Source organism: Tripterygium wilfordii, chromosome 13, assembly GCF_013401445.1.
Source record: "Tripterygium wilfordii isolate XIE 37 chromosome 13, ASM1340144v1, whole genome shotgun sequence".
NCBI classification, from domain to species: Eukaryota; Viridiplantae; Streptophyta; class Magnoliopsida; order Celastrales; family Celastraceae; genus Tripterygium; species Tripterygium wilfordii.
This window is the reverse complement of record NC_052244.1, coordinates 13,447,316-13,504,695: the sequence shown is the minus strand read 5'-3', so window position 1 is coordinate 13,504,695 and position 57,380 is coordinate 13,447,316. Positions and strand designations below refer to the sequence as shown.

Below are 57,380 nucleotides of genomic sequence, written 5' to 3'. Positions count from 1 at the left end.
CTTTAAGTAGTTCTCCTTAATACAATGTACATTGTCTTGCAGCAATCCATGACCAAGATGGGCAATATCTGCAATATATCCAGTGATTCAAAGAATTATAGTGGGCTTGGCTTCTTTTTTAATAATTCAGTGGGGAAGAGGGGATCGAAACCTGAGTTGCAGGTGTGGTGAGACGGCACTTGTGCCATCAGGCTAAGTAGGCTTCTCTAGTGGGCTTGGCTTAGTGTAGAGAGTGTAAGGTTCAAAAAATTCAGCCCCGAAACTGAGACAAGATTCATAAGAAGCCACATAGATATCAGTACAGGGAACCCAATCTCAAACTCTGTTCACTGATTGGTAAGGGACCATGCATGTACAATTCTGAATTGAGTAATTACACAAAAAAGGGGAAACCAGGAAACTATGAAACATATATTTCAGGAGAGTAGGTGTTACAAGCACCATAAGTTACACAAAAGCAGTGGTGGTGGTGGTGATGATGTAGAAGCGCTTAGGAGCAACAAGATGCATTTGCTGTTCTCTCCGTGGGTCTATCCATGAGTACCATTCCAGATGGATTCTGCGCTGGCTGGACACGAGGTAGTCTTTTTGCTGTACGAGGAACAAGAAGGAATTGAAATATCAAATTTAAGAACTTCACACAGGACAGCATATTCAACATAATTTGTTCAAAAACATCGAGAGCTCATAGTTCAGGCTCTCGTGAGAAACAGCAGGTGTTCAGGATAATCTTCACACATAGAAGTTCAGGAATCGACAAATTATCTGTTTATAATAGTGCACCCAGCATTAAATGGACAAAGTATGAGCAGACGAAGTTTAAGTTTATTAATGATTCAAGTATGTCAATCAAATATTTCAAATATGCTCAGTAACAAGCTACCCTCGCCAATCAATTAACCAGTAATAATTACAGGTTTAATTAAAATGCATTGACCAATAAGACACGCTTAAACAGCTAAACTCATTGCAATTCTGGATACCTATTTCATAGAAAATTTCATTGACATTGGTTGCTGTTTTTGCCGAGGTTTCCAAAAAGAAGAGACCATTCTCCTGGGCGTATACTTGTGCTTCCTGCAATCAATGAACAGAGAGAGATAAGAGAAGACAAATATATGAGTTACATGGAAATTGATAAACCTTCCATGGCCCAACCCGAAGGGCGAATGGTAATGGAAAAGGAGAGGAAAATTTTGAAGAGACTGTAAATTGACAAACACTAAACCATCCTCCTCTTTCTTAGTTTTTCAATAATGCCTCAGGTAACCAAAGAAAACAGCCCATTTTAATTAAGAAATATAAGTGAGTAAACCAACGGAGTTTATAAAAAAGAATTACTGCCTTGTAAATTACACAGGGTGCTGCAACCTATATTTATTTTCAGCTCCAGACTTCTAGAAAGTTTTACTCGCATTTGAATTATCTAATGTCTAATGAAAAACACAATTTTGTTTACAAACTGCAAACTCGTAAATGTAAAATAGACTAAAATAAAATTCAACTAGCAAGGGGTAGTAACTTGCCTCTGCTGCAACCTTCTTCACATCCAGTAGATCAGATTTATTACCAGCTAGTGCCATAACCATATTGGGGTTACCTTGACATAAAAATGATTAAGTAGGTAATTAAGTATCTACATAATAAGTCCATACCAAGAAATAAAAACAATAAAGAATCCATCAACTACGAACAACTAATCAAAATATATTCCAAGCACGAACAGGCAACTGAACTGCAGTCAAATCAGAACAATTCAAAAGTGTTACCGAAACAAGGTTAACCCAGTGGTAAGGGAAGGGGACTATGGAACCAGCAGTAAACTTGGAGGAGCAAGGCCTTGGGATCAAATCCCCAGGCGCAACTCGGATTTACAAACATTAGTGGCTTGCAGGTGGTTGCTAGGGTCTGTGGTTTACCATGCGAGGCCAGTCGAAAGAGGCGCAACCTTGGAGAGGTTACACAGTCTCAAAAAAATTAAAGATGTCTTCCTTTTTAAAACTAAACAAATATAATTCCAGTTAAAAGGCAGACAGGTAGGGTTTGAGCATTTAAACAGAGTAACACGTGGCAAACTTAGAATGTAAAATAATACCTTGTGACTGAAGTTCCTGGACCCACTTTTTTGCCCGCTCAAATGAGGCCTAGAAAAAAGAAAATAAATAGTTGGAATTTACCTTAAGCATCACGTAAATCAAGCTTCACTACCTTACATAATTTCAATTCCAGTGACCATTAAAAAACTCAAAATATTTATCTCACTGGTTAATACATCATACATGCAATACATACATTTATGCAGCATTAAAAATAACAACCGAAAAAACAACGAATTTAAAATGCAGATTAAACACACCAAAAAGACACCAATGACAATGAGAATGTCTAACAGTATGCCAAGAAACTACTTGTCGAAAGAAATTTACGTATAAGGCACAGTGCTTTAAATCTTTAAAGGAAAAAAGAATGACGTCTTATCATGCCCAAACTCACTTACTTGATTAGTTATGTCATACACGACAATTGCAGCAGCAGCCCCTCTGTAGTACATTGGAGCCAGACTATGGTATCTCTCCTGTCCTGCCGTATCCCAAATCTCAAATTTCACAGTCGCATCATCAACAGCTAATGTTTGTGAGAAAAAGGCAGCACCAATGGTTGATTCCTGATAAACAATACAAGTAAAGCACTCAGGGGAATCTAGCGTCATGTCATCACACCCAAAACAGACCTAAAACAATGTTTACCCACCTGAAATTCAACAAATTGCCCTTTCACGAAACGCAATACAAGACTGGACTTTCCAGCTCCAACATCCCCAAGCAGCACCTGAAGTACATAATAAGCCTCAACCACTTGCAATATAACCACCATGATGGTTTGAAACCAATGCCAGAACAACACAAGCAGCATATTATACGCAACAGGGCAAACAAACATCAAACGGTAAGTTGCAGGAAAAATAACATATTTTAAAATAATAATCCAAGAGGTAAAGGTTCTAACTTACCTTGGTACAGTTTGCGTGGAACGCCAAGTCACAGTGGAAACATGACAAAGTGCAAGTGACCAAAATTTACTGTCAAAACTTTTAGGTGGAGCATTTTAGTTTGATTAATGAGTATTAATTCTCTACTTGCACATGCTTTTGCTGCCTTTGGATTTTATTCATTACCACAATTTTTAAGGATTTTACCGGGCTCTATCCTACATAGTCAATATACTAAAACTCTTCTGATTTGGTTTATTTCAAAACAAACCATATCCGAACTCGCAGTTAAGAAAACAAATATCAGATCACATATGAACTCATAAGTTAAACTAAAGTTTGACTAAGCCACTCATAAGTTGACCTCAATCCCCATAGTAAACGGAAAACACAGAATTCGCTAATAAAATACCCAATTCGGGATCAGAGAGAAAAACGGCAAACCCAATTCAGAATTTACAAGGAGAAAGAAAAAGCATACAGAACGGTAAGATAATTCTATATGTGAGAGGAGAAAGAAGGCAATTGATAACGACCGACACAGGCATAGAACAATCAACGGAATGAAATAAAACCCACATCGGAATTTATATTCAAAACAAACCCGCCATCAGAATTAAATGAAAAGAATACATATTTCATCATCCAAAAAAGATGGTTAAAATAATTTAGGAAAACGATCGCAATTCAGCATATGCCAAAAATACATAAGACAAACCAAGTAACTAAGCACCGGAGAGACCTAAGGCGGAGTCTAAACTTTAACTCACCAACTTGGCATTGATGTTCTTGTTTCCAGCGGTAGCCATCGGAATTACAGAATTACTGTTTGGAAATCAGAAGATACAGAGAATTAAGCTCGAGAAATTGAAGGCAATTAAGGGAGTAATTTAATTTTATCTGAATCGAAAAGCGCAAGCGCGTATTGACAAAGCAAGAGGGGTCAGAGGCAGACGAAAAACCAAAAAGGCAAAGGAAGGAAGGATCCTCCTCAACAAACCCCCCTCTCTCTATAGAAAGACTCTAGCTGTACGAAAGCGATCGTTTTTCTGCAATGTAGAACTACATAGAGTCAAATGATACACGTGGCAAAATCATAGCCATTAATTTGTTGTATATATATACAATTCTGATTTGGAGTTTTGGACTATGATAACCCTTTCATATTGCATCCTCGGGCTTGGAATAGTAAAGCCCAAACTTTATTGGAATACATGACCATGGTCCATGTTAACACATTATGAGGGTTGGGCTACAATTATCACCTCTTGTCAAAGCCCACGAGCAGAAACCCATGAAAAGAAAGATGCATGCAGAACCAAAAGCATATTGTTACCTAGGAAACATGAATCAATGTTTTAAATACCGATCAAACCGATCGGGCAACTGGTATATGACACTGATTCAACCCGATTTTTGACTAGTATTGATCCATTCGACATATACTTGATTTTTGAGCTTTAACTGAATTGGTAGATCGTTCGGTACTCAGTTGAACTCACCGGTTCAATTCGGTTTTTAAAAAGCTATATGGGATAGCAGATAGCCTGTCCTGGACCATAAGATCTTGAGTTCGAATCTCATCGAGACGGAGGTAAACCTATGTATATTTTCACTAGAGGCACAGGCCCCAAGAAAAAATATATCAGGCCTCCAATGAAAAAATATATGAGCCCCGTAAAAAAAAAAGTACTAGTGCAAACAAAGAAACATCTCCATTTTCTTTTGGAATATCGACTTTGAAGTTAGCATTTGTTTTTACACATAACAACGACGACAAGTATTGAAAGATAATTTTCAGTAGTGAACATTGCAAGACATATTTGCACAATAGGATGAGTGATCAATTTTTAATTATCATATTGTGTATTTCATAAAAAAATAATTGTTTGGAATTACTACTAATGATGTTGTCATCAAGCGTTTTTAGGATATAGAAACTTGTAAATAACAATTGTGATAAATAAATATGTGATATTTTATTATTTAAAATATTACTAATGATTATTTAAAAATATTACATAGATGATCAAGTATTCAAGTTTTAATAACATCTATGCATGGTCCCTCCCTATTAAATGTTGGTTCATCAATGGAACTGTTTTGGATATCTGGTTCTGATAATTTGGTATGGACATTTCACACATCATTACCCCATCTCTACACAGATGGGCCCATTAGTACCTTCATATAGCTACACACAGTCTGTATTATATCCTCATGTATATAACTATCTATTAATTTAGGTTTGCAAAATTAGGAGTATTTTTGTAGCCAAAGAAACTGAGGCTGGCTAGAGTCCAAAAACTTGGCACGAAAAGGACTAGTCAATGTGTTCCAGGACCCACCTCTCATGGTCAAGCCCCTGGTCAAACTGACTCCTGACTCCCCGCAGGTCCTAGCTGGCAGATTGAAAATGCGAGAAAAAGAGAGCCTGCTGACGTGGCCGAATGCTTTTCGAGTGTCCCTGTCTGAAAAGACGAAATTGACATCAGTATAATCCCAAATGGACAAAACTGTCCTCATCGCTCCTTCCGATCCAAAAGCTCGTGGCATTTTGTGTTGGCTACTTGGTTAATTAAAAAAAAAGAAGAAAGTGGGTTCTTGCATGGTTAGTTATGGTACTAAACCAAATGATTAGGGTTCCTAGCTAAGTCATGTTAATTGAATCTTTTCATGCAGATTTTCTTTCACATTGATCTTCTTCCATGATGTATATCATGATCCTCCTTATATATATATATATATATATATATAGGGTGGGGGCATATCACATTTGAATATATATGTTGTTTTCAAGAACCAACAATGTAATCATTAATTCACAGGCTTCTCAATATATGCTTAGATTCTAAAGTTGAATATTTTTATTGTAGCTTGTAAATCTTTTTCATAGTTTCATTTTCATAAATTCTGGAAGTACTTTTTCTTTCTTTTATACATTCCAAAAACGTTTCATAAAGCACCCAATGTTATGAGTTTTCAAGATCTTAGATGACTCATGACTGCAAAGAAAGTCGCTTTCTGTGGAACTCAAGTCAAATGCATTCTCTTCTAAAAGCACATTATATATTTATATAAATAGAAGAAGCATATTTTGTCAACTACTATGTAAACCACTTGGGTGAGAGTCTAATAGGTAAATCTCTCTGAGATCAAATCGTATACACTCAGGAGGATTTTGAGTTCGATTTTCACTGAAAACAATACCCTTGTTCTCGAAATGTCTATACAAGATGATATGGTTTCGTTCCCGATTAAAAAAGAGATACTATTACAGTTTCACTAAAGATTGCTTATTACAAACCATAAAAACTTTGATTTAATAACATTATGATTAACTATATGTTATGCTTCAAAAAGGTTGGGGGTGTGATGATTGGTGCACTAAACCACGTGTGTGAGCAGTGATAGTCATCTCTCACACACTCTCTGTTGCAGACAACCCCTTTTCTTTTTCTCCAATCTTTATCTCCCTTGAAAAACAGGAAGAAAAAAAAACACTTATAAGTTATAACCCCTCCCCTCCCCTCTCTCTATCACTCACTCTTTCTCTCTGTGAAATTTTTGGGGCTTGTTGATATGTCTTATGCCTGATTTCTCTCTCTCTCTCACACACACACAAACATAGTTTTCCCTCACTTTGGTATGGGGAGAAGCAGTAGTACTAGTGGTTCCAATAAGTAGTTTTAGATTCCGACTTTCTACTTTCAAGGTTTTTGAAGATTTTAAGGTTAGTAAGTGCAAAAATCAATTTGAAGCTCACTAATGGATGTTTATATATTTGATTCCTTGTATTGTTATTATTTTTGGATGGAAACACAATCCAATCCAATCCAAACCATGAAAACCCCACTAAAACATATAGTTGTTGTTGTTGTCTTTGAATGATACGTTTGTTGAGAGAGAGAGAGAGACTGAGATTTTGTTTAGGTAGACCCAAATTGGTTGTCTTTTGTCCCAAACCTTATTGAGATTTGAGTAGCTTTGAACACCCACCACTCCATCAAATCCAAGTCTCCTAAAAGAGAGCAGGAGAGACAGAGATAAAGACCATTACTCTTGGACCCCATGAACTTCCATTCTTTCATGACCCTCTTCAATCTTCTTTAGACACACAGACTTCACTTTCTACTCTCTCCCTCTCTCTTTTAGCTAGAGATAGAGAGTTGTATATGCACCTGATAATGGCTGATCAAGGTGGCAGTAGTAGTAGCAGTGTAATGAGGGACTACAGGAAAGGGAACTGGACAGTGAGTGAAACAATGGTGTTAATAGAAGCAAAGAAGATGGATGATGAGAGAAGAATGAAGAGAAGTACTGGAGAGAGTAGTGCTGAAGCAGGAAGATCAAGCAAGCCAACAGAGTTGAGATGGAAGTGGGTTGAGGATTACTGTTGGAGGAAAGGGTGTTTGAGGAGCCAAAACCAATGCAATGACAAGTGGGACAATCTCATGAGGGATTACAAGAAAGTGAGAGATTATGAGAGAAGAAGAATAGCTGAAAGATCAGGAGGAGGAGGAGGAGATGGAAATACTACTGTTAGATCAGTTGAAGGGTCTTATTGGGAACTTGAGAAGAATGAGAGGAAAGAAAAGAACTTGCCTAGCAATATGCTGCCTCAGATATTTCAGGCTTTGGAGGAGGTGGTGGAGAAGAAAGGAACTCATCACAAGATTGCTAATGTTGGGGGTGGTGGTGGTGGGTCATTAGCTTCTATTCCTAACATTGGTTATGCTGTTCAACCCTTATTTCCTCCTCTATTGCAACATCATCAAGTCTCAGGTTCTATTCCATTGTTACCCCTACCACCTCCACCTCCTCCACCACCATCCCAACAACCACCAATGGCACAACCAGCTGCTCCTCTCTCTTATCAGCCTCATCTAACATTGCCCACAGTAGGCTCAGATACTGATACAAGTGACTATTCGGACTCACCGGCAAAGAGAAGGAGAAGAGGAAGAGGAGGTAGTGGTGCTGGTGGAGAGGGAACAAGTGGGACTGCAAATACAAGCTCATCAAATCATGAAGTGGGAAGTGCAATCTACAAAAGTGGTTCCATAATAGCAGAAGCACTTCAGGGTTGTGATGAGAGACAAGAAAGAAGGCATAGAGACCTCCTTAGTCTCCATGAAAGAAGACTCAAGATTGAAGAAACCAAGACTGAGATCAACAGGCAAGGCATTAACGGCTTAGTTGATGCCATCAACAAGCTTGCTAATTCAATCCTTACTTTGGTTTCCCATAGCAAGAACCAATCATCTTCAAAATGATCATAATATTCATCATAGACCAATTAGAAACTCTCCATTAATTAATCCCCAAATCCCATTTGGGTAATTGTAAATAATTCTCCATTTTGAGCTTCAATTCTTATGATTAGGAGTTGTGCCATTTAGGCTATTCGATGTAACATAAAGTTCAAATGAATTTTAATTCCACCTGGGTCTCCTCCCTCCTCCTCTGAAGCAAATCTGCACCCCTTTTTCACAGGATATTGAGAGTGAAACAGAATCCACGCGCCTTTCAACGCAACCGACGAGAATAAGGAAGATTTTGTGTTACACGCTCTGCTAGTCAAGTGGGATAAAGTGGCTCTCCTATCATTTAGACTGACCAGAACTTGTCAAAACGGTCAAAGGGGACCGGTCAAATGAAATATGAAAGATGCCTTGGTTCAGATTCTATAACTACGAAACTACCATTTATGTTTGTTTTTTTTTTTTAATCTGCTACCCGTTATGCATTGGGTGCTATTTATTTATTTTGATAATTGAATAATCACCCATTTCAACATGATTTTTAAACAGCTAAATCGAGATTGTATCTCAAATCATCATAACAGTACACACCACGTTGATTATAAATAAGATTAGATTGAAACCTACAGGTAGGGCCTGAAACTAGAACATGATCACGGAACCAAAATTTCACAAAAAAAAATCTTAACCAATTGATCCCAACTATTAAATCATTGGTGGCAATAGTTTCTTGGATTCTCCTGTGTAAGGCTGTAACAAAAGAAAGATGGGTCCTGTTTAATTTTCTTTCCTCTCCTCTTTATTTTCCACCAAGAATTCATCAGAAGAGAGAATGAAAGAGTGAGAGAGGGTCATTATTTGCTAATCTGTGTAGCCTTGCTGCATTTTTCTGACAAATAGGGTGTACCACCAAAGTTGCCTCTCTCTTTTTTTCTCCTTTGTGCCCATTCCAGCTTTTCTTTCTATTCTCTCTTTTTTTTCCCTGTTGTCCTATCTCCTTATGTGTGTTTTAGAGTCAAATTGCCCTATGTGATTCACTACCTCTCATCATCTCCATAAACCCACATGGATTCTTTCCTTCATTTTTTTTTCTTCCTCTGACATGTATCAATAGTGTCACATGGCGCAGAAATATTTTGAGGGGTTGTCATTTGTCAAGCAAGATAAACCAAGTCCTACTACTCTGTCGCTACCAGTGAAAACAAAGCATTTTGATAAAGAGGCATATGCAGTCTCCTTTATTAGCTTAAATTCTTCCGTTGACTGATTGCCATGTAACAGCTCTGTAATTTGCTCATGTTCATGCTCTGTGCAGCCCATAAACAGGTCGCACTAAATGCCATACCTGTTTAAGAAGTTTGGAGTCTATTATACCCAATGTCTAGTTAGAAAATTTAGGTTTTATCGTAATCAATTGTGTATTATATAAAGGGCTGTTTAGCCCAATCTCGTACTTGGACGTGGGGACCATGCACGTAGATATTTAAGTGATGTGGGATGACTTTATCTCAGGCCCAGAAAAATCAGTTGATACTAGTTAGTAAGTTTAAGCTCTATTATATTCTTAGTGTTATAAATATAAGTTTTAAGAGTTTTTTTTTTTTTTTTTTACATAGTGAGAGCCACGCGAGAGAGAAAAATTGAGGGTTGAGAGTGGACGTAGACTTGTGGCAAACCACGTAAATCTCGTGTTGTTTACTGTTTTGTTTGATTCTTTATATCTAATTTGCTTGAATTTTGTTATTGGTTTGGCCAATCACTTGTGCACTTTATCTGTGGTTTGATTTTAGCACATCAGTTCCCACATCTAAATGATGTGGGATCATATCGAGTTCCTCAAAATTAGTTCATTTAATGTGTCAGTCCATCTATATCCAGTGCACATACATATATGGGTGGCAGAAGAGACTCAAGCTGTTATTGTAATTTTCAAGCAAAATGAAGAAGGAGAATAGCAAGGAATGGGCACCGAGGGCTTTAAGTCACTTGCCCACTCTCCTCTGAACCAGCATATCCAATAATGAACCGAGACAACACTCCTCTCTCTAACTGTGCTGGTTGTCCGTAATTGCGATCAAAAAAAAAAAATACTTTGCCGCTGAGGCAAGACCGATCTCCATCTATCTCGCGATGTGTTGAAAATTACAGCGCATTCACATCAATAATATTGTTTGTCCACTTTGAGTTTATCAGTTTCCGTAGATAGATTGAGTCCGCATAACTTTGTTTTTTCTGAACCATCACTTACAAATTTTGATTCTTCTCCGTACTTGTCGGTTGAGTTATATCAAACTAACAAGTGAATAAGTAGATGTCCGTCTAATATGAGATTTTGCTCCGATACAATGTTGAAAATCTCAGCTCACTCACCATGCAGATATTGTCCGGGTTTATCGGTTTATGTTCGTATGACTTTGTTCTTTATGGGTCATCAAACTTTCGGCTTCCAACATCAAACTTGGGCCTATAATACTATTTTTCAATAGGTTTTGGCCCAATGAACAAAACTCATACTATAAAGTATGAACGACGATATGAGGTTGTTTAGACCCTCAAAATTGACATTTTATCCAAAAATTTGGCTATGATATATGTATTATTTCTCTGAGACTCTTGGAGTTCAAGATTATGTATTTTTTACCTTAATTTAAATTGCAAAAGTTTATAAATTTTGAACCTAAATCCGTTAATAATTAAAGTTTTGACATTAACCGGACCATCATCCGACGCCATAGCATTGTAGTATTGGATTCTCTTTCAGATAGGTCCCGAAAGGAGGAGGGCTAGAATGCCAACATGCGTCTATTATTGAATTCACCTGACGCGATAGTACCTATTTTTGAAACATCCCAGTGCACTCAAGAGTGATAATTCTTTAAGGGGCACGATTCTTGGAGTATAGAAGAACTGGCCAGAGAGAAGTACTACTTGTCTAAGTACTGATCACTCCGATTAGACTTCAGGAGATAGAGAGACCTAGCCAAAGTCATCAAATATATTGTGGACTGAGCTTGCGAAATGGAAATTGATTTCAATATGTTGGGCCGGGCCCGATGATTTTGGCCTATATGGTTCAGCCCAAATATAATTGCATGAACTGGCGCTTTTACAGGGTGGGCTGGTCAAGAGCTTGTATGTCAATGTGAATGTCAATGTCAATGTCTATATCTATATCTTTGTGATAGAAACATAGAGAGCTGACTTTTAGTAACCACACGACACTCTACGTCTCTATCTGGTTATCTCTCCAGATTTAAGGCGTAAACAATTTCATCCGAGGTCGGGAGTTCGATTCTATAATGACGCAACTATTTCTAAGTGATTTTTGCTATCCCTCGGTCCAACTAACCTTATCGGATGAGTTTGCGTGCCTAGTCTGACCCGAGTTTGGGCTTAATGAACTGTCCAAAAGACATCTGACATGCCTGTCGAGTTGAAAAAAAAGAAGAAAAAAAAAAAGGCCTGCAGATCTGAATCTATTATGATAATGGAGGTTGAATGGGATTCCTGAAGAGACAAAAGATAAAAGGGTGATGCAAGCCATTAACTACTCATAAGTGGTATTGTATCACTTGCTCTTTGTTGAGCACCATGAGCATGATTCTGTTGTTGGCCATGCTTGTTTGCTTGTGGCCAACCAACGCATGACAATAAAGAGTCCATGGGGTCCCTCCGGCCTGTTCTTCATAAAGATTTCAAAGATAGTGTCACCTCTTCTGCCACTTTTCTCAACTCATAATGAGTGTGCTCTTTTTGTTGCATGGACAACAATTTTAGAAGAGATTCATAAGCAGAGGATATGAAAGAATATTGATCAATCCACTATACGAAATATTGGAAATCCAAGCCTAGACATATCAAAAGATATTGTCTACTTTGAATCACTTATTTGTACGAATTTATTCTTCATAAGCTATCGTCGTTAGTTCTTATGTCTAGGTGTAAATCTGTTACTTATATCATTCAGTTAGATTACGTCGATCGATGTGGGACATTAATGTTGACAAAAAATACAGAAGTTTTTCTACAAAAGTCAAACTATCATGCCATCATCAGTATAATCCACTACTAATTAGTCCATGCTTTAAAACCCTCCAAATCAAAAGTAAAAGTATTAACATCAAGAAATTAAAGGTATAACATATTAACCAAAGCAATATAATTAAAGATACTCCACCTTGTCCATATATTCTCCCCACACACCCCTCCATAGTTTTTATTACCCCAAATGTTTTGTTATGACATGTAGTTTAGTGGTACTGCAAGCACAACACCATAAAGTACACAACTAGTCATAGATTAACAAGCTTGACTTGTATGATATGAAATTCTTTGAACTATTGCAATAGCTTGACTGTAAAAACGACTTTGTAATCTCATATCGAATTAACATAACCCAATTAAGTGAAATATAAGGAAAGGCCAAGCATCTCTCACACAACAGACACATTTTCTGTTCTATGTACTATGAAGACGACTCGAGAGAACAAATATGTGCGGGCTCATGACCCAGAGAGGACAATACTTGATGACGTGTTTGTGTTTGGATTTCTACCATTTGATGCATGACAACATGTTCTTGTTGGATAGCACAGACTATACATTGAGTCATTGACAACGAGGTTGAAGAGTATAATGTGCACAAGCCATACAAGAAAATCTTATCGTATCTATAACTTACTAAGATTAGTACACGTACAATGTCGGTTAAAGCTAACTATTATGAATAATATATAAACACATTTTATTAGTAGATAATGGGTTTTAATTTATTGAATCTAAAAGATAATTTGCTTAAGCAACAAGTCACTCACTCATGATATTAAATATTAATAACCCATCTAATTAAAATTTAATTATCCCCTCCATGACATCACCCATCCATGAGATCTGTCTATAAAAAGTTTGAAAAAACAAATATAATTAATTATAATTATATGGGCCTAATGACTTCGTGTTAATTAGATCTTTGAAGGTCAATGTCATCACATCAATTTATATGATTTTGTTGTTCATGTCATGCTCCAGGCAGGATCTTGCATTTTTAATCAAGCGAAGATCTTGGTGACAATACTTCACTCATTCTGTCATTTTTTTTCCTTCTTTTTCTTGCAATGAAAAGAAATAAAGTTATGTAGGGTTCATGAATCATTGTATTGTCTACTGTGTACAAGACTACAAGTATTAAGATATATATATAAGAATTTTCACATAAGAGTCTAATGTAAGAGTGTAAAATAAGGGTCACTTTTTAATGGTGTGAATGAGTGAGATGACAAATGGGGTCCACTACTTTTGATCCCACATATTTCAAATCATTGGTGTAAACATAAACCTTTATTTTACACTCTTACATTAAACCCTTATATGAGAGTTCTTCTATATATATATTTTCTTTTGTCAACTACAAAATTATTTTATGCTTTCAGTTACTTCATGATCTGAACAAAATATTTTCTTTGGTTTAAAAAATGTATATGTATATATAGACACACACACCAGTCTAAACATATCAACATAAAATGGCGGGAACATATGAACATATATTTTCTTTGGTGTATATTTATCGTTTGACAGAAAATGGCGGGAACATATCAACATAATAACTTTTGCTTTGTAAAATTCTCCATTGTAAAATGATTTTACCAATTACTAATTTTTTTTAATCAGTTTATCCTTTAAACATCCGATATGAGTCTAAATTCGAGTCGTTAGTAACCATTTTAACCCATTAAAATAAAGGATAGCATAAAGAAATGTTTATTTAACGTAAGCATTTCTTTATGTTGATTAGTTTACGAAACCAATGATGAAATTAACCATTGGAAATTGAAACTTTTATGTTGATTTTAATTTACCATCAAAATCACAGTTGTTAAATCATTATAGTTCTCTTCTAAGTTCACATAAAGCTCAATTAACTTTCGTAATATTTTTTTAAGAAAATTCCTATATTTGATTGAAGAAAACTATAACTAACAAACCGTTCCTTCAGTTGGTGGTTTAACTGCCCTACCCAAAAGAAGAAATACTAATAAGTTCTTTTAAAAAAAGTAAGAAAAGAATATATATATATATATATATATATATATTGCAAAAGTTGGAATTCTGTTGTTACCAAAAAGTGGCCCAAGGTGATGATGATTTGCAGGTGTGCCAAGGCTTCCTACACTAATTTGAATAAAATGCACCAAATGTAAATAAGACTTCTATCTAGACAATTGAACGAACTACCTTGGGATCTCAATAGTTCTAGGTTCCCCAACTCCACTGAAGTGCGCTTTGTTGAGATTGAAATGAGAAACATAAATAGACACCAAGAACAATTTACACAACGATGGTTGGCATTGAAACTTGACAAGAAACAAATACAAGAGAATTTGGAATGAAGGACATAATACTTGCTTGAAATTGACACGAATTTGGAAATGTAATTGAAATGCTAGAAAGCTTGAAAGTGTCTTTAGGCTTGAGTTTTTGTTGTCTGTTTGACTGGTTGTGTGTGTGTGTGTCCCAATCTCTGTCTGTCTACCATCTTTTATATCTCCTGTCTTGCACGAAAATCTCCTCCATAACCATGATCTTGTTGCAGTTATCCTTGATTTACTCCATGTTCTGTAAATTGAAAGTTACTACCACCTTCTCACAACAACTTGCCTAATTTCTTTCATGTGCTGCCACCTGGACCATCTTGTTATAACTGCCACCACTTCTTCCTTTTTTCATGGGCCACTCTCAGCACTATTCTTTCTTGGGCAGTTATACTCATCAATTGAGCTTCTCTTCTACAACAATATGGGCTTATGAGCTGTGATTGATGATGGGCCTTGTACATGATGGACTAGGCTTCGCCCATAATATTTTTAGTGCCAACAAATTCCAATACAGAATAAACTTTATAATTAATTAAAGATAAATATACACGATGATCATGCAATATTTTGTTAATATATATCACCACATGCCGCCATAAGAGCGGTGGTTAAACCTAACAGAAAAAGCAAAATCATGATTATTAATTATTCAATTTTAAAAAAGAAAAAGGCATGGTCAAAAACAAATTTTTTAAATTTTGTTTGTTGGAGGCTGACATCATTATGATTCAAGTTAGGGCTAGCCAACTTGAATCATAATAACAAGTCTATATATAGATAGCTCTTCTTATATTATAGCAAATAACATGCAAATATAGAACAAATATGGGTATGATATACACTAGTTACCAAAAATAGTTTGGTACATGTAATTTTGTTAATAAGGACAACCGAATCCAAGTGTGACTCCAAGATGATAAATATATATGTAAGCAAGAATTGATAATACCTAATTTGATTTTGACACAAATTTTAGGTGAAGAAAATTTGAAAAACTTATGTATGTGAGGACTATCAATAGTGCTAGGTAGCCCATGTAGTGGCAGTTCATGGGAGCCCAAGTCTTTTAAATGAAATTTTAAAACGTTTTAATTCTTAAAATACATGTTATATTTTTTTAAAAATTATATATTCAGAATCAACGCATAAAACTCTTTCTAAAAAGATCTATTATCGATGAGTTTTATCAGGTAAATGTTAATTCCATTGTTTTTTCAATGAAATTTCTTAATTCCATTATTTTTTTCAATGGAATTTTCAAAAACAATGAATTATAGATTGTGTTTTAAAAAATAATATAATGTATATTAAAACAATAAATTTTGGACGATAAATTCTGGGATAAAAGAGTATAAATAAAACTATTCCATTGATTAAATCAATTGAATAAACTTAGTGGGCTCCCAAACTGATGGGTTACATATCATTTTCGGAGGACTATATATACACACACTAATTATCTATAATAATAAAAAATGGAGGTTCGGTTTCATTCAAAGTCACCAAACCATAAAAAAGAATGACTAAAATAGTTAAGTCTTATATATCCACCTAACTCATTTTTTGGTTTTCAAGAATTCTCCACTTCAACATATTTACTGGAGAGTCGAGCCAGCTCTAAACTCGTGGGCGAAATAACTCTCGGAACCACTGGGACCACCTGACTCACTAAACAATAGTACTAGCAAGTATAAAAAGTTACACATGTGGTGATAATGATATGAGCCTCAAACTTTCAAACGAAATTTAAGAAAGTCAATTTCTCAATAATTAAAATTTAAGTTGGAGGGTCGAAGCAGATTGTCATGATTCTCTCTTGTACCTAAAACACAAACACTGCTCACTGATTTGCATCATCTACAAAACCATTGACAAATTATGTCGTTGCATCAACTCTTTTAGCTTTTATTTATGACTTTTGGCACACCTATGTTGCCTTTTCCTCCTTGCAAACATCAATCCTTTTTTTTAAACCCCACACTTTTCTTTTCTCTTCTCTTTTTTAATTTATCTAAACCTATTAATTGACAATGTAACATATATATGCACATTGATATGGTTGAACGGAAGTGTAAAATACCAAACATGCACGCACTTTTTTTGATAACCCAGAATGATACTATACAAATTTGACTTTTCTGCATTCGATATGAACTTAATATTTGGCCATCAATTCGTATGCATAGAAGTTTTATGCGCGTGACAACAACGTAAGTTGGGTTAAACTCCAGTACGTGATCACAAAATTATTACTCGGAATCAAACTCAAAACCTTCATTATACCGCAAAAATCTAGACATGCTTCCTCAGCCTTTATTGAGACTCATTTACCCTCTCTTTTTTGGTTCTTTTTCGGGTGCAACAACATAAAAGCTTCTACTTGCAAATCTAGGGGGACCAAAAAGTGAAAAGAAAAAGAAAAATGTAGAATTGCATGATTTCTTCCGTCCTTTTCATTTCCAACCGAAAGAATTTATGCGATTAACGGTCCAAAGCATACCCTAGGCCTGTGTTAGGGTTGACCACTCACTATACCATCCAATGGCATGCATTATATATGTGAATCAACAATATTTAGTTTCCACTATTTTGACCACTAATTACTACCCAATTGATCAGTTGCTCGGCATGTTTACCCAATTGATCAGTTGCTCGGCATGTTTGTCTTGGCAAAAAAATGATTGCTTCACCTAATTCACCTGCCAATGGAAATTGTGCTGTCTCTATTTGGACCACCAAGGAATGCATTTCTAGGATATATAGTGAGTGCTGGTGGACTTGGGATTTTAAGTGAGGACATTTGAAATCAATTGATGAATGTTATAAATATCTGTAAGTTTGATTGATACATGTTTTTATTGTGTCAAAATCACCAATACCCACAGATAATATCACCAAATCGATTGACTAAACAAAATATCCAACCTAGTTATGTAGAGAATCAACCAATAAACAATATCCAAATAAATCAAAGTAATAAAGAGACAAGTCAAATGATATACGTGGTTCGACACACAAATTAAGGCCTACCTCCATGGGTAGTAGAAAACTAATTTCACTATATGGAGAAGTTTACAAATCAAGAACCTACCCAATACATGTAGAACAAGCCCATTGTAGGAGGCGACCATGCCATTACTCACTAAAAACAAAAACCTAAAGTTCTATTTAAAGGAGTATCCCGAAAATTATGGATTTGCGACATCCATCTAGACAGCTCGAATATATGTGAGGACAGATATGTCAAGATTCCAAACATGAGCAAACTTCAACAGTTTTCCTAAGGGAGATTAAATTTCTTATATATGATTGTTTTCTTTGATATGCGCCGGAGCCTAACTAGTTAGGTTTGCGAACACATTATGAATTTTCACTATTTTTTCGTCTAGACGTGTAAACTAGTACCGAATTTTAGCAACATTTGCTTATTGAAGTTTGATGATCGAAAAATCACATAGCTCACAAATTAGCGGGTCCCTTTTTTTGATAATCAAGATTAATTTTATTGATGTAATTAAGGAGACATTTCAAGTGAAGAATTGCATGCACCAAGGAATCAATTATCATCTTTCAATTTTTTTCAACTACATGCACTTTATATGAATATATATATATATATATATATATATATATAGGTTATTTAGGGGGTTAGTGGAGATAGCTATAATAAGTGTCTCTTTGAAGTATATTATATATTCATTGACCAACTACTAATGGACCACATAAGTTGACTCAAAAAATATAATTATAGTGTGTCCATCGATCAACTATAAAGATCAATTGCCATGGAGAACCTCATTATGAGCTTCTTTAATCATAAGACTCCTTTTAAATTTTCCTCTTTTTACGCAATGTATAATAGCTAGAAGGGCATGAAAAAAAAACTAATAATCGATGTTATATAAGTATTATAAGAAGATCATGGTTAGGTGAATTTGTTAAGATTAAATACCCTTGTGATCACGTGTTGGGTTTTGGTTCAACTTACACTATAATCAGGTGAAAATTAAATTTCTGTGTTTACGGGTTTAACTGTCCGAATTAAGATCATATCAAATGTTTAAAAAATAAATTTATACGGTGTCGTTCTCATTAAAAAAGTGATTTGGAATTACTTGCACATGTGATGAGATTCTATATATGAAGATAAATTAAATGATTTTTTTTTGGTTTTATTTGCTCATGCTGGCTCACATGATCACTAGTTACAAAAGTACAAACACACACGTCGACCCCTAAAAATAGAACGAAAAGACTTGGGCTAATGACTAATATATTATACCTAACATAATTAATTATTTCGCACAAATTTGAAAATCGTGCATTAGTCTATTAATACAATGCTAATCAGATTCAAAATTCATTACAAAAATGGAAGATGACTTCTCCATTTTCTTCTTCGAGGGGGCCAGAGATGGTGACATGCAAAATCCACCTGATATGAAAAAGATTTTCCCGCTGAAAATTCTGGAGATAATTAAATGTGTAATTAATTTGTTTTCCATTCAAAGAAATTTTTGGTAATGTTTTCATTCAATTTTCAAAAGTAATGAAAAAGTCTCCCTCTAATGCATTAAAAATTCTTGAGCTGGGGCTATGATTTTCAACTACAATTTCTCCCCAAAATCATGTTAAATATTCATAATTTTTTTACCCACAAATAACATATTAGGTTTTAATATTTATGGTTTAGGATTTAGGGTTTTATGGGGAATTTCTCCGTGACCAAATGGTATGGACCTGGAATGTCCTAAGTTCGATTCCCACTTTGAACAATACTCTTGTGGTCACACACTAAGTTTTCACTCAACTTATCACGTCGTCAAATGTAAACTTTTTGTGCTATTAGGTATGACGACTTGAGTTTAGACTTATATTGAAATATTCAAAGAGCAAGCTTGTATGTTGTTGTTCTAGATAAAAAAAAATGTTTAGGGTTATGAATTATGATAATATACTCAATAACACATTTTAAACTATGATTTAATATGAGTTTTTTGGGAAATTATAATTAGTTAGAATTTCAGCTCCCATCCCAAGAAAATACTAAATCCTTATAAGCCAATCAGATTTAGCCAAGTGGTTGATAACGGAGCGACTAATCCTAGGCGACGATCTTTGATTCATTGAACCCACTTTAGAGAGAGTTTTTTTTTTTGGTATGGTACTTTAGAGAGAGTTGACGGTTTAATGATCATGTTAGCTATTCCATGTGCACGTGCCGCCCCAACTTGTCGTCTCCAGCGGCATGCTTTGTTTTGGTCTCCTATATGTATTTTATTTTCTTGTCTTTTAGTTGCAGCAATTATAAATAAATTAATCCCCTTAATTAATAATATTAAAAGAATAAAAAATGAAGAATCTTGAAGCTACCTTGGGATGAATTTACATGTCACATGCAATACCTATAAATTACATAAGTTGATCGGTTAAATCTTGGGTCGAAATCTAATATGAAAATAACGTCAAATCACGCTAGAATATAGATGTTGTAGAACATGCGGCCTCTCACACACATCCACATGTAGTATGTCGTAGAAGTAGGTATATACTATATACTTTATATCCAAAATTCCACCATGAACGTCGCCCGGTAACTTCTACACATACATTGGATCCCAAACAACACAAAGACCTTTTCTTTTTGAGGAAAAAAAAAACAAGAAGATAAAATGTGGTCTTGTTTCTGTGGTGTTTAGTAAAAAAACATATTTTTATCATTTATTTATGTTTGATATATTTATATTTTGGGAGAGATTTTAATTAAGTGGTATTGTTCATAGTTGAGTTATTTGACATCCATCTTTTTCACATTACTGTTCAAAATACATTAACCAGGCCCACCGATTGAACCATCATTACCTATCATGCCTTTAAGATTTTCATTTTCAGTATTATTATTATTCCTCATATAGTAGAATGTAAAATGTAAAATGTAAAATTTATTGTCGATGCGTTGCTGCATTCAAGGTATTGTACGCTCTAGGTTCCTCTACGGACATTCTTACCCTATTCTTATGATTTTATTTCAGAAAATTATTTGTCTCCCTCATTTAAACTCATAATCTCTTTAGTTTGGGAATTGAGTCACCAAGTAACCAACTAGTCTAGATTGTAACTTGAATACTTAACCTTTCAAACTAAACATGTTACGAGTTCGAATAGGGAAGCGTAATAATTTTCTGAAATAAAACCATGAGGGAGTGGGTAGAAATATTGATAGAGACAAGGTTGGGTCTGGTGAAATTATAGATCCGACTCTGTGGGTTGATTGATTATCGATCATGAAAGTTGAGCCAGTAATGAGTCGTTATGCAGGTAAAATCGACTCATGCTCAGCCCTATGTAGAAGTATTCCAGAACAAACAATACTTTTGCATGCGATGCAAAGACGTATCCACAGTTATATACATATATAATATATATGTTATCCTATTCAAAGGCAATAGTAAAAAATAAAGAAAGTAAAAGTTAATAATGGTGAAAGGGCCACCCAACAAGATGTCATGTCATGATGTCGACCGAAAATCTAATGAGAACCTCTTTTCCGGTGGGACCCACATGAGATTGTACTACTATAAACTGGCCCTCCCTCCCCCTCCTCTCTCCTCTCTTCTCTTGGACTTGGTCTTCTTGGCTTGGGTGGTATTTGTTGCCCCTCCCTCCCTTCACTTTTGCTGTGATTCTCTTCTTGTTTTTGTCCTATAAAACATAAATATAACCAATCTAGGCCTTTGTCTTTTCTCAGCAAGGGCATATATAGGTACCCTACAAACAAAATTAAAGGGGAGTCAGAGGGTGTTAGGAGGAGTGGTGGTCTGTAGGTGTACCCTAGAGGGGGACAGAATGAAGGAGAGTGGGAGGAAACAAGGTACACCCTCACCTTGTGCAGCATGTAAGCTACTCAGGAGGAGATGTGCACAAGATTGTGTGTTTGCTCCTTACTTTCCAGCTGATGAACCCCAGAAGTTTGCCAATGTTCACAAGGTCTTTGGTGCAAGCAATGTCAACAAGATGCTACAGGTAATTACTTCTCTCTCTCTCTCTCTCTCTCTCTCTCTCTCTTCTTTCAATAATTTTTTACTCCATTTTGCCTGATTGATCTTGAAATCGAACCTTTTGTACTACTCTAGGTGTTTTTTTAGATAATTATATTAATTATTTTGCCGTTGAGTTTGACATATATTTTATTTTTACCTCTCTGACTAATGAGTAGATGGAGTACGAAAATGCTTAGGTATGTCAATATAATTTTTTTTTATTTCAGATATCGTAAATGTTAATATCAACGCATATGTTTCATGTGAAATCTGTGTTCATCTCAATATTTAAGATAATTGAGATAAAAAAAAACATTGAGATCTGTGAAACTGTTTGAATGAAAAAAGTAAAGGACACACATATTTCACCTGGAGATTTTTGAGATGAATATGATAATTTTGAAAAGCCAATACGTAATGCCAAACTCAACTTTTTTGAAATTCCTTCTAGAGATGCCAATACCATACATTCTTTTTCTTTTTTCTTTTTTCTTTTTTGTGAAAAGAGATACCCTACATTTTACTACTGAATTCTCGAAGAATCCTATATAGGAAACAAAGGACTGAAGGAGTGCATATGCATGTACTTTCATATATATATAGAATTCAAAATGGTCTTTGTCAAAATTTTCAATTTCGATTTCGACATCATGATCAATTCTTGACACTAGCTAGCTTGCAAAAGCTAGTGGTTGATTTTTGATGAAGACTTTTCAATCTTGATTTCATTATTGTCTTTAAGATTCCAAGTATTTCATTCGTTCATTCATTCATTGGGTCTATTTTACTTTCTTTTCTTCTTTTTTTTTGTAAATTTAATAGGTTGGGTCTATTCACTTGAGTTCACGTGAAGATGTCAATTTTTTAAGTTTTACTATTTCTTGGTCCCACTCGTATGGATGGAGAAATTCTGCAACACAAGAGTATAGAAATCGCATCTAATAATATAGAAATAATCTGACAGAATAATGTGGTGTAGAAAAAAATTTGGCAGAATATGTAGTAGTACGTCTTTCAAGCCATTGAATGAGAATTCCATACTCTAGAAAATTGCAATGCAGAGTCTTCAATCTCAATTTATCAATTAGTTGTCTGGTGAATAACTTGGTAAATTTCACGTTATTAAAAAAAAAAAGTAAAGGAGAGAATTGTCATTTAAATTGGACCCAAACTAATAGTGACAAATACCCAAAACAATATCAAATACAATAGTCGGTGGTGCCATGTAAATTGACCTTTATAAAATAAAGAAATTAGCTTAACAACTCTTTTTTCTTAAACTTCTTTCAATGTCATCATCAAACTATGTAATCATGACGAACATGGCCTTTAAGCCCATGGGCCTTTACTTCGGCTCTACTAAAGCCCAAACTCGGTTGTGGAATTTTGCAGGAATTGCCGATCCATCAGCGAGGGGACGCGGTTAGTAGCATGGTGTATGAAGCCAACGCCAGGGTCCGTGACCCGGTCTACGGCTGTGTAGGAGCCATATCATCTCTGCAACAACAAATAGATGTGCTCCAGACCCAACTGGCTCTGGCCCAAGCTGAGGTGGTGCATCTCAAGGTGAGGCAGACAGCAACTTTCCCTCATCATGGAGTGGGCCTGGGTAGCCCAAGCAATAGTGGGTCGCCCTCATCCAGGCTCATGGGTTCACAAGGAAAGCCCACTTTTGAGATAAACATGGTAGACCAGGCCAGTTTGGGAGATTCATTGTGGTCATGCTAGCTTTTTAGAAAAGTCATGCCCTACCATATATCTATTTTATTTTTTTTAATATAGGGGAAGGAGAATGGGGGAGGCTCGAACTCGAGATCTCTATGAGATACCACAGATATGAGTGTCATCTGAACTACTCGTGGTTCTCTCCCTATCATATATCTAGATTAGTTGATTTTGTCTTAAGCTTAAAAAAACATTTAACTTGATTTGCTATACTCCCATATGAATGTAGTCCTAGTGGTGGTGGACTGGTGGAGACTATATATATATATAGCTACTTTTGTTATTAACTATGTTGTAAATAACTAAATATGACTTTAACTTTCTAAATAGTGAGTAATATAGTGGATTATATAAGCGTTTAAGGTGATTTTTCTTTCAAAAAAGATAATTTTCAACAGTTTTACATATCCCAGTATTTCTTGTCTTATCTATATCAAATGTTAAGATGCACGCATATGATTTCATACAAATGATGTGGGGCACACAATTTCACGTAGCCATCTTAAGATGAATTGAACTGTGTAGACTCACAGCAGGCCTTCTTTGCCTTACTAGCCAGCAAAAGAGTTTTCATTTTTAGGTTTGCTTGGCAAGAGAGGAACTCAAATCCACCACCAAATGTTGAGGGGGATGGGGTTAGTGCAGAACCTCTAATAACAGAATTTTGATTGCCAGAGCCGGTGCCCAATCTGGGGCATAAAGCTTTAATGAAGACTCGAGCCTTTTGAGCTCCTGCTTCTCACGCTTGGAGAATTGCTTCTACTCCTTGCAGGGTGTGAGGCACGAGATGCCAGCGACAGCGGGTAGTGGGTGGGAGAGGAGGACGGAGGAGAGTTCAAGAGCAGCAGAGAATGTCCGGAGCGGGTTTGATGTGGAAATTTTTTCAGGGTATCGAGTGGCGGAGCAGAGGAGGGTGGGCGGCTGATTTTGGGGTCAATTGAGAGTTTGGGACCCAATTTTGGGCTTCAGAATTGGCTTTGAAAGATTTGTTGGAATTGTGAGAGATCTTGATCTTCTTCTGAAGTGTGAAGCAGAGAACACAGAGGGGCGAGAGAGAGACGTTAATGAGGGAGGAGGGAATGGTTTTAGATTAGGCATCTTGCTTTCTATTCAATCACGAGAAATCTCATGTTCCTCCTGCTACATTATATAAATATAGGAGCTTAAGAAATAGTTCAAATACATTTCTCACTTTAGGTGGCTCTGCCATTGCAAAACTAGAGCATCCCCATTACATGTTGTGCATTGACAACACGCCATACGGGAAAATTCATAATGAAAACTAATAGCAGCAGTTTCCAGGGTCTCAAAAGTGCCAGTAACTCGAGGAAATCACAAAACATCTCAGTGATGCTTCAAAAATGGTTATCATGAGAATGCTTCCTGTTCTCCCTGTCACCATAAGCACCCCGGGCCATTCGGTGTCCATCTTCTATGGTATCATGATTGTTTGGCATGTAATCATGCCGTTTCTTTCCCTCCAACTGCCGATCAGCTGGGCTCCCCGCTTTCCTCTTTCGGATTTTCAGTACGGGGAAAGCATCATCTATCATTTCTCCCTCTTCTGCATTTTCAGTTTCCAGACCCCTTGATGACTGCCCTTTCCTGCCAACATGGTTTCCATCTCCGCTTTCTCCATGGTCCTTAGTTCCTTCAGAATTCCCAGTTCTATTCGAGCTCTGCCTTCCCTCCCTCTTGACCTCAGCTGCCAATTCAACCCCATCTTCTAGCTCCCTTTCAATGAGATCATCCTCATCCATAACATCTTTTTTCCGAGTTGTTTCTCCGCGAGATTTCCTCGTTTTCTCAAGTGCTGCCTTCACCTTATCCTTGTCAATCATTTTAATAGCATCCTTCGGGGACTGGCCAAGTGGGCCTTCCCGGAGATCCAAGTTTCTTCCGACCACACTGTTGAACTTGCGTGATGTCCCATCATCTCTCCAATCTCCTGCTTCGACGAGATTATTTCGGGCACCAGTTCTTTCTTGATCTTCGCCCCCCATTCGCTCTGCCCCAGGTTTGGACCTGTTTGGATATTCTCTCATGTTCTCCTTGTGAGACAAATGCTCAGGGTGCTGATCATCTTTAGTCTCTGAATCCAATTTGTGATCAATAATAACACTGCCCATTTCAGTGCTCCCATTATCATTACTTTGATTTTGTGAGGTTCTTGGTTGCACCCCATGGTTGTCTGAAGTTTCCGGTTGTGATGATAGTTGCTTTGAGGCCTGTTCCTCATTCCCAACAGGAGCTTTTCCTGTGGCCCTACGACCTTGCCCACCACCGCCACTCCCTTCTGCTTCACTACCCTGAGAAGGGGGAACTTTGTTTTGCTCATAAAGCTCCAGCATCTGATTACTAACCTCTGCAACAAATAATAAGGACAAGGATTAATAAAGTACACACCAGTGCAATCATCATTTGTTAAGACACAAAGAACAGCAACCAGTGGCAGCAACACACATGGCACTCTAACTATTAACAGTCACAGTTTCTGATATATGCAGATGATCTTTTGAACATCCACAGTAACTTTTCCTGCAACCCAACATCTATTCAATTGGGTTGGGTAACATGAGATACTAATAACCCCACAAAGGAAAAGATAGCAAGTAGCAACAATCCTTTATCCGGGGGTAAAAGACCTAAGTCTCGTAAGTCAATGCTACAAGCGAACAAGCAATGCAGCATTAGTGCCATGGGGCTGTTTAAATACTGTCCCAACAGATATGAAAGTTCTGTATTACAAAAATAAGGGGCAGGACACCGACCCTCCAATTCGCGTGGGGTGACATCAAATTCTTGCCACCAGACCTTCTCACCATCCGATGGAAGCTTCACTTTGAGGAACTTGGCAGCAAGGAAAATGGCACCCGCCGCTATGTGATGGGGCTTAAATTGCAGGCAGAGCGATGTCCTCAGTCTGCAAGCCGCTTTCCAGTGTGTGAAGAAGAATAAGGAAGAGAGAGAGCACTAACTGAAATTACTTAAGCTTGAAAAGAGTATGATAAGCATACCCATCATTAACAAAGTTCCATGCTACTTGAGCAAGGGCATTCTGTGCAACCTTAAATTTCTTTATTGCTTCAACCAGGGGCTTATAAGGGTGATGGACATTGAGGTCAAAACCAAGAGTTGCAAGTACAACCCTCTCCCCAAGTAAAATAAGTTCTTTTTGCTGCTCATATACTTCCTGCAAGTATAATGTCATTAAATGATTAAATTATAGGCACAAAAATAACACAAACAAGAAAGAAAAAAAAAAGTACATAATCTTACATCGCAGGGAGATAATTAATCAATGACGTAGCTGCTCTAGGAAAGTAGATTCTGAGCTAGAACATTTGATTCAGGTGAAAAATAAAAAGTGAAGAGAAGGGGGAGTTGGTATATTCAGATAAAAGAAAAATATGAAGCATTCCACTGAAAATAGTAGTTTACAAGTTGCACATTTCTGTGAAGTGTTTTGAATGAGCATAAAACATCATTCATCATGTTTATAAAGTACAGGGCTAGAAAATCTTTTTACATGCAAACTGCTGCTCATGGTTAGGTTAAATAAAGAGGAACTGCAGGTTATATTGTTACGAAAAATTAAGCGACAAAGATAGAATCCTCACTACAAGGAAAGAGGATGCATAGGCTGTGGACAAGTGGGGAAAATGTTCAACATGGTGCACGCCATCCTACAAATAAACTGAAATCTAACGCTCCTCCTAGAGTTATTTTCTTTTGCTGGGAGGTTGTTTGGCAGAGGATCTTAACTCAAGACAACCTGCAAAGGAGGGGTTTCTCTCTTGTGAATAGATGCTATTTGTGTAAAGCAGATTCCGAGTCTATTAATCACCTGTTCCTGCGCTGCCCTTGGTCCAGAAAGGTCTGGGAAAATGTATGGAAGATGTTGGGGCTATGGTGGGTCTCTCACAATACTGTAGATAAAGAGCTACTTGCGTGGGCTTCTATTGGAAAAGACAAGCACCAAAAGAATTTATTTCAGCTCATTCCTATGGCAGTTATGTGGCTGATTTGGAAAGAAAGGAACAACAGAATCTTTGAACATAAGGATTCCTCCCTAGACTTTTTTATTGAAACATGGTTTGATTGTCTAAAATTCTGGAGTCTGTCTTTCCCTAGAAATGTTTTTGATCTTATTAACTGTTCGTCCTTGATGTAGTTGTGGGTTGCTCCCCTTTGGGGCTTGAATAAATTTTTTCTATTCAAAAAAAATAAACTGAAAAAGAAATATTATTAAAAGAACACCTTTTGTTTGATCCTCTGGGCCGCCGCTGGATCCTTTTTGTTTATAATCTCATATGAGACAACAATAACATCTTTTAATGGACGAGGAGTCTCTTCTACCTTGCCAGCAAGGAACATACATATAGTCGCAATGGTCTGTGAAGCCAACAAATATTGTTAGCAACATATTTATAAATTATCAAATCTATCTGACTGGTTTTGTTTTTGCAAGACGCATTCAGGCATGAATACATGGTTATACATACATCAGTAAAGAAGGCCCAACATATAAGATACTGAAACCATGAAATAGCATCTTCAGTTCTTCACAATGCAAGGGTATAACACTGGACACATGCGGTCCCAGAAGTAGCAGTGTAAAAAACATTGTAGATTGAATTAACCTCAACTAAATGGGAAAGGACAAAATGCAGGAAATTTAGTAAGAAGATATGAGTCACGCAGTTAAACCATTTCAAATGAATACCAAAAAATTTCCATTTTTCATACATAAATAAATTAATAAGAAAAGTATCTCCCACATAAAGAAAACATAAATCACAGGGCTAATGATGTTCACACCAGAAGAGTTTCTGCATGAAACACTTTTTGTCCATGTCAGAGCATTGGTACTGATTTGCAAATATGTCAAGCATGAGACCCACATGTCACGTTGCCATGGGTACTGATTTGCAAATAAGTCAAACTCTTTTAATTAGTGCAAATATATCAAGCTCATAAAACTGCTCTAGCAACAAGTGAATCACATTCACGGAACGGTGACAGGAACTTACAAACGGAAGAATGTTTTGACACTAAAGGGCCACACCAATATGCGAACAGCCATCATGAAATCTAACTCCTATAAAAAATCTAACCACCAACACAATTTAGGGAATCTTACGTATTGATGCTATTAAGAAAATCTTACCTTCCAGTGCTATTGATGAAAAATACCTATTCTTTTGTTCTTACTCCATATCACTATTTTCCTTTGGAGAAGACTACTGGGCACTGTGTATTATGCATACAAAATGCTGAAACTGAATCCAAATTTAAATTCTAATGTATCCACTACAAGCCAGTCAAAGAGTTTTCCATGAACAAAAAAATGTCGTGACTAAATCAAACATCTCCAAATTTGTTGTTGTTGATGGGTTTTCTAGATATAGTGCATTTATTCCAACACCATGTATAGGCAGATAGGCCACAACTGCAGCTGAACTGTTCTACAAAAACAAGAAGTGCAGGTAGAATTGTGTTTCTGTAAAGTTTTCTAATGGCTTTAAAAGAAAAGAATTAGCAGTAAAAGCTCACTCTTCTATCATTCTTTGCATGCGATTGACGAATGAAGAACCGATGACAAAAGATTATTGCCGTTGCAATTGTTACCTGGGGCCTGCATAAGAAATGGTCATACTGAAATTCCTCAATTCCTCCAGAGAGACAGAATTTCAAAATAACATGAATTCAAAAACATTCAGATTCATAAGCTCTACGATTCTCCCTAATAAGCATTGACGAAAAACCCTCAATTTTTAGTACACAGGTTGTATGCAAGTGCAGCTAAAAGTAGAGAAAGAGCTACGAACATAAACAGTATATAATAGCAAAACAAGGGAGTAAATTTCATCTTTCAAAGGACAATGCCAAAATGCATAGAGGTAAAATCGGTAAGAAGTCCACACGCTTTAGCAACTTATTTAGTATAACAACAGGTACATGTTCCGCCAAAAAATGAACTATTCGGACTTACCCATTATACGTCAATCATGAAAACAAAATACTTATCCTACATATTACTAGGTAGCAGACAACAATAACACAATCCAGTCCATTAGAATCCAACTCCCTTCCAAACCAATGTTCAAAATGAGGCTTCCAAGAACAATAAGCATTGAGAATCCTAAAGTACACCCTTTTTATCTGAATTTTCAAATATTTTTAACAAACGAAAGTACCTTAAGATCCAACTGGCAATAATCAATAGAATACCAGGTTGGAATAACCTCGAGGTACGACATATTAAAGTATTAGCCAGGGCTTGAAAATTGAGGATTCTGGGGATTAAGACCATTGAAGCATTAGTGTACAACACTACAACCGGTAACTCAGTTGTGGTTTAAACTAAAATTGGGCTTTTAATTAATTTTTCTATCATCTGGTTATGAAAGAAAGAGTTGGATTTTCAAGAATAAGTTTGCTGTAATTGTCAAGACACAATAAGATGGGTTCTTCATGGGTTGTTTCAATGGTTAAATTGGTAGAAATGGGCTATGCAATAACATGCAAATCTAGGGCTTGTTTGAAGTGGTACAATGAGAGGGTAAAAAATTTATCATGTTGTAACCATAGAGTTAACTTTCAAGAGTACCTAGTTTGCTGTTAACGGTCTATTGGACATCCGTAGTATGTCAACCTTTTTCATTTAACCGAGAAGATTACAACAACACATATTAAACCTGAAACCTTTCGGAAAAGAACAAACTAGCACATATACTATATATCCGAAATCAACAGCTCATGTAGATTGTTGAGGCATGTACCAACAATCCCCAAAAATAGGACATTTCGAAAAGCTCACCAAGGGTACCAGAATTAGTTCCAAAAAAAAAAAACTAGTCCCCAATAGATATATGCACCTTTTTGTATGCAATACATATATGTCCCTATTTGTATTGACATCTCAGGCACACATTATCAAATAGCTTAAATAAACCAGCAAAAAATCTAAAAAATCTATTACTACTGAAACAATTTAAAAGAAGAACGGAAATTTTCTGGACTTACACTTTTAACCTCATGCCCAAATCCTGCAAGAAGGTGCAGTAGGACTTGCGGAAGTAAGTCTCTTTCTTTAGGTCTATACCCTCTCTTCTAGAAGGGGAGCTCTCTTCAATCTCCTTCCTCGAAAAATACCATCGACCTACTTCCTCTGGCTGCCTGTCAAGACTGTTCCTCGAATACCCACTGCCCTCGGACCCTCCTTGAATCTGATGCGAAGACTCCCCAGGTAACATCCCCGACATGTGTGTATGCTTATCGAATGATATCTATCTATCGAAACAATCCAACAACTGCCAATCAATGAACAGGTACAGATGGTCACAGGTACCCAAAAGCAGCAGCGATACGTCCATAATAAATATCCCAACGCAAAACCCTAATATATCGAGCTACAAAATTTAACCCTATTGAAGAAAAAGAGAAAAGATCAGAAATTACGCACCGATAAATGGAAGCGCGCGACCAGAGAGATAAGAAATCGAGTGGACTTAGAGCGAGACGACGAATCAATCAAGTTATGTGGGTCGAGCCTTCTCTTCTATCTCGTTCGCTTCTACTGCGAAGCTCCCCTCTTTCCTTTCACATTCGTTTTCGCTTTTTTATTTTCTGTTATTTTCAAGCGTATGATTGTGTGTGTCGTACAAAGATATGATCATCAAACCCTAACTAAGAGAGAAAGATAAGGCCCAATAAGACAAAAACGAGCAAAGACATAGACCCATTAAAGCCCATCTTTAAAAGGCCCGCTCAGCCCAAACGTTTGCTCCCGACCACAGAAGCCCCTCTATTGGCTTTTTGTGCAAAACGAATTGATTGAGCCCATTCTTCAAAGTACAGGGGCTTAAACGACTCAAAGAAAAGTAAAAGAGTTCAATCAACCTATTTTGTAAAGTAGAGGAGCTTCTGTGGTACTTTCCCCAAAGAAATATTGAATTGACTACAACCATATAGTAACCACTAACCAGTTAGTTAATACAGTTGCTGTTTCAATCATTCGGTCTGATTTTACCTAAATTCATTTATTCTTCAACAATGAAAATGGAATGCAAAGAACGATTATAAATTAAATTCTCAGAAAATATTACAGACACACACCTGGTTGAGCCAAAAATGTACGACAATTACATTCAAGACATGCTCTTCCCAGTTAAGAGTTAAGAGTAGAAGACAAGACATCTGTGCGGGCAGGATTGCAGGAAGAGGCATGGATGGATACATGCTATAATCTCAACTTCCATGAGTATCTATCCCCTACCTGGTCACAAGCCAACCTGGTTTGAATAAGACATCTCGCCTAAAGTCATGGCCAGTGACGGAAGTAGACTCACCCTGATGATGGAAACACTGGAAAAAGGAACAAAAACCAATTATATTCAATCTCTCTCTATTTTTTTTTTAAATTCTTTTGAATGATTTAAGGAAAATACAAGGGCAACGTTATTGATCCCATTAAGTAGTAAAAAAGCTCAGTCTGCAGCCTAAGTATACGAGTACAATGTGAAAAAACTAAAAAGTATAGAGAGATAAAGAGGATAGTGATGACCTTGTAACAGACGACAGCATCATCTGGGTACATAGCAAACAATTTAGTTCCAAGGTGAGCCTGGCAAGAATCACAGAGGCTCTCATCATTTATCTGCACATGCCGTGATCTTTCCTCAATTCTTGCTAGCCTTGTGTCGTCAACATCAATAGCATGGGATAAATTGTGCACGATCTACAAAATCAATCAATATGTCATTAAATTATAAAAAAGTTTCTTAGTAAATTATAAAAACTTTTCAATTTGACGTCCATTTTGAGTTATTTGTCACAGTTCTATTTAGTATTCCTTAGTTTTTATGATAGATGTTAAGAATTAGAGATGATATGCAAATTTGAGGTTCATAGATGTTCAGTTTAGGAAATTTATTAGGACTCTTCGTAGATTTCAACCTTACTAGTTGTTTGGCATTAAATATTCTTATTTTAGTTTATGTAGATAACCATAACCATAACCATAGCAATACCAGAAGTTGTTCTTTGACACTTTTTGGACAGAGAAAAATGAATTCCACAAGTTATTTTGAGCAAGATGAAGAACACACAGAGAGAGAGAGAGAGAGAGATCTTACTTGTCCTTGACGATGATGATGGATCCTCGCCCTAAACATTCTTAATATCGTATCTGAGGTGAGCTGAAGAGGCATATCTGGGGACAAGGTCTGCAATATCAAATATGCGATTTCTCAGAAAGTATTATAGAGGCAATGAGAGTAATATTTGAAAATTAAGCTAAACACCACACAGTTCCAGCACAAAATAGCAGCCAACCTTGTAACATGATTATGATTTGGGTCTCTTGTTAGCGAATCAATGATGTTTGAGAACTTATACATGAAGTGAATAATACCTTCGTATCAGTCTACAGCCAGATAAATTTCCTTCGCAATTTCCTCGAGGCAAACTATGATACAAATCAGGTATAGCTTTTTATAAAATTGATGTGATATGCTGCCACTAGGTTCTCTACACCTTACTTGGATGTGGTTTAGTAGCTCTCAAATGCAATCATCTGCGGGATAAATTTCCTCTCCTATAGCGGCATAACTATGAGTTTATAATAAAAGAACCAAATGCACCTGTTCAATCACTATAAATGAAATGAAAATAATCAGCTCTTTACTCTTATCCAAGAAAATTACTAATTCATATAACATTCATCTGCAGAACCATTAATTTCACTAAGCCTCAGATCAAATTCCTCAAACAAGACTTTGAACCTGGCAGTGCCATCTCCTTGCTACTCTGAAACAGAGTGTGCACCTCCCAATATTGAGAAGTCTTGTACAAAAATATCCATATGCAAAGGAAAGTATATCAGTTTGCTTTGCGCTTGTTTATATGATATACGGTGGGCCACCCATTGAAGTGCCCGTTGCGTGTAGAAGACTGTAAGAAATAGAGAAGAGAACGGAGGCACATGCACATACCTCCAGAACTTGCAATGGATCTAGTGATTCTCCATGATTGTGGAGAAGGCGAACTGCAGCCTTAAACATAGGCTCCTTACCATTTTGCGGATCCAAATACATGTCAAGCAACCTGAAAAGGTCACAAACAGACTATCGAAAGCCAGAAGAAAGAATCTAGAAGGAGGAGAAATAGAGAGAATAATAAGGAAACTAACTTCATATAGGCATCTGGTCTGCCAATCTCCGCACAATATTGCTCAGCAGCTTCATTGTCCTCTAACTTCCTGAGAGACCATTTTATCATTTTTAATTTAATGTTCATAAAGGAAACAATCATCCATCTATGTGCTCGGTGCAATATGATAATAGGTTGCAGACATACCTTCTCATACTATTAAAACATCACAATGATAGGACAATTTTAAAAGTAAAAGCAATAAATATATCACTCGAGAGGGCTTCACCATCTCAACATATGACAATTAAACATCCTACATAGGAATTGGTTCCCACTTACAGCGCCAAAATTTGAAGAACCAACATCTCTTCACCATCTCAACATATGCCAATCTCCGCACAATATTGCGCTTGTTTAAAAGTACTCATGAATTTAATGTAAAAAAAGCATCAACATTATCCGTTCTCACCGGATAGCACATAAGACATACATGAAACAGAATTCATAAGGCATAATGAGTCAGCAATCATCAACTATGCAGCTACTACAGTAATAAGCAGATTCAAAATCAAAGTAACAAAGGAATTCAACAAACCTTTTTGAACCATAATTCTGATCCTTCAATCAAGTCAAGCACCACTTCTGGATCATACAAATCTGAAGACTGTAAGAATATCTGCAATCTCTCTCGTACAGGACACTGAAAAATCGAGTTTCTTCCAGCGTCTTGAGATATGCTGTCTGCTTCCAAGGATTCAACTGCTGGTTTGGTAAGTGAGAGTGCATATAAGGTATGCAACTGATTGTCATTTGAGTCTTGATCTTCAATCAACCACTGGAGGTACCTGAGCATACAGGAAAGCTTAACACAGCATTCATCATCTTAGGGTCTGCAAATCGGAGACAGTGGAGACCGCAAGAGTTCGAATCGATGTGCGGGTTTGGGTGGACGAGAGATCAAACTGAGCCAGTGGTTCCAGCACGGTGCGAACCGCGCTCTCCGGCTTGACCATGCTCGACTGCTCGATGAGGATTTTGAAACGCGATAGAAAGAGAATTACCAGCTTGGGCCTTGAATACAGTTGGCCCACACTTGATAGCCCATTAAGTGGTCCGAAGGCCCGACTAGTAATCCCAAATCGTAAAAGTTAGTTCCTTGATTGGACTGGCCCACACCTGATAGCCAGCCCATTAAGATGGTTGTCTGCTGTCCAAAAAACAGTGTCAAACCGACCGTTTGTTTGGCTACTTTTGATGGGCCAATCCCACGGTCACTATTCCATCTTTGTGAGCTAATTATGTGGGGCTCATGATTTGTCTTTTCTTGGGGGTTATCTTGGTTCTTTTTTCAAATGCAGTTCATAACTAAAAAGGAGACTCCCGATCGGGAGAGTGAAGGGGCAAAGTCGACAACCGGTGATTTGGAGCCAGAGGTGACTTCGAGGCAGTGACGTTGGAGATTCGAGCGACCAAAGTTGCGACGACAGGGCTTGTGGTTCTTCTGCGGAAAGAGAGGGGTCTGTGGGTGGCAATCCCAAGCTTGATAAAGCTCTAATTAACCATTAATTACCACTCCCTTATTAATCAACAAATGTTCGGAAAACATTCAAATTTAAAAATACGAAAAATCCCAAGACATACAAACTATAGCCAACATTGATTAATTGCGTGGAAAATAATCAAACTATGCAGAATGAAGGAACTGAACTGATCATCAACTCCGGTGCAAGAAAAGAAAACACTTGGGATGGCATGGTCTTTATTCAAACTGCAGCCATTCCATTTTGATTTTGTTGTTTCATGTAGATTGGATTGGGATTATGTGGAGGAGGAGAAGGAAATGCAGAGTGCTGAAGAGGAGGCAGATTAACAACAGCAGGTCCAGGTAGAATAACTGGCAGTGGCTGAACATTGAGGGCAAATTCTTGAGTAGCGTTTACACGTCCTTCTTGACATGTGTCTAAACTCAGGCCGTTTTCCACATAATGACAGGGTAAATTAGGTCAAAATTCAACATGTGACCACACAAATATTACTCCCAGCAGGAATCGAACTCAAAACCTCTCGTGTCCATACAGTTTGACCCGAGAGATTTATCACCCAAATAGTTGGAGAGCACTACCCATCAACGGCTTAATTTGATAACAGCATGTATTGCTTTGACAAATTGTACCATTTCTATGCTTGACTTGTACTGGGTCAACTGTAACCAAATTGCAACATTTTCTAATCACTCTTCATTAAGTGGTTAGTAAGATTGGCTGGCAGAGCATGTTCTGCATTCCCACAACTTCAGCTTCTACTAATTCTTCTCTCCATTGCTGGTATTAAAATAGACAACAACTGTGTTTCACTAGTTGTTGGGGGATGAGTTGACTTTTCTTTCTTGGGATGCAGGTGGCTCGGTCACCACTTCTCATTGACTCCTTGGACAATAGAAAATGTAACTCAAGAATGCAGTCAGGGGTTTGAACTTGATGATTCTGCAAAAGCTGTTTTGGAGGAGAAGCATGATCAAACTTTAGAAGCCGAAAACCTACAAATCATCAGAGGGATTAAAGAAATAACGGTATTGCATTTCATTTCTAAGCATCCTTTGATTCTTTTCACAGGATAGTTTCTGGGTTTTGCGAACAGTGTGATCGTGACCATGCACTTTCATGGTTGAGAAAACCTGGAGTACCACTCTAGGAATAACATACAGAGAGAGTAATCTGCAATTGTGGAAATGAATCAACTTAAATTAGCTCTAGATAAGGTGTGTTTCACAAACCACGCATATTCATAGAAGAAAATCAAAACAAGATTGAAAGATATTCCAGTGATTGGTGAACCAAAATTTAAAGTTCATGGATTCTTATAGAGCCAAAGAATTAATATGGCAGAGGCAACCAACAGAGCAAAGATGGGGGTATGGGAAAGATGTTTCACATAAGAAACAAATTTTTAGATGGAATAAAAGATGCAATAGTGTACAAGTACTTTACAGAGTTCCATGCGAACCAGAATGGTGTATATATCCCCTTCAGTTCTAAATCTATTTCCCTCCTCCACCAAAGCCAGATTCAGTCTTTACCAGCGAGGCATAGCTCCGCTAAAATGACAAAGCCAAAAAAAAAAACAGCAGCAGCATATATGGAATGTTAACACCACGAAAAACCTCGCATACGCACTGAGAAACACAATGACCTATCGTACAGCATCTCTCCAAGCAAAGAAGTATGTAAATCAGCAAACAAGATATTATTACACAGAAATACAGTCACAGGATAACAGCCCTCTCAGCTCTTTGATTTAGAATGCTTCACAAGCCAATCAATAACCGAATCGATATTGGTAGAGTTCTTGCACGAGATCATAAAGCAGCAAACTTCTCTGTCCGTAATTGACTTGAGTCCCCTGCAGAGCACATGCTATTATTGGTAAGGAAACATAAAATTACTGCTAAAACTAGATTCAACTGAAACCAATTCGAATCAACTGTCAGAGAAGAAAAAAGTGAAATTGATATTACATTGCCTCAGTCAAAGCCTCTTTAGACAGAGCTCCTGGCTTGTCAATCTTGTTACCGAGCACTAACAAGGGAATACCACTCAATGACGGTTTGCTCAGCAAATCATGAAGCTCGCTCTTTGAGATACTCAAGTTTTCATGATCAGCAGTATCAACCACATAGCTGCATCAAAGTAGTAACTACTTATTACTTAATAACGTGGCTGTAGGTATCTTTTCTGGGAACCGCAAAAGGAACCAGACAAAGAGTTGACTGTCAGTATAAAAAAGAAAAGGAAAATTTGTGCATACACAATAGCAGAAACAGCACGACAGTATCGCTCCCACATACTGCGAAACCTGGGTTGACCACCAAGGTCCCACAACTTTATTGTAACATTTCCTTTTGTTACTTTCCTCATATTGAATCCTACCTGAAAACAGCATAGCAATAACATTTATTTAACTTTACGAGGAGATAAAAGCCACAATATGACAATCCATCAGGGTAAGGAATGATACTAAATTAGCAAAAGAATAGTTTCAAATATAAGTCCTTCAGGTGAGGAAAAGCTAACTTACTGTAGGAATCATATCTTCACTATATCCACCAGTCTGAAAAACAGACAACAATAAAATAAAGATATTGGCCCGAAGAATTGTACAAAAGGAAGATAATTTATACATGCTTTGCTAACAATTTACTTACAGCAACAACATTAACAAGTGAGGTTTTCCCAGCATTCTGAAGTCCAATCAAGGATAATTCCATTTCTTGCTTGAAAAATAGGCTGCGTTCAAGTATGAAAAACAAATAAAATGTGCCATTCAATTTGCTAATCCCATCAAGGTCAGCAAGTAAAAAAACCTAAAACAATAAATATATGCATGAAGCAGTTTCCGTGCATGTGACAATGCCAAGGATCTCTCATCCATCTTGTCCATTTAACACTTGTCATGTATTTATCCCTCATTTCCTACTCTTTGCTTCCGAGGCATATTCCAAGGAAAACTAATGGATTGATAGGCATTGATGTACAGTGTCAGCGCCATTATAAATTTTTTTGAAAGATAACAACTTTTAAGTGGGTCCTTTGATTAAATTTTCAATTACCATGCATCATATAATCATTCAGTGCAATGAGAGGGTAGCATGTGTTAAATGGTATTATATTAGGGGAAAGTTCAACTGAAATTGAGTGATCACCGCAGGATTTCTATCAAAACTAGTTCAATCCTCAAACAAATCCACGGGGAAAGTAATTCCAAATAGATTAACTTGATGAGAAGTCTAACACTTCTGAATGGTCATTGACATCATCCCTCTAAGCCTTAATGACAACTATTTAGGGTAACTCCATTAATACATAGTGAAAATTGTTTGGAATCCATCACATAGTTTCCATCACCATTCAATCCAATTCAAAACTGAACACTTCATTAATCCTACGTCATCCATTACTTATTTCTAACTGCAAATTGTTAGTCACCCCAATGACGACAAAAGATATTGATGTCTCTCAAGGTGACATATACGACAAATATAGTTCCTGTACTCTTATGTGACTTAGTGACACAAAAGACAACCTCAGCATTTAAACTACGTAACTAGGAATCCATCAAATAATTTATACAAACATTATCAGATCGATAAGACATGATACTTAATGCCAAATAGTTATATCCTAAAAGTAGCAATGTGCGCACCCACATATAAATCTGCCAATATGTTTTTCATAAAATCCAAAATTGGGCATCACATGCCATCAAACTTAAACACAAAATTCATCTTTATGAAGATTAAGTTAAAAACTAAAAAGGATGGATCTTTTGTTTCTCTCTTTATGCATAGCAGTAGCACCAATTCATTTCTATCAGTGAAAAGTGGCAACGGCCAATGTTTTCTACGATTCAAAGTTGAAACCCTAGCATATTACAAACATTGAGTAGTCACTTGACCATGATACCATTCCAAATGCATATCCACATAGATACAAGGATACCATCCTCAGTATAGCATCATAAAACATTGACATCCATGTGGGCTTTCATAAACCTTTATCTTCAATATCCAGAAAGCTCATCTCCTTCTCCATCCCCATTTCTGTCTATTTTATTCCTCTTTCATGTTAGTCAATCCCCATGTCTCCATAGTAATAAGATTCATATCATCATATTCATCACCATTATACAAGGACAATTGTAATGCCATTGGCACAACAATCGTAAGACTCATAACAGCAATCAAAGGATTCAAACACTATGCCAAACCACAGTTCATTGTAAGTAAATTCCCATTCAAAAGATAAAAAATAAAACAATAGACAAAATTTAAGGAAAGCAAAAACAGTCTTTATAGAACGCTTCATCTGGTTCTTGAGAGAAAGTGCAAGATGAGACAAAACCCAGCAAGAAATAAGCCATAAAAAGCCATGGTTTACACAGCTAATAAACATCGCAAGTCGCAACACATAACTTCACAAAAACTCCAATCATACGCTAAATGAACACATTCGAAGAAAGGAAGCTCAAGCGTCTTCCTTTCTCAATCAAAATAAACAAAAATTAAAACTTGGAATCAATTATTGGCATGTACCACATCAAATGAGAAAAAAATCGAAACATAAATTTAAAGAGAGACAGAGGAGAGAGAGGGTAGGAGCTGACCTCCTGAGCCAATTGAGAAAAGCTTCCCACAAACCCATTGAAGAAAAGAGATCTGCGAATCAGAGAGAGAGGTGAGCGACTTTGCCTTCAATTGATCCCTGGAAATCCTTCCTTTCCCTTCTCTCGCTACTGATTCAGCGTATCACCATGATTCGTGTTGCATACCATAAAAATAAATAAATAAAAAGAATACAAAAATACATGTGGCCGATTCTTAAAACAACCCCATTATTTCCTGTAATTACACATGCATCCAAAAAAGGCCTCCGCCATCCAAATTAATCCGAACCACACGGTAGAGGACGCTCAATATACAGAACCTACTTAAACAAAATCGGAAACTTGGGATGAACAGATATGATTGGGACCAACTGCAAGAGATGATGAGTTCTTGCATCTAAAGGTATTGCTTGCTCCCGGTATCTCTTTACGGGCATTCTTATCATTTCCTCACTGGTTTTATTTCAAGGAATTATCTAATCTCCACTCACTAGAACTCATGATCTCATGAAGATGGGAGAGTGAGTATCTAAATAGCAATACAAATTGTTATGGTCTCTCTTTCCATTATCATGGTGGTTTTCGTGTTAATTTGGGTAGCAAAAGCTTATCAAGACAGGGAAAGAAGCTTTTCTAGATGTTCAATCATATTCCTAACCAAACACATGGAAATGATGGTCATTAAACCTCAATATGTACATGATTTCATGGGAGTTAGGCAGCTTATGGTAGTTCTTTTGGTACAGAAATAAAATGATTTGATTGTTTAAAGAGTTCATAAGGCACTCCATAGACAGAGATGTCAAAGATGAAATCTTGTGGATATAAAGTACAAACGGAGAGGAGTCATCTCACATTAGACACGTGTCAAAACCTCATTAGATGAAAATTCACATTGACCAAACTCAAATCAAAAGGCCTAAAATATCCGGGGTGATCGACCATTAAAACAAGGATTTGATTTAGTGATCCCTGAAGATCGGTTGATTGAGGAGGACGGATATTCAAATCCCTCACTACAAAAAGGAGAGAAGAATTTGAGTTAAATTTTAAGCACTACTTTGTGATTATTTGCCCCTCTTTGATCTTGTGATTGACTTGAGTGTTAGAGCATCTACGACCAACCTACGGCCGCTAAACTTGATGACCTTTGTCATTTTCAAGGTTTGAACATTGAATATTCAGAGAATCCCGAGGCAAACAGCCTAAAGACCCATTTTGGGGTGTTTGGTCCGTGTGTAAATTTGACCACCACATAAAGGAAAATTCTTTGGTGTTAATGACATATCTTCAAAAGGTTTGGTTGGATGACATTAGGGGTGTAAACAATTGGTTATGATTTTATTTTTTGACATGAATTGGTTATCGACGATTATTTCTGTCGATTCTAAATAATTTTTTTTAAATAACCGATTAATCGTTTTCTATGATTTTTTTCAACACCCTGCTGCATGACATTGACAGAGAATAGTATTTCTATGATTGTATCACACCAAATACAAATGTATGGTTAAATGCATGTATTTTGGTGCAATTAAGGATCCTCAATATTATTATCAACAAATGCACCAAGCCATACCATATTAGTCCTATCACCTATGAGTGAATGACACAAAAGGGACGGTTTTCACATCACCTTCCAAATGATCCAACTCAATAAAACCAAGTTTTGTCCACAAGAGATTGGTTATATAAGGCAGTTTCTTTGTGTCACACGCCTCCAACAAATTGCCAAGCAACCTAATAAATTTGGTTAGTTAATCAACCAAGCCATTAAATTCCTCACCCACTTTATCCTCTTTATCTTTTGTTTTGTGGTCTGAATGTAACAAGTTGTGTATACACCTCCCTTAGCCGGTTAACCATTTTTGTACTTTATCAAGACAGACCTAATAGGTTAAGCTTTATGACATGCATGAACAGCTAGACATGCATGAACAGCTAGATTCAGTTGTCTTTAAATGATTATTTTTGCGTTCAATGACTCCAAAGGTTCACGATTTCTTGTTTTTCCCAAAAAAAAAAAAAAATATTGGGTACAACTATACAAGTACAACTTTGTCTGATTTCTAACAATAATGTGACGGATTCTAATGTTTTATTGTCCCAATTATTTCAAAAACTATCATGAATTATGCGATTTTATATACATCATGTGGGACAATGATTTTACATGAATCATGCGTGTTTATCTCAGCATTTGAGATAGTTGGAATTGGAAAAGAGTGGGATGTTTTAAAGCATTTGTGGATTTTTATTATTTTTTGTCAATTTCATTTACATTTTAAAATTTTGGTAATTGAAGCAGAAATGGTAAAAAAAAGGGTTTTTGTCATTTTTTTAGAATAAACTCATTCAATGTCAATGGAGTATGTGTGTGCAACTGTGCATGGTATGTTCCACCATTATAAATTCTTTCCAGATTTATTACAGATATACGCAGTTAGGGTAAGACGCAGTTAAGGGGAAGGGAATTCTTCTTCACTCGCTCAGACTAATCTCCCTCTCTCTCTATCACTCGATCCCTTGTTCACACCCTCTCCATCTTTGTTCGCAAGTCAACTTCATCGTCGACAACTATCCCTCTTAATCAGATCCAAATTTGGACCTGAAATCAACTGCCCAACTGCTTCTTTCTTCTCTTCTTTGACTTCACTCCATTTGTTCGTTCAATTATCGAGTGGAAGGCTCATATGTGTTGTGGGATTGATAATCTGAAGTGGGTTAGGAATTGCTTTGTTTACTAACTAAGGATCAATCTTGTTCGAACTTGGAAGCGTGTCGGCGGTTCCAACATTAGACCCATGTCCGGAAGTTGGTTTCCGCTCATGATTCGGGTTTTTTCAGGTGAGTTGCTTGACTTTTCGTCTGGGTTTTTCCTTCCTCTACGTACTATTTTTGTATGTGACAAGGGTTGCTATGGTCTAACAATTGGTGAGTTATATGTTTCATCAACTAGTAAATGGTATTTGGTGCAAAAATTATATGGATTTTTGTAATTGAGGGTTTAATTTAGATTCTGAATTGGTCACATGTTCTGATTTTGCGATGTGTAATTTCCCATTTATATAATTGCACCGTGAATGATTTAATTAGGAAGGTGATTGTTTCATTGTAAATGGGCTGTGAGCTGATCTTAGGAAGCTCAAGGAATTGTAGGGCTATAGCAGATGTATGAAATTTGACTAGATCTGGAATGCACTGAAATAGTTCACTCATTTGTATATTATTCAAATTTTGAACATTCTTTAAAAGTTTATATCTTAAATTTCATGGAGAATTTATTCATTACCAAGTATGGATTTTTGTGGTTGACTTATGTTTGGTCGGTTTCGTTGGATGTCCATAGGTTGCAATACTTATATGCTGCATTTTCTTGAAGATTAAAAGGAAGAGAAAATGAGGATACAGCACAAATGCAAGAAACCAACATCTTTCAATTGCAATGCAGGGAGCAGATGTACAGCAACTGCTGTGGTTTGGAGCTTGGTTGGATTTCTGCTTTTCCTTCATTTATACTACCTTATTATCCCAAGGGATGGAGTAGGCAGAGAGCTCCAAGTACGAATGGGGCATCATCCAGTCATCCATGAACTTGAAGAGGTGGAGGAAGAAAATGTCCAAATCCCACCTCCTAGAAAACGATCCCCGCGAGCTGTGAAGCGAAAACCTAAGAAACCGAACACACTAATAGATGAGTTTCTTGATGAGAATTCTCAAATTAGGCACCTATTCTTTCCTGACATGAAAACTGCAATAGATCCAATGAATGGTAATGGTAATGATAGCTTTCATTACTATCCTGGTAAAATTTGGCTCGATACTGAGGGAAATCCCATTCAAGCGCATGGAGGGGGTATTCTATATGACCACAAGTCAAGGACATATTATTGGTATGGAGAGTACAAGGATGGACCCACCTACCACGCTCACAAAAAAGGAGCAGCACGGGTAAGTTTTTTTATTTTAAAATAGTCACTGGTTTAATTTTATATGTAAATTCAAATCTTCCACCACATTTTGGTTTTGTAGATATCTTGTGCATAATTTGGATCTCCCATTATCTTTTATCTCGCATTTAGCTGATGCTAGTTGATAATTTGCTGTGATATGGAGGTAGTTGGGGTGACAGTTCTTTGCTCCATGAATGGGAGAAGAACTCAGAGATGAAACAAAAAAGACATTCTCTCTGCTAGTCTTAAACCCATTTGGCATCTTAATACTTTTTGTCCCATAAGAGTAATCACATCTCGTCCCGAGGTGGGACAACTAGTCATATAGTTTCAACGAGGCAGTTCAGTTGATTCACAAAGACTTTAAAATCAGCAGCTCACTTCTTTCTGAAGGAACATAAAACCAAGAGATGGGAATCCAGGCTTGTGTCCCGAAACATAGTGATCAGCTGAAGCCTTGTAGATATGGCCTGAATGCATGCCTATACTACCATCCTGTTCCCTTAACCATTTGCGAGTAGGTGGTTATGACCAAGGATACAACAATGAAAAGCATGGATTTCATCTTAGACTGCTTATAGCTGGTTGGCTTTTGGCACTGTACGTTTGAGGCAGTTATTAATTATTTATTCCTTTTTATGGTATTGGAGGTGGCCACGACCCATCCCAGTCATGAGGGCCTTGCGACCTTTCAAGTCTCAAGTTAAGGTGCTATAGCAAGTTTAGATTGAAGGGGATATCATTAGAGAGATGGATGCTATTGAGGTGAGAGGAGATGTTTGACAGTCCAGCTTGCAGTATTCCATGTTGAGATGCTGTAAGTGTATGTTTAATTCTTAGCTAGAAGGGACAGGACCTTAATGAATAGGAAGATTTGCTTTTGCCCTGTGTTATTGCGCTTTTAAAACATTTTACCGAGCATACTTTAGCCAGTAGAAGAGAGCTAATGATGGTGGCTCTGGCTTTAGAATTTGCCCACATGTATTTGTCTTTATTATATTCTATTATGGTATTAATGTATTATCCTGTTTCTATGGAGAATACTTTGAATGGCAGTGAGTCTTTGCGAGCTTATATTATTATTGGAATTAAAAGCTTAAAGCCTTTAGATAGTGTACTTAGAAGGTGCTCAAATTATTTGAAGGATATAACCGGGGTTTAGTCATAGGCTGTCATACTCAGTAAGCGGATGTGGAGCTCTTTCAAAATGATGTTCTTTTTCTGGTGGGTTTGTGACAGTACTGGCAAAAATGAGGGATCTAGGTTTGCAATTATCTTTCCTGACGTAGAGTTGCGCCTGGAGCCAATAAACTATGGGATTCTGGCAGACACACACTCACAACACACTGACAGAGAAAATGAAGAGAAAGAGAAGTATGCTAATCTCGCTTGGACGTTGGTACATTTCAAAGGAGATAAATTTTCATGCTCTAGTCTGTGCTTGGTTTTCTGCTTCTGATCCTGAAGAAAAACAATGATGCATTTTGACGTGCATGTGTAGTAGACATGCATCAATTACAGCACCAAGTCCTTCCCAGAAGCCAAATATTTCTGATAAGAAATTATGGATCTGAATTAAGTTTCTTATGTATCTTGTTGAATTTTCTCACGGAACATTAGAGCAGGGTAATAACCAAATGAATATCTTGCATGCAGCTTTTGCAATGTTTGGTAAGTCCATGTGGTAGTGTTTTACTAAAACTTGATATAACCTTGTTGTAACATGCTTTGGCTCTTCCATCATGCGTCGATTATATGGCCACCAAGTTGTCCTACACTATAACTCAACCCCCCTTCATTTGAAGAAGGAACATCTGAGATGTAGTTTAGTGCTACCTTATTGACTGCAGATTAGCTTGATTTTATAAATCCTTCCAATTTTGACCTCGAAGTTGACTCTTTTATTCAGGTTGACATCATAGGAGTTGGTTGCTATTCCTCCAAGGACTTGTGGACGTGGAAAAATGAGGGCATCGTGTTAGCGGCAGAAGAGCAAAATGAAACCCATGATCTCCATAAATCTAATGTGCTTGAGAGGCCAAAAGTGATTTACAATCAGAAGACCGCGAAGTATGTGATGTGGATGCATATTGATGATGTCAACTACACTAAAGCTGCTGTCGGCATTGCCATAAGCGATTACCCAACTGGTCCTTTTGATTATCTATATAGCAAACGACCACATGGATTTGACAGCAGGGATATGACTCTATTCAAAGATGATGATGGTGTAGTGTATCTCATTTATTCGTCTGAGGATAACAGTGAACTACACATCGGTCCTCTAACAGAAGATTATCTTTACGTTACGGATGTAGTGAGAAGTATCCTCGTTGGGCAACACCGGGAAGCCCCGGCACTGTTCAAGCACCAAGGAACATATTACATGATCACATCAGGCTGCACTGGATGGGCGCCAAATGAAGCACTGGCTCATGCAGCGGAGTCCATCATGGGGCCGTGGGAGACCGTGGGAAACCCATGCATTGGTGGAAACAAGATTTTCCGGCTTACAACATTCTTTTCGCAGAGTACATATGTAATTCCTTTGCCAGGCCTTCCAGATTCATATATTTTCATGGCGGATAGATGGAATCCAGCTGATTTAAGGAACTCGAGATATGTGTGGTTACCATTGATTGTCGGTGGACCTGTTGATCGGCCACTTGACTACAATTTTGGGTTCCCATTATGGTCTAGAGTTTCTATATATTGGCACAGAAAGTGGAGACTCCCTCCCAGGTATAGTTTGTCATACTAATGTTTCCTTTTTTATTTTTTGCTCTCTGACTCTCTGAGAGTGTAATATATATTAAGGCTTTTTTCTGATTGATTGTTCTCTCCATGGTTTGAAAGCCTTTATCTTTCAACTTAACGCTGGTTAGTTTTGCATCTTGAATTCAGAGCTGTGCCAGTGAACTTTCTTGTGCTTCTTGTGTAGTCTCTGCGGCACTTGAACTAAATTCCAAAACCAAGTTGAAGTGGAGTTGTAGGATTGGGATTAAGAGAAGGAAGGATTGATGTCTAGAGTTGTAGGCGTGGTTAATGTGATTGGTCTTAGCTCCTGTAGTCTGTACATATATGTATGTATATGCCAAGTTGGGATGAGCAGAGCTTTTGATGTATTTTAGATTACAACAAACAAGTCGACAAAAGCCAAACTTCTTTGAAGGGTTGTCCTGTCCTGTCTTGTCTATAAACGAACATACGGCCCATTGGGCTTCCTCACTTGATGGCTTAAAAAGTAGAGCCCATGTGGCACATATTTTCATTTAATTATTATTATTTGGACGTAACAATGGCAAAGTAATTACAAAAAACCTTCTTTTTCTTAATCGGGAATCGCATTATACAAGTTTATGCTTTGGACATCAGAAATGCCTGCTTCATATGACGATAGAGTAAGTTGACTAGTTGAGTCCAAATGTTAATAGGATAAGTTTGGTCAAAGTGTTACGCATGATCATAACGGTATTGCTCTCAATGGAATCGAACTCAGGACTTCCGAGTTCATATGGTTTGCCTCAGAGAAAGATTCAATACTACAATATCAACCAAGTCAGTTATCAGCCATGTCTATCTTAATTAAGCCACTATAGTTTAATTTAAGTGTATATAAAGAAGGGGACATATGCTCTATCATCCACTGCAGTTATATATAAAGAGCAGTTTGGGTCAACAACTCTTCAAAATCTAAATTAATCCCAGATGTGTGGGGGTCTGGTCTTGCCTAACATTAACAATTTACTTTAATTAATTAAACAGAGATTAATTGCTGGAAATTAAAGGTGATCAACGAAAATGATAGGCAGGGGGTCCTTGTTAATACCGTGTTTTATTACGTTATTGCCTAGTCAAACTTACTCTCGGACCAACCTGTCAGCCTTTTTTTATTTATGGAAACAACCAGTCAGCCTCTTCTTTTCTTCTTCTTCTTTTTTTTAATAAATATTGTTTAGCATAATTAAGTATTTAATGTTTAATACAGCATACTAAACGACAAAAAGACCAGGTCGAACATATGTTGTCATCTATAATGGTCGAGGAGTGACATATCATCTATATTATTGTTACATAGTCTTTGTTAATTGAACAAGCTTAGAAAGTTGGGAATGTAACTTTATGGCTATGCGTTAGGTTTTGATCCAACTTATCTTATCATTAAGTAAGAAATTTATGTGTATACGAGCTTAACAAATCGAATTTAGACTCATATCAAATATACAAATAGCAACAAATTTGTATAGTAGTTATTAGTTAAAAATAAAAATTTTGTTTGTGAATAAATTTTCCGTTAAATAAAAAATTTCTGTGCATACGAGCCTAATGAATCGAATTTAGACTTATATCAAATGTGCAAATAGCAGCAAATTTGTATAGTGGTTATTAATTAAAAATAAAAATTCTGTTTGGGAATAAGTTTTGGGAATTGAGTGACCAAACTGTCCTTTATATGTACACTACCGTTGAAGTGGCATTAATACCCATGTAATGTTCCTGTCTGCAATGATGGTTCCCAATGACAACAACAATAATAAAACTGTCTGAATTCCTTAAACAAAACAAGACAAGAGAAGAGACGTAGTACATGGAATTCTTCTGGTAATGATTGATGAAGAAAACCAAGGGCAGCAACTACAACAAACAATTAATGAATATGTCTACCGACGACAACACACCTTTGTCATATCAACACCATTTATATTTGGAGAAAGTGCATTTTGCCAGACAACAACTTTGGAAGAAGTGGAGGAGATCCTAGATTTGCTGATCAACTAAAACTGAAAGAATTTATTTAATAGGCATGCATGCCTAGACAACAAAAGGACTAAACAATATAGTAGTATAGAAAAGGAAACACAAGTGTGAAGAATGTTGGCAGAGTTTGGAGAGGGATTAGGATTAGGATTAGGAGGCAATGCAATGTGAAATTGTGAGTTGGGTTTGTGTTGGAAGTGGGTTTGATGATGATGGTTACTCATGCCAGCAGCTTTACTTACTGCCACTCATCTCTCTCTTTGACTCTCTGTCTCTCTCAAACCCATTTGCCACGCCTGCTACCTCCCACTAAAACCTGTAACATTCTCTCTCTCTCTCTCTCTCTCTCTCTCTCTCTCTCTCTCAGTATATGAAAAGCAACACCCACTAACCCATTTAGTGATCTGGATTCTGGAGTCTGGACCTTCACATCCTTTTCTTTACTTTTTTTTTCATCTTTTGTCAGATAACTGTTCTATATTTCTATCTATTCCTATGTACCACTCAACATCTGAAATTTTATATATTGCTCAATTCCTTCCGTAAAGATTATTATTTATTAGAGACAACGTAACACAGCTTCAAAACGACAATTATTCCCCCCCTCATCGGTTACACCAAAAGAAAGTCATCTATATTTTTGTACACAACATGAAAGATTCTCAATAACACTTTTTTTTTTAAGCAAGCGGGATGATCGAACAACTCGAATTTGGATATCATCAAGTGAGTATATGTCTTAATTATGTTGACTGAGGAGTTATTGACAATTCCCAACAACACCCACAAACATACACTAGTTTAGAACCATTGCACTCTCATAGCTATAGGTTGAACGACTCGGGTGATAATACTTTATTTGCCGTTGATTCCTATACAAATCCGTTAATGAGTATATATATATAACCTTACATACACTAGAACACCAATGCAACTATACAAGAGTTCTCTCAAATAGTCAAGATAAACCAACTCCTCTCTCCCTCATCGATCATGTTTCTAAAAGACAACTAAAATCCAACCCCATGATCCTCTTTTAAAAACACAAGCACCCCCTCGTATCTATCTCTTCAAACCCTTCCATTCACAACCAATATTCTTACCCAAAGTCTATTGATGTGGGGTAAAATGGATACCTTATTTAGATTAGTTGGTCTTCAACAACAACAGCAGCAACAATCTGATCAATTGTCTTTCAATAATTCAACCAGCAGGACCTCTAGCAGCTCTAGATCCTCAAGACAATACCATAACCACCACATTCAAGAAGACCCAGAATGCTTCAACCCTTTCATGGATGATGAAGACTTCTCCTCGTCTTCTTCTAAACACTACAACCTCTATCCTTATCATCACCACCAATCCACCCCCACCACCACAAGCACTCCCTCTCACTCTCATCATTCTCACCACTCACACCATGCCTTTGAATCCTCCACCACCACCACCACACCTGACCCACAATTCTCCTTCGATTTCTCCTGCAAGTGGGCTTCCCATATCCTTCTGGAAACCGCAAGAGCAATCGCGGAAAAGGATAGCATCAAACTCCAACAACTCATGTGGATGCTCAACGAACTAAGCTCTCCTTACGGCGACACCGAACAAAAACTCGCCTCCTACTTCCTCCAAGCCTTGTTCAGTCGCATGACCGACTCCGGCCTCCGATGCTACGACACCTTGTCCTCTGCCTCCGAAAAAATCTCCTCCTTCGAATCAACAAGGAAGACTCTACTCAAATTCCAAGAGCTAAGCCCTTGGATTACATTCGGTCACGTAGCATCCAACGGCGCAATCATCGAATCATTCGAAGGAGAAACCAAGCTCCACATAATCGATATCAGTAACACATGCTGCACTCAATGGCCTACTCTGCTCGAATCCCTAGCGACTCGTTCCGACGAAACCCCACATTTGAGGCTAACAACCGTCGTCGTTACCAAAAAAGAGGCCGTTTTGGGATCTGGTAAAGTAATGGTGGAGATCGGGAGGAGAATGGAGAAATTCGCGAGGCTTATGGGGGTTCCTTTCGAGTTCAATGTTGTAAATCATATTGGGGATTTGTCTGATTTGAATTTTAGGGATTTGGATGTTAGGGATGATGAAGCCCTAGCGATTAATATTGTGGGGACACTGCATTCAATCACGCCCGTTGATGATAGACGAGATTACGTGATATCGAATTTTAGGAGATTGAATCCGAGGATCATGACCGTTGTTGAAGAGGAGGCTGATCTTGACGTGGGTGATGAAGGCTTGGATTTCGTTCATGGGTTTCAGGAATGTTTGAGATTTTTTAGGATTTATTTTGAGTCGTTGGATGAGAGTTTTCCTCGGGCAAATAATGAACGGTTGATGCTTGAAAGAGGTGCGGGGAGGGCGATCGTTGACTTGCTGGCGGGTCAACCGTCTGATTCGATCGAACGGCGAGAGTGCGCCACGAGCTGGACGAGGAGGTTGCATGGACGGGGAGGTGGGTTTAGTCCTGTGGCGTATAGTGATGAGGTTTGTGATGATGTACGCGCCTTGTTGAGAAGGTATAAGGAGGGTTGTTGGTCAATGACACCGTCAACGACCGATACGGCCGGAATATTCTTGTCGTGGAAGGACCAACCGGTGGTTTGGGCCAGTGCATGGAGACCTTGATGTGGTGATTAGCACGTGTGGTTTGTTTTTTTTTTTTTTACTTGCATGGAGGGAAGGATGAAGCATGGATGACAAGGAAAAAGAGTAGCTTGGTTTTGAATAGGTGATGAAGTAAATTGATTTTCATTATTATTTTCGTTAATCGTTCTTAATTATTACCACTTTGTGAGTGTTTTTGATATTGTGGAAAATTGAATGAATAGATCAACATTCAATTCCCATCATGTTAATGGATACATGATCTTTTTTTCTTCTAATATATGTATGTATGTTTTCATATTTTCCAAGCAACCCTTAATTATAGTTACATGCAATGCATATATTGTTGGTTTTTCTTTAAAAGTTAGAATTTGTTGGTTGATAAATAAATAAAAACATATGAACCATTTGAAGATATGTATGTTGGAGGTCCAACTTGTCTTGATTTTGTTGAATGCAAAAATAAAACCAGTGGATATCCAAAGAGTTGTGGCTGTTGGAAGAAAAAAAAAAGACAAAAGTACACCACTTTCAATATTTTAGTGCATTGAGATGGATTAATTGGTATATATTACATTATATATAATGAATCAATTATAATTTTAAATGCGTGTCCAAAAATATAGATGGATTTGGTATGTATTTGGTGTAACAAGGTGATATCAGCTGAAGAGCATAAAGCAAGGTATTTCCAATTAAACAAGTAAAATGTGGTCCTTTAGAATCTTAGGACGGCCATTGGGTTGGTTGGGTGATTTGCTCATGTATGAAGAACCTCGCTCTCAAAAGGTGTCTAGTCATTAGTGGTATTTTACTATTTTTTGGGTTTTAAGTGGCCAGCACGTACGATGTCTTAATTGGTTGATATATATATATATATATATATGGGTCATCAAGACTCAGTACCCCGTCTCCTTTTCTTTTTTTTGCTTTTAAAAGCCAATCATCTTTGGTAAAGATATTAACTTTTACCGACCACCAACACATACTCCTTTCAGCGACGAAAGAACTCTTTCATGGTCTGGTGTGTGCCTTTAGGCCCACGAAATTATAAAAAGAAATGGTGGTGGGTAGTGGGAACTTCTCTTTAGGGTTCATATCTTAGACTCTTAATGTTTTGAGCAGACTTTATTAGGACACAACAATGATATTCCTAACCCAAATTTGATTATTATTTGATTATTATTGTAAGATACTGTCTGTTTTCTCAAGTTCGAGTTCAAGCCCAGCTCATCATAGGATTTTTAGGGCATTTTAAACTCACGGTTTTAAAACGCTTCTTACTAAGTCAAGAAAATTCTTGGATTTATATATTGTCCATTAAAATTTTATCTTAGCGATGTAAGATGTAAGACCTTTCTCAACAGTTTTGTCCCCTCCATGTTATCATTTCATTGTCTTTCCAATATTAATTATATGCTCCTCTTCTTCTTCTTCTTCCTTTTCCCTTTTAAAAAGGAGTTGCATGGGCCATGTAACCTTCTTTATAGCTTAAAGCTTCGGGGCTTGGTTGCTTTCTATGCTTGACACCGACCAGATAGCTCTGTATTTATTCAATCTTTCATGGGAGTTGGGACCAAGTTGAAGGAAATGACAGAGCAGCTGAGACTGATTGGCCTTTTTAAGTCCAAGCTCGTTTGTAGCGTGAATGGTGCTTAATTAATTAATTTATTTTTTGTTTATATATCACCCGGTTAGATTATGTCAAATCATATATTATAAAGTTAACTATTATAAAGTGTTAAACGTCTCTATTTATGGTTTTATGGCTTGATGTCTTGGATAGGTCTCTTGAGTTTATGAAGATGAGAAGTCCTTAACTCTGTTTTTCGGTAATGATTATTGCTATTTATGCATGTGTATGACTGTTTCCATTCGTTATAGGGTTTTCATTTAAAGTTCGCGAACATGGTTAGAATTGGTGGTAGGAAATATCCGGACAGCATCATGTGAGTGTTCTTTTTCTTTCTTGTTACAGTAGCATAACATGTGGGCAAAAGCTGCTAAGTACATGCAACTCCAAATGGATTGGCCGAGTTGGTTCTTGGTATTTTATGTGAATTCATGGGTCTTCAGTTCGAAACCTATCACCAATACTTTAGGACCACACCCCTTGATAAAAATGTCAACAACTTACCTAATCCCGTATAGAAAAAACGTATGAAGATGCGATGCACAAATCTGAGGGTTTACTCCGTGGGTCCAAAGGGCTTGTCATGGAGAGTTCCTACGATATAAAAAAAGAGCTTTGACATTGATGTATATTGATGAGTAATTAGTGTCCCTAAAATTTTCTTCCTCTTTTTTTGGTAACGTGTAACCGACCCTTAACTACCCACAAGACAATTGATCGGTAAATCATGGGTCACGTGGAATACTCCGCAACCCTCATTAACCGGTTAAGACCTGGGCCAAAACTCAGTGGAAAAAATAACGTAGAGTGACATTTACACACGAACAAAAGCCCAATGCGAGAAATAATGTAAAGTGACATTTTCACGATCGCCCGCTTATACTAAGAATTACCACGGTAAAGATCTCAGTCAACCATCCGTTGTTTAAAATTCTCTTACTCGCTCATGGTATTCAGTTATTGTCGCTACTTGTTAGCTCGGGGAGGAAATATGTTTTTGGTGTTTAATGTCTAAAGTTTGTGAAGTATCGCAATGAGTCTTGAGGAAACAACTGTCCTAAATCCTAATGATAGGAGATAATTTAAGATGGGTACATATCATTCATCTCCCAAATCGGTTCTGAGAACTTCACGCCTGGTATTCATGGGTTTATGTGACATATTGTACGCCAGTCTCAGCAAATAAGTTAGAAAGTCTCGAGTTTCTATTCTCAATTTGATTTACAATTTATACCAAATTTAAAAGGTAAATTATATTTCAATCGAAGGGAACAAAACCATTTTTATCACTTGAAGCAGGTAATCATCTTGATGCAAAGGACAAAAACAATAGTACCAATATACATCTTCATTGCAGCAACTACGGCTTAAAGCTAACAAGATAGAAACAAAATCATAGAACTCCTGCACATAAGGAAAGTTTACCGTGCGCTTGAATGCCTCAAAACCCTAAAGGAGAGAGAACAAATGTCAATGAAATAGAAAACCATGGTAAAACCTAAGTATCAAAAGACTTCACTTCATCCACAGCTATCATGTACCAAGAAACTAATATACCTGTGGAACTACTTATTGACACTGAATTTCAGGTGCCACCGAGGGGGAAAAATGAAATATAAGAATTCAGTCAATGCATCACCGCGTAACGTGGAACCATCAGGGCTTAAGGGCCAGCGCCAAGCCGAACCTGGGATTTTTGTCCAAGGCCTTGGTGTCAAATTCACCAGAGATTGTCACAATTGACTTGGGTATAACCTCATGCTGCAGCAAGGCCCCAAGTTTCCCATGGTTATTGAGCTTGGCTTTCACTACTGTCAGGGTATCAACGGCATACAAGCCTCCCACTGTAACAGTGTTCTCATTAGTGGAAAACCTTCTGGTGAGTTCACCAACAGCAGCAGTCGTCTTCAATTGATCCAGATGATGCAAATAAGAGGCTCTAATTGTGTCCCCCTTGTCACCCCTGAGATAAATTGTGCGAATGAGACTGGATACTCAAAAACAAAGAAAGAAAAAGGTTACGATCAGCATTTGCAACTAATTAGCCCAAAAGCTTACAAGATAATTGAAAAGCTCAAATCTGGTTTTGTAACACTAATGCCAGCAGTGTACTTTGTGAAAGCACCAGAAGTAGTATCATAACCTGCCTCTCCACCAAAGGCAATGCTTGGATTACCAACGGTGGCTGTTACATCAATAACAGGAGACTGGTTCGAACCAACAGCTGTAGTGAAAGTTGCATGGTCATGGAAGTACTGAACCTCCAACTGCACAATAAATAGAATGTACAAGCTTTAACGATCAAATTCATAATAAAACCTTACAGCTAAAAGATGCCGGATTTCCTACCTTCCCAGAGTTATAATCAGGCAACTTGAATGAAGCAATGGTCTTTGTGGATGGAAGTAGGTCTGTGAAAGTGAGGGTTGTCGAGATCTGCGAAAACAGAGAAGAAAATGTATGCTAAGCCAAATAAAGCAATTCAGAGTACAATGCTTCAGAAAAATGAAGAAAGCAACTGATGTTAGATTCTGTATCAACTTTGACATCAAATACAGAGGTCTTATACTTGTACTGTGCTGCAACATCACCACTTGAAAGTCCTCCTTTGCTCAGTGCTGTTGATGTAAGGGCCTGAAAAAAAGAGAGAAAAGAACAGGATTACAATGAAGAAGGGCTGCCTTAGCATCATTCAGGAATAAGGAATCCAAACTAGATGCATCCTGAAGATGTTAGAGCTGCCACAAATACAAATTCTGGTTTTTAGGATAGTCTAAAGTGTTTATTCTTAAAGTACCTCAATCTTTTGATCATTAATCCACCTTCATGGAAAAGAAAAATAAATATCAATTCAGAAGCCATCTGCTTCAGTCCCGACAGTCATCCAAAATTCGAAAAAAAACTGAATCGTGCAACAAACCCCGACCTTTTAGTACTAATGCTTTGTCTAGTTGAGTTGAGACAGCAAGAAAAACCTTAACACTTCTGAAAGTAATGACTCTTGGCTAGAATATTTTTACCACTTAGTCGGAAAAGAGCACAAGAGATACTCCATAATAAAAGGGTAAATAACTCTGGTGCACGAGGCTCCTGCAGTGGGCGGGGTCGGGAATAGGCAAGCTGTACATAGACTTTATCCCCACATAACATGTGGAGAGACTGTTTTCAAGAATTGAACCACACAAGTGTCAGGTGGTTGATGTAGTCGGAAAGCTCCATATGAAAGCCAGTGTGGCTTATGAGTACATTCTCGACCAGAACAAAATCTAACAGTTGTGTAGCTAGCTCAGGCAAGCTGCATGTTAAATTGAAAAAGGTGCCCTATGCATACAGGATGTCAAGAGCAAATACCAAAAATCACATGCCTCTTTTTTACTTTATTTTTTCTAATACCTTTGCGTGCAAACATATTAGGTCTTGGAAACATCAAAACCTCAAAATAAAAAAGCACGAGCCAATGATAGACAGATAATCATAATCAAGCCCCCGCATATGCGAAAATAACAAGTATCGTCATTATTCGAAAAACAAATTACGGCTAAATCACTAGAGTAGCACTAATCTTTCAGAATCTAGCAAAAGTAAAACAGACCACGTTCTCGCTATAGCTAGGCGATTCATGAATCAAATCTAACTCATATTCAAATACTAATTTTAGTTATTTGATACAAATCTTAATCAGCTAGATCAACGTACCACGCCGGAGCTACTGTATGTGGAGAAGGTGAATTTCTGATCGGAGCTGTAATCCTTCGTCAAAAGATCTAAAAACACAAAATACGCAAAAAACACTATCAACATTCAACACTTAGACCAGATGTATGAGATTGTGTAGAATTGTGGAGACGAGAACGAGTACCTTTGGCCTTTTTGCCGACGTCGGAGAAGAGTCCTGGTCCCTTACCCATGGTTGCAGGCGTATAGCGCACGCGCGAGAGGAAGTGGTAAGACCAGAGAGGCTGTGTGAGCAGTTGGGAAGAAAATATGAAAGAGATTCTTTTTTCGTGGTGGGCGTTGCCATCGTGGCACAATCGACAATAACAATAGCCTGTGACCGTTTGTTCAGTGACAGGCTGATTACAACCGTTGATCTACTTTGATCGATTAGAATGTGGAGGGAACCTTGACTATCATATATTCATTATTCACACACTTACCTCGCGAAGTTCGTAACGTGCGTTCTGAGAGGATTTCTGTTTTAGCCAATCACTGCCTGACCGTTACCTTTGATTTATGGGCCTGGACCGCTTGGTAGTCCAGTATGCCCAGACCTAAAGGCCCAGTAAAAAAGGGTTTGGAGAAAAAGTATGTCCTGACTTCATGGACTGAGCTTTAGTTGAAATTTAGACCATAATTCTTTTTCGGACCAAGCTAGGCCTAGGATTAAGAACATTAGATTATGAATACGGACAATTGGCAGTAAGAACACTTTAGACAACTTAATTGTAAAAAGGTCATGGACATTTTTAAAATTGTAAAAAAGTGCAATTTAAGGGTAATTTGGTCATCTGACTTAAGATATTTTTTAGTTTATACCTACAATACCCTCCTCTTTCTTCTTCTTCTTCTTCTTCTTCTCCCTCCAACTATCCAACTCTAGTGTGTCCTCTCTTTCTCTCCTTCTTCTCTACTAAAAGTTATCTCCTTCTTTCTCTCCTCCTTCTTCTTCTTCTTCTTCTGGTTCTCGATCTGGTTCTTCGTT

General features: G+C 37.2%; 9 protein-coding genes across 14 annotated transcripts; 4 read left to right on the top strand and 5 right to left on the bottom strand.

Moving 5' to 3' along the window:
* Window positions 1-249: 249 nt before the first annotated feature.
* LOC120013727 (ras-related protein RABF2b-like) lies at window positions 250-3,997 on the bottom strand. Its single transcript, XM_038865639.1, has 7 exons — window positions 3,760-3,997; window positions 2,752-2,829; window positions 2,498-2,665; window positions 2,096-2,144; window positions 1,527-1,600; window positions 984-1,077; window positions 250-591 (listed from the first exon to the last, which is right to left on the bottom strand). The coding sequence occupies exons 1-7, from the start codon at window positions 3,796-3,798 to the stop codon at window positions 491-493; spliced, it is 603 nt and encodes a 200-aa protein (XP_038721567.1). The 5' UTR covers window positions 3,799-3,997; the 3' UTR covers window positions 250-490.
* Window positions 3,998-6,691: 2,694 nt separating this feature from the next.
* LOC120013935 lies at window positions 6,692-8,411 on the top strand. The gene has a single exon (XM_038865921.1). The coding sequence runs from the start codon at window positions 7,165-7,167 to the stop codon at window positions 8,263-8,265; it is 1,101 nt and encodes a 366-aa protein (XP_038721849.1). The 5' UTR covers window positions 6,692-7,164; the 3' UTR covers window positions 8,266-8,411.
* A 12,838-nt stretch (window positions 8,412-21,249) lies between these two features.
* LOC120012258 (LOB domain-containing protein 4-like) lies at window positions 21,250-23,637 on the top strand. The gene is made up of 2 exons (XM_038863596.1): window positions 21,250-21,650; window positions 23,060-23,637. The coding sequence occupies exons 1-2, from the start codon at window positions 21,474-21,476 to the stop codon at window positions 23,393-23,395; spliced, it is 513 nt and encodes a 170-aa protein (XP_038719524.1). The 5' UTR covers window positions 21,250-21,473; the 3' UTR covers window positions 23,396-23,637.
* An 838-nt stretch (window positions 23,638-24,475) lies between these two features.
* LOC120012257 (cyclin-T1-4-like) lies at window positions 24,476-31,144 on the bottom strand. Of its 3 annotated transcripts, none has more exons than XM_038863594.1 (7): window positions 30,861-31,144; window positions 30,422-30,688; window positions 28,949-29,030; window positions 27,653-27,787; window positions 26,410-26,585; window positions 26,164-26,315; window positions 24,476-25,757 (listed from the first exon to the last, which is right to left on the bottom strand). In XM_038863594.1, exons 2-7 carry the CDS (start codon window positions 30,658-30,660, stop codon window positions 24,748-24,750), a joined length of 1,794 nt encoding a protein of 597 aa, XP_038719522.1. In that variant the 5' UTR covers window positions 30,661-30,688; window positions 30,861-31,144; the 3' UTR covers window positions 24,476-24,747. The 3 variants fall into 3 exon arrangements, with proteins under 3 accessions (XP_038719522.1, XP_038719521.1, XP_038719523.1); XM_038863593.1 differs by having other exon boundaries at window positions 30,422-30,708; window positions 30,861-31,137; XM_038863595.1 differs by lacking the exon at window positions 27,653-27,787 and having other exon boundaries at window positions 30,422-30,708; window positions 30,861-31,143.
* A 313-nt stretch (window positions 31,145-31,457) lies between these two features.
* LOC120012259 (vacuolar sorting protein 3-like) lies at window positions 31,458-34,569 on the bottom strand. Its single transcript, XM_038863598.1, has 6 exons — window positions 34,146-34,569; window positions 33,588-33,656; window positions 33,391-33,502; window positions 32,533-32,622; window positions 31,962-32,135; window positions 31,458-31,762 (listed from the first exon to the last, which is right to left on the bottom strand). The coding sequence occupies exons 2-6, from the start codon at window positions 33,590-33,592 to the stop codon at window positions 31,670-31,672; spliced, it is 474 nt and encodes a 157-aa protein (XP_038719526.1). The 5' UTR covers window positions 33,593-33,656; window positions 34,146-34,569; the 3' UTR covers window positions 31,458-31,669.
* Window positions 34,570-36,464: 1,895 nt separating this feature from the next.
* Window positions 36,465-40,386, bottom strand: LOC120012145 (ADP-ribosylation factor-like protein 8a). The gene is made up of 6 exons (XM_038863436.1): window positions 39,710-40,386; window positions 37,752-37,833; window positions 37,625-37,657; window positions 37,355-37,476; window positions 37,065-37,226; window positions 36,465-36,949 (listed from the first exon to the last, which is right to left on the bottom strand). The coding sequence occupies exons 1-6, from the start codon at window positions 39,745-39,747 to the stop codon at window positions 36,832-36,834; spliced, it is 555 nt and encodes a 184-aa protein (XP_038719364.1). The 5' UTR covers window positions 39,748-40,386; the 3' UTR covers window positions 36,465-36,831.
* Window positions 40,387-42,121: 1,735 nt separating this feature from the next.
* Window positions 42,122-46,585, top strand: LOC120013248. 3 transcript variants are annotated; one of them, XM_038864996.1, is made up of 3 exons: window positions 42,122-42,556; window positions 43,161-43,660; window positions 45,572-46,585. In XM_038864996.1, exons 1-3 carry the CDS (start codon window positions 42,514-42,516, stop codon window positions 46,421-46,423), a joined length of 1,395 nt encoding a protein of 464 aa, XP_038720924.1. In that variant the 5' UTR covers window positions 42,122-42,513; the 3' UTR covers window positions 46,424-46,585. The 3 variants fall into 3 exon arrangements, with proteins under 3 accessions (XP_038720924.1, XP_038720923.1, XP_038720921.1); XM_038864995.1 differs by having other exon boundaries at window positions 43,092-43,660; XM_038864993.1 differs by having other exon boundaries at window positions 42,124-42,556; window positions 43,059-43,660.
* Window positions 46,586-48,779: 2,194 nt separating this feature from the next.
* Window positions 48,780-51,314, top strand: LOC120012358 (protein SHORT-ROOT-like). Its single transcript, XM_038863752.1, has one exon. The coding sequence runs from the start codon at window positions 49,537-49,539 to the stop codon at window positions 51,064-51,066; it is 1,530 nt and encodes a 509-aa protein (XP_038719680.1). The 5' UTR covers window positions 48,780-49,536; the 3' UTR covers window positions 51,067-51,314.
* A 2,615-nt stretch (window positions 51,315-53,929) lies between these two features.
* On the bottom strand, window positions 53,930-56,690 carry LOC120011955 (mitochondrial outer membrane protein porin 2-like). Of its 2 annotated transcripts, XR_005471177.1 has the most exons (7): window positions 56,538-56,689; window positions 56,375-56,442; window positions 55,202-55,312; window positions 55,028-55,114; window positions 54,737-54,945; window positions 54,236-54,641; window positions 53,935-54,127 (listed from the first exon to the last, which is right to left on the bottom strand). XR_005471177.1 is itself a non-coding variant. In XM_038863157.1 (6 exons), exons 1-6 carry the CDS (start codon window positions 56,584-56,586, stop codon window positions 54,335-54,337), a joined length of 831 nt encoding a protein of 276 aa, XP_038719085.1. In that variant the 5' UTR covers window positions 56,587-56,690; the 3' UTR covers window positions 53,930-54,334. The 2 variants fall into 2 exon arrangements, 1 of the variants encoding a protein (XP_038719085.1); XM_038863157.1 differs by having other exon boundaries at window positions 53,930-54,641; window positions 56,538-56,690.
* Between the last annotated feature and the right edge of the window lie 690 nt (window positions 56,691-57,380).

Bases quoted from the DNA above. Each gene is read 5' to 3' on its own strand.
- LOC120012259 (XM_038863598.1), bottom strand. The intron at 32,623-33,390 runs GTATGTGCATGT...TTGATATTGCAG, and splicing joins ATCCATTGCAAGTTCTGGAG to ACCTTGTCCCCAGATATGCC. The intron at 31,763-31,961 runs GTCATCACTATC...TCCTTTTTCCAG, and splicing joins ATGCTGTCGTCTGTTACAAG to TGTTTCCATCATCAGGGTGA.
- LOC120013935 (XM_038865921.1), top strand. From the start codon at position 7,165: ATGCACCTGATAATGGCTGATCAAGGTGGCAGTAGTAGTAGCAGTGTA.
- LOC120011955 (XM_038863157.1), bottom strand. From the start codon at position 56,586: ATGGGTAAGGGACCAGGACTCTTCTCCGACGTCGGCAAAAAGGCCAAA. The intron at 55,313-56,374 runs GTACGTTGATCT...TCTTTTTTTCAG, and splicing joins CATACAGTAGCTCCGGCGTG to GCCCTTACATCAACAGCACT. The intron at 54,642-54,736 runs GTAAGCTTTTGG...AATTTATCTCAG, and splicing joins TTGAGCTTTTCAATTATCTT to GGGTGACAAGGGGGACACAA.
- LOC120013727 (XM_038865639.1), bottom strand. From the start codon at position 3,798: ATGGCTACCGCTGGAAACAAGAACATCAATGCCAAGTTG. The intron at 2,666-2,751 runs GTGGGTAAACAT...ATTGTTTATCAG, and splicing joins GGCAATTTGTTGAATTTCAG to GAATCAACCATTGGTGCTGC. The intron at 2,145-2,497 runs GTAAGTGAGTTT...TCTTTTTTCTAG, and splicing joins TGTATGACATAACTAATCAA to GCCTCATTTGAGCGGGCAAA.
- LOC120012258 (XM_038863596.1), top strand. From the start codon at position 21,474: ATGAAGGAGAGTGGGAGGAAACAAGGTACACCCTCACCTTGTGCAGCA. The intron at 21,651-23,059 runs GTAATTACTTCT...GGAATTTTGCAG, and splicing joins ATGTCAACAAGATGCTACAG to GAATTGCCGATCCATCAGCG.
- LOC120013248 (XM_038864995.1), top strand. From the start codon at position 43,109: ATGAGGATACAGCACAAATGCAAGAAACCAACATCTTTCAATTGCAAT. The intron at 43,661-45,571 runs GTAAGTTTTTTT...TCTTTTATTCAG, and splicing joins ACAAAAAAGGAGCAGCACGG to GTTGACATCATAGGAGTTGG.
- LOC120012145 (XM_038863436.1), bottom strand. From the start codon at position 39,747: ATGGGTTTGTGGGAAGCTTTTCTCAATTGGCTCAGGAG. The intron at 37,834-39,709 runs GTCAGCTCCTAC...ACTTGAACGCAG, and splicing joins TTTCTCAATTGGCTCAGGAG to CCTATTTTTCAAGCAAGAAA. The intron at 37,477-37,624 runs GTAAGTTAGCTT...TGCTGTTTTCAG, and splicing joins GTGAAGATATGATTCCTACA to GTAGGATTCAATATGAGGAA.
- LOC120012358 (XM_038863752.1), top strand. From the start codon at position 49,537: ATGTGGGGTAAAATGGATACCTTATTTAGATTAGTTGGTCTTCAACAA.
- LOC120012257 (XM_038863594.1), bottom strand. From the start codon at position 30,660: ATGTCGGGGATGTTACCTGGGGAGTCTTCGCATCAGATTCAAGGAGGG. The intron at 29,031-30,421 runs GTAAGTCCAGAA...TTTCTTATGCAG, and splicing joins TTGGGCATGAGGTTAAAAGT to GCCCCAGGTAACAATTGCAA. The intron at 25,758-26,163 runs GTCGGTGTCCTG...TATTTGTTGCAG, and splicing joins CACCCCACGCGAATTGGAGG to AGGTTAGTAATCAGATGCTG.